A 72,089-nucleotide genomic window follows, 5' to 3' on the forward strand; every position below is an offset into this window, starting at 1 on the left:
ATTTAACTTCACACATTAACAAGTCCAATACAGCAAATGAAAGATAAACATCTGTGAATCCAGCCAACATGTCCGATTTTTTAAATGTTTTACAGCGAAACACCACGATATTTATGTTAGCTCACCACCAAATACAAAAAAAGCACAGACATTTCTTTCACAGCACAGGTAGCTTGCACAAAACCGACCAAATAGAGATAGAATTAGTCACTAACCAAGAAACAACTTCATCAGATGACAGTCTTATAACATGTTATACAATAAATCTATGTTTTGTTCGAAAAATGTGCATATTTCAGGTATAAATCATAGTTTTACATTGCAACTACAATCACAAATAGCACCGAAGCAGCTAGAACAATTACAGAGACCAACGTGAAATACCTAAATACTCATCAAAATCATTTATGAAAAATACATGGTGTACAGCAAATGAAAGACAAACATCTTGTGACCAGCCAAGATTTCAGATTTTTAAGTGTTTTACAGCAAAAACACAATATAGCATTATATTAGCTTACTACAATAGCCAACCACACAACCGCATTCATTCAACGCATAGGTAGCGATAGCGAAAAAAAAACAGCAAAAGATATACATTTATTCACTAACCTTCACAATCTTCATCAGATGACAGTCCTATAACATCATATTACACAATACATATATGTTTTTCGAAAATGTGCATATTTAGAGCTGAAATCCGTGGTTAACATTGTGAAAACGTAGCAACTTTTTTCCAGAATCTCCGGATATATTTCTGACACTCACCTAATCTGACCAAATAACTCATCATAAACTTTACTAAAAAATACATGTTGGATAGCAAATTAAAGATACACCAGTTCTTAATGCAATCGCCGTGTTAGAATTCTAAAAAACTTTAGTACGACATACAGCTTACGTTATAGCGAGACAGCGCCCAAAATCAGGGCGGAAAATTATACTAAACATTTGACACAAATACGAAATAACATCATAAATGGTTCCTACTTTGCTGAGCTTCCATCAGAATCTTGTACAAGGGTCCTTTGTCCAGAACAATCGTTGTATGGTTTTAGAATGTCTTTTTTCCTGTCGAATTAGCAACCAAAGCTAGCCAAGTGGCGCGAAGCTGTCCATCTCACCAAACGCAGAGAACGGAACACGCCAAAACTCCCGATAAACTTTCAATAATCTGATAAAACTATATTGAAAAAACATACTTTACGATAGTATTATCACATTTATCAAATAAAATCAAAGCCGGAGAAGATTAGCCGTCTATAACGAAAGCTTTTCAGAAGGCAACCAGAGTCCTTCCCGTGCCTTGCTGAACAAAGAAATTGGGGTCATGTCATCAAGAGCTCTCTTTTGACCTCAGATCAAGCTATACACCCCATTTCACCTCTCACTGCCTGTTGACATCTAGTGGAAGGCGTTTGAAGTACATGTATATCCATAGATTTGAAGCAAATGAATAGAAGGCCCTGGAACAGAGCCTCGATTTCAGATTTTTCACTCCTGACAGGCAGTTTGCTGCAAAATGAGTTCTGTTTTACTCACAGATATAATTCAAACGGTTTTAGAAACTTGAGAGTGTTTTCTATCCAATAGTAATAATAATATGCATATTGTACGAGCAAGAATTGAGTACGAGGCAGTTTAATTTGGAACGATTCTTTACAAAGTGAAAACAGGCCCCCCTATCCAAAGAAGTTATACTCACAGACATCATTCAAACAGTTTTAGAAACTTCAGAGTGTTTTCTATCCAAATCTACTAATTATATGCCTATTCTAGCTTTTAGGACGATAGCAGGCAGTTTACTCTGGGCACATTTTCATCCAAGCTACTCAATACTGTCCCAAAGAAGTTCAATAACCATCTGCATTTTGAATGTATTTTTCTAGTTATTTATAAATGAAAGCATAAAGATGTTGATGAAAAAATACTGTACTGTTTTGAGTTATATATGAACACGTCAGAGTACTTAAGCATTGAATACATTGCAGGGAGGGAATGTTCACACCTACAGTAGCCGGGCTATAATAGTCTATTGTCCTGCTAATCGGGACACAAGTCTTTGAAAACCTGTTCAAAATGCCACCAACTGTCCATTACTACTGTAAATAAAACACAGCATCTTGTTTCCAATATTTATTGTAACCACAATGTCACAAATCATAGCCTACAGTATATCGAAAATATGATGTGACTCTCCGCCAATATTTTACATAGAGGATTGGAGGATGTTTCTGTAATTCAGTGATATTTATCCCCATAGTAATTCGTTATGGATCCATAAGTAAATAAACATCAAGAGTATTTCGAAAGAGTATTTTATCATTATTTTATTTATGAAAGCATAAAGATGCCATTATTAATTACATTGTTTTAGTTTGAACGTGCAGACTGGCACTAAGAACAGCGGGAACGTTTCCCTAGTCAGCACCATTATTAGTGCAATGCCCCTTAAAGTGTTGCACGTGTGCTTACCAGTGTGGCAGGGTGGGGTCCACCTCCCCCCCTTACTCCTCCTCCCTTCCCCATGGCTAGGTCTGTCTTCTGTGCCGGCTCTACGGCCCATCCCATCCCAGAACCTGGGCTAAAGCTTTGAAACTCGCCTTGAATAATCTCTTTGTTAAAAAATAGCAATATTTTGGAGCTGATTTAGTTTACAAATAATGTAAAATGAGCGAGAAAAGCCTATTCTTGAACATGGGGTGAGATATTGTTACTAAAGCCGGTTTGTTATTTATTTCTGTTTTTAGAGGGAGAGAAACCAAAATCCTACAGTCATCTCATGGGCTCCCAGTCGAGGCCAGCAGGTGTATTGAACCAGAATCTGTATCAACACAGCTGCACTGCTCTGCAATGTCTTAGACCTTTTCGCCACTCAGGCGCTGTACAGAGTGATTGTCTGGAGTGGGCTACAGTACTAAAGTAAGAGCAAAATAATCGTAACAACAGTTTAGTAAGTAAATGAAGTCATGCACATTTATATTTTCCTATTTTGATTTATGTCGCCCATCATGTCAGTTACAGACACAGAGAGATCCAAAAACATAATCATTGCTGTAACTCCCCCTTGCACTGGTCTGGAGCAATGAAGTGGTGACGCAGGGTACCTACTAAACCACAAATCACCTCTAAATCCCGCAGCATAATCACAAAACTTTTAGTGGAGCAACCACTGTAGACATAACATAGTAAACAAATATCTGGAGACTGAAATTAGTTTGTTCGATTCTCATCACGACCAACTTTAGCTTTTGAGCTAATTAGAAACTTTGCAACTATTTTTAAGCACTTCGCAACTACTTAGCATGTTAGCTAACCCTTCCCCTAACCCTAACCTAACTTAATGCATATCATACTAATTTGAATGTCCTGGTTTTCGTTTACTATGTTACGTCTACCCTTGATCCAGGTTGCAAGTCTTACACAGGCACATGCACAGTTAGGGCTCAACCAATGCCCGAGTACCTGCCCTTTTGCCCTCCTATGAAAAAGTGCCGCGCAGCTTTAAAAAAATATTTTAAATGTAAAGAATTGCACATCAAACTAAAGGCGTATGAAGTGCAAACATATCGATAAATAAAAGCCAGTTGAATAGGCAGGCCCTGAAACAGTGCCTCGTTTTCAGATTTTTCACTTCCTGTATGGAAGTTTGCTGCCAAATGAGTTCTGTTTTACTCACAGATATAATTCAAACAGTTTTAGAAACTTCAGTGTTTTCTATCCAATAGTAATAATAATATGCATATTGTATGATCTAGAACAGAGTACGAGGCCGTTTAATTTGGGCACGATTTTTTCCAAAGTGAAAACAGCGCCCCCCTATTGACAAGAAGTTAAATGGTGGACTTTATTGAACAAATCAAACATTTATTGTGGAACTGAGATTCCTGGGAGTGCATTCTGTTGAAGATCATCAAAGAGAAGTGAATATTTATAATGCTATTTCTGACTTTGTTGACTCCACAACATAGCGGATATCTCTTTGGCTTGCTGGGCTCTGAGCGCTGTACTCAGATTATTGCATAGTGTGCTTTTTGGGTAAAGCTTTTTTGAAATCTGACACAGCGGTTGCATTAAGGAGAAGTTTATCTAAAGTTCCATGCATAACACATGTATTTTCATCAACATTTATAATGAGTATTTCTGTAAATTGATGTGGATCTCTGCAAAATCACCGGATGTTTTGGAAGCAAAACTTACTGAACACAATGTAAACTGAGATTATGGGATATAAATATGAACTTTATCAAACAAAACATACATGTATTGTGTAACATTAAGTCCTATGAGTGTCATCTGATGAAGATCATCAAAGGTTAGTGATTAATTGTATCTCTATTTATGCTTTTTGTGACTCCTCTCTTTGGCTGGAAAAATGGCTGTTTTTCTGTGGCTATGTACTGACCTAACATAATCGTTTGATGTGCTTTCGACGTAAAACCTTTTTGAAATCTGACACGTTGGCTGGATTCACAACAAGTGTAGCTTTAATTTGGTGTATTGCATTTGTGATTTCATGAAAGTTAAATTTTTATAGTAATTTATTTGAATTTGGCGCTCTGCATTTTCACTGGATGTTGGCCATGTGGGACACTAGCGTCCCACATATCCCAGAGAGGTTATTAACTTCTCTAGGGTAGGGGGCAGCATTCTGAATTTTGGATAAAAAGCATGCCAAAATTAAACTGCCTGCTTCCTGGTCCCAGAAGATATTATATGCATATACCTGGTAGATTTGGAAAGAAAACACTCTAAAGTTTCCAAAACTGTTAAAATAGTGTCTGTGAGTATAACAGAACTGATTTGGCAGGCGAAAACCTGAGAAAAATCCATTCAGGAAGTAGTTTTTTTTTTAGTTTTGTAGTTTTCTATTCAATGCCATTACAGTATCCATTGACTTAGGACTCAAATGCAGTTCCTATGCCTTCCACTAGATGTCAACAGTCTTTAGAAATTGTTTCAGGCTTGTATTCTGAAAAATGAGGAAGTAAGAGCAGTCTGAATGAGTGGACCCTAAAGTGTCACAGAGCTTTTTCATGCTCGCGACCGAGAGAGTGTTTTTCGTGTGTTTTTCAACCTTTCATAATTGACGACGTTATAGCTATGCCGATTTGACTATTATCGATCTCATTTCAGCCTAAAAACAAACATGTATGAGTTTGAATATAAACATAAACGTTATGACATGTTTCTATGCCAACTTTTAAGGCATCAATCTTGGATTTTTTGAGTCTTTGCTCTGTTTTCTCCACACTGGAGGTTTTCTGAGCCTGTGCACATTTATATCCTGAAAAGGACAAAAACACACGCAACAGCACACTGAGGTTTTTGGAACTCAAAGAGACTTTTATCGAACAACAAGGACCATTTATCGCAGTAGAATGAAATGTCTGCTCAGAATGTGGCCCACCATCTGAAGATCATCAAAGGTAAGGGATAACACAGTTTTTTTCTCTATTTCTGACTTGTGTAACTCTTCTACTGTGGTTACTACTGTTTTGTAATGGATTTTGTCTGGCCTATGGACTAATGTTGCTTCAAAAGTAATCGTCATAAGGGGGTCATTGGAGTGGTGTAACTTTCGACCACGGTTGACAGAAAATTTAAACATCTGACACGTGTTGGAATTCCCAAGAAATGTTAATCTTTAAATGCGTATGGTATAAATATGTTTTGAGTTTCTCTGACAATGGATATGTATCAATGAGTATTTCCGTATTGGAAATTTGAGCCGCCCTGCAGTTTCACTGGCTGTTGAAGAAGGTGTGAAACGCTACCCGTTCTCAAGGGGTCGGATGGGTCCTCCACGTCCATACTAAGAGAAGTTGAAAAGGACTTTGCAAGCAACACAATTTTACGAGTCTAGTATTCACAAAACATGCCACCGGGTATGCACGGTGAGTTTAACAGTGAATTCTAGTTGTACCTCTGAATAACATCCCATGAGACCAGTAGAAGTGTCGAAGTGCCGCTTGGGGATGGGGGAGCAGGAGTGACCACACTGTTGAATGGATTGGTGAGGAAGCGTTGCTGGAAATCCAAACAGCGCAAACCCGGATTGCACGCATCGTTTCATAGGAGAACGCTAAGTGCAACAGTTATTCATATCCCTGTGAGCGTAGCTTCCCCAATGTATGTAACGAGAAGTTGACTCTTTGTCTCTCCCTCTCTTACATTATCTGCCTACCGCGCAACTACTCGAGTCTCACCATGGTGCGCCGTAAACCAACACGGTCATGCATTTGTTAGTCCCACTAGTGACCCTGTTTCATTGTATTAGACTATGTATGGACACACAATCAATATTAACTAATGCTGTGTTGTCTTTATGTATTCTGTGGTGAATGAGTTTTAGTTAGTCTAGTGAGAGAGTATGGAATAATTAAGGCCCAATTTAAGGGTGTAATCTGCTGATATCCAACTCACCTCGGTAAGGCTTAGCGTTTGTGTGCATGATATCCAAGGATTATAGGCGCTGTTTTTTTTGTCAAATCGTTCAGGGGAATGTATGTACAGGGATGAGGTACATAAATTAATCATTGACTGTAAGAGGAAATGCCTTCACCGCAGACTAATCTTTAGAGTTTCATTCTGGCGAGATAGTAACATCGGTAAACAACTGTTCCTGTGGTTCCCACCAAATTCCTTAATGTTACATTGGGGTTGACAATGATTCATTTAAATTTGAGTCATAATTTCAGATAACGTAGGTGAAAGATAATTCCATTCGTAATGGCTAAAAATAGACCAAGTCATCAACATATTAATGATAGTCAAATAGTCACAGCAAAACCTATATTGGAGCCTCCCTTGGCGAACGATTAATATTAAAAGACTAGAATAGAGGCCAACCCCTCGTTTAGGCTTAGGGGGAGTCAGTAATTTCAGGTGGCTTCTATTAATCACTCAACTTTCAAATAGTGAGGATCTATTGTATAGAAAACCAATCTGACAAGTTCTAAAACTTGTAGTTTGAGATGATGGTCTGTAAGCTATAGAACAGACAAAACATAAGTGGGCCCAGGCGCTGAATAACCTGAGAAACATCCACCCAGTGATATTGGGAAATTTCTGAGGTTTCTTTGAGTTTTTTCACACCAGTGATTGCATATCCGAATCCCCAAGCATGCACAAATGGAGGTCAGATATTCGGAGGCTTCCCGAGAGGCTTCCACTAGATGTCAACCACGTCTTTAGAAAAGTCGTCTATTCAAGGTGCTATTAGGAAAGGCGGGGAAAATCAGACCACTTCTCAAAACAGGATGGACTCAGCTTGAAAAGCCATGAGCTGGATTTATCGACCGTGGCCGTGGAGCAGCGAGCCACGTTCCTTTCCTTCTAATGAACAAACCCGTATTGTCCAGTTGAAACATTATTTGAGGAATATTCTTATGATACAAAATTCTATCCCTAAAGATTGATTTTATATAACAATCGTTTGAACAATGTTTCTAACAAAAAACTCTAGTGGGAACTTTGTATTTGGGACTTTTTCACAATTCCTGTTATTTTAGTGCCCACGGGTTTCGAGCTTTGCATTTGGATTAGTGAACTAAACGCCAGCGAACAAACCGGAGGTATTTGGACACAAAATTGTCGAACAAAACTACACATTTGATTTGTGGAAACTGGGATTCCTGGGAGTGCATTCCGCATGAAAGAATCAGGATTCTCTATAAGGTTAAGAGTGAATATTTATAACGTCGTGATTTCTGACTTTTGTTTGACTCCACAACTTGGCAGGTATCTGTATCTGAGCTTGATTTGGTATGTTGGCTTGAGCGTTGTACTCAGGAGAATCTGGGCAACTCGGTGTGTGCTTTCCAGCCGTAAAAAGCTATTTTATTGAAAATCTGTCGAGTCACTCACAAGGCCTTCGTGGCCAGCCTGACTGACAGGCCTGGTGGGTGTGGGTTGAGAAAACCCAACGTGCAACACTGTACGAGGCCATCAAGAGCAGTCAAACAATCTAGTTGCAAACTTCCCCATGAGACAGAGAGGAGAGGAGAGGCCCCTCCAATGGGGATAACCTTAGAACACATCTGAGATATCGACTGAAGGTGTACCACACTGGTCGTAAACCTAGCCCGCTTGACTTTCTCCACCAAACCTCTCAAAACAAATGGCAACGAAATAATCATTCCCTTGCCATGTGTAAGGTCTCAACTACCATGCAACTAGTGAAATGCTTCTACCATCCACGTGGTCCATGGTAGGCTTAATATATCAGCAATAAAATTGGGATAACTGGTCCCTGAGTATCAATACGCAATGCACGACACCTTTTTGGGATGAACTTGGAGGCACTGGGTGAGTCGCCACGCCCCCGGCAGCAATAGTTCCCATGACCAGAAATCTTGTGGAAAGCCTGATCCGCAGAAGAGTGGAGAGGCTGTTCATTCGCAGCTCAAGGGGGGACCAACTCCATATTAATACCCATGATTTGAAAGGAGATGTTGACCATCGGCATCAGGTTTTGTCCACAGGCTCCGGCGCTACCAGTCTAAGGCACTGCAACGTATCCTCCGTGCAAGAGGGCATCAACAAAGTCACATGGTTCGTGAAGCTCTCCAGGCTGAAGTCCCCAGTCGCGCTATAAGATTTGGGAGTCATCAGTTAGGGCGGCGTCGTCGATCAAGTCTTTTTACGGCTTTACCATATTTGTTGGCTGGTTTTCTGGCTTTCGTTTTGTCTGGCCCTTGTGCGCGCGCAGTTGCGGCGTCGTCAGTTTGTTGTGTGCTAACCGCGACAGAGTGTTTTGGACTTAACCATCAGAAGTGTTCTGGAGATTCCCTTCCACGTGTTGCAATATGAGTCACTACTACTAACTCCTCTGTCGCTGTAATAAATAGCATTTGACTTGTACTGCTTATGATACTCTAACCTTCTTACTGATTGTGCTGTATTGACTGTTGCTGGCATTGGTATTGATACTCAAGGGGACCAGTTATCCAACCAATTATTTTGATATATTTAACCTACCGGAACACGTGATTAGAGCATTTCACTAGTTTGCATTGTAGTTGAGATTACACATGCATGGAATGATTTTAGGTTTGCAAATTATGTTTTCGGAGGTGAGAAAGTCAGCTGGCTTATTTACGAAGGTGGTACCACTCAGTGATATCTCAGATGTGTTCTAAGGTTTCTCCCCATTGAGGGGCCTCTCCTCTCCTCTCTGTTCTCATGGGAAGTTTGCAACTAGATTGGTTTACTGCTCTGATGGCCTCGTACATGTGTTGCACGTAGTCTCAACCACCCCACCAGCCTGTCAGTCAGGCTGGCCACTGTGGTGACTGACAGATTTCAAAAAGCTTTACGGCGAAAGCACACACTGCGATAATCTGAGTACAACGCTCAGCCACGAAAACAAGCCGTACAGATACTGCCAAGTTGTGGAGTCAACAAAAGTCAGAATAGCGTTATAAATATTCATTTACCTTTGATGATCTTCATCGGAATGCACTCCCAGGAATCCCAGTTCCACAATAAATGTTAGTTTTGTTCGACAATTTTTGTCCAAACCTCCTTTTTGTTCGCGCGTTTAGTTCACTAATCCAAATGCAAAGCGTGGGCTAAATACAGATGAAAAGTCAAAAAAGTTCCACTAGAGTTTGTAGAAACATGTCAAACGATGTATATAATCTCTTTGGATGATTTTATCATAAATATTCAATAATGTTTCAACTGGACAATACTGTTTCATTAGAAAGGAAAGGGAACGTAGCTCGCGCTCACGGCCACGTGCGATAAACAACTCATGGCTTTCAGCTGAGCCACCTGTTTTGAGTGGTCTGATTTTCTCCCCTTTCCTAATAGAAGCCTGAAACAACTTTCTAAAGACTGTTGACATCTAGTGGAAGCCTTCGGAAGTGCAATCTGACCCATTTATGCTGGATATTGGATATGCAATCACTTGAAAAACTACAAACCTCAGATTTCCCACTTCCTGGTTGGATTTTTCTCAGGTTTTCGCCTGCCATATTTTGTTCTGTTATACTTACAGACATCATTCAAACAGTTTTAGAAACTTCAGAGTGTTTCTATACAAATCTACTAATGATATGCTTAAATACTGCCCCTAGCCCAAAGAGGTTGGCCTCATTCTAGTTTATATTACTCGCAAGGGGGCTCCATAGGTCGTGACATGACTATCATTAATGTGATGACTGCTATTTATCGAATATTACCTACTACGTTGAATTATCCTCAATTAAATGAATCATGTACAATTAACATTAGGAATTTGGGGGACCACAGGAACAGTTGTTTACCGAGTTACTATCTCCCAAATGAAACTCTAAAGATTATCTGAACATCTCTTACAGTCAATTATTAATTATTACCTCATCTGTCTCATTCTGAACGTCGTATAATCCTTGGATATCTGCACAAACGCTAACCTAAGTGATGATCAGCGATACATAAATTGGCTTAATTATTTATTTACTACTAACTAAAATCATCACAGAATACATAAAGACACACAGCATAGGTTATTGATTGCATACATATCAATGAAACAGGTCACTAGTGGACTACAAAATGCATGACCGTTTGGTTACGCAATGGACAGGGGTAGAGTATGTAAGCAGAGGGAGAGACAAAGTCAACTTCTCGTACATACATTTGGAAGCTACGCTCACAGAATATGATACTTTGCACATGAACGACTGGTCAATCGGTTTTGGTTTGGTTTACAAAGTTTCTCACCATTTCAACGTGTGGTCCACGCCTCACATTCTCTGGTCTCAATGGTGGATTATTCAGGGTACAACTAGAATCACTTTACACACCGGCAGTAAACCCGGCATTTTTGGTCTAATGTAAATTTTGCTTGCAAGTCCTTTTAACTTCTCTAGGGTACGTGAGACGGTACGTCACACCTCTTCACAGCCAGTGAAACTGCAGGGCGCCAAATTCAAATACAGAAATACTCATTAAAAAAAAATTCAGAACAAACATATTTACATAGGTTTAAAGATTAACTTCTTGTGAATCCAACCACGGTGTCAGATTTTAAAAATGCTTTACGGCGAAAGCATACCTTACGATTATTTGAGAACATAGTCCAGCAGACAAATCATTACAAACAGTAACCAAGTAGAAGAGTTACACAAGTCAGAAATAGAGAAAAAATGTATCCCTTACCTTTGATGATCTTCATATGGTTGCACTCAGCAGACATTCATTTACTCAATAAATGTTCCTTTTGTTCGATAAAGTCTCTTTATATCCAAAAACCTCAGTTTTGTTTGCGTGTTTTCTTCAGTAATTCACAGGCTCAAACGCAGTGAAAACAGGCAGACAAAAATCCAAATTGTATCCGTAAAGTTCATAGAAACATGTCAAACGATGTTTAATTCAACCTCATGTTGTTTTTAGCCTGAATAATCGATAATATTCAATCGGACAATAACGTCGTCAATATGAAAGGTAAACAAGAAACCACTCTCTCGGTCGCGAGCATGAAAAAGCTCTGTGACACTTTAGGGTCCACTCATTCAGACTGCTCTTACTTCCTCATTTTTCAGAATACAAGCCTGAAACAATTTCTAAAGACTGTTGACATCTAGTGGAAGGCATAGGAACTGCATTTGAGTCCTAAGTCAATGGATACTGTAATGGCATTGAATAGAAAACTACAAAACTAAAAAAAAACTACTTCCTGAATGGATTTTTCTCAGGTTTTCGCCTGCCAAATCAGTTCTGTTATACTCACAGACACTATTTTAACAGTTTTGGAAACTTTAGAGTGTTTTCTTTCCAAAATAGAATCATGTAACATATACTTCTTGGACAGGGAAAGCGGCACTTTGCAATCTTTCCTCCTGCCCTCCTCACGGGACCTTCCGTTGGTGCCCTCTGTATGTTTTGTGTTGACTCCGCCACTCCTCGGTGTGTCGTTCGTGGGTGTCTTGGGCTGCGGTTTGCGGTGTCGGTCTGGGTTTGGTTTGTTCTGTTTTGGGTTTGTTCGTTTCGTTTTGGGTTTTGCCGTTTGGTTTTGGCGGGGTGTTGGTGGGGCTGGCGTGGCGTCCGTTCGGTTTTGTTTGCTGGTCGCCCGTGTTCTGTTGTTTTCTGTGTTCTGTTGGCTTTGGTTTGGGGGTGTGTTCGTTGTTGGTCGTTTTTTCCTTCACCCGCTGTTGCTTCCGCACCACTGTCTCTTTCTTTGCCTCTTGTCTGTCCGTTGTTCTGGCGCCGTTCTTTGTGGTCCGCTTCGTGCGTGTCTTCGGCCTTCTGGGGACCTTTGAGGTCAACGGTACTTGGCGGCGAGCAACCAGTCAATACAGCCACAATCAGTAAGAAAGGTTAGAGACTAAACAAGTCAAATTGCTATTTATTACAGCGACAGAGGAGTTAGTAGTTATGTGACTCATATTGCAAAGCACGTTGGAAGGGATCTCCAGAAACTCTTCTGAATGGTAAGTCTCAAACGACCTCCTTTTGTTCGCGTTAGTACACCAATTCAAACTGACGACTGGCGCTGGACAGGTCCAATGCGAAAAGTTCAGACGAAAACGTCAATTGACAGTTCGTAGAAACCGATGTCAAACGACTTGTAACTAGAATCATCTTTAGGAGTTTTATCAACAATCTTCAATAATGTGTCACAGACCGGAGAATTCCTCTTGCTTTTCAGAAATGCAATGGAAACGCAAGCTACCTCTCCGACCATTGTGAATGCGCATGACCAGCTCGAAGGCCCACTATCTTGCCAGACCTCTGACTCACATCCCCTCTCATTCCCACTCCTTTATAGTAGAAGCATCAACTCAAGGATTCTAAAGACCTGTTAACATCTAGTGGAACGCCTTAGGAAGATTGCAACTATGAGGCCCCAACTTCTTTTCCACTGTGTATCTCTGGATTAGGCAAAGAGTTTGAAACACTACAACCTCAGTATTCCCAGCCTATGGTTGGATTTTTTCTCAGGTTTTTGTCTTTTTTCCCATATGCAGTTTTTTGTTATCCTGTCTAGGACTGGCACACATTCCACTGAAGAAAGGCAGCCGCGCGAACATTCAAATAATATTATTTTACGAAATATTTAACTTCACGATCATTAACAAGTTCCAATACAGCGAACATGAAAGATAACATTCTTGTGTGAAATCCAGCCACCATGTCCGATTTTTATAAATGTTTTACAGCGAAAACACCACGTAATATTATGTTAGCTCACCACCAAATACAAAAAAAGCACCAGACATTTCTTTTCACAGCACATGGTAGCTTGCACAAAACCGACCAAAATAGAGATAATTAGTCACTAACCAGAAACAACTTCATCAGATGACAGTCTTATAACATGTTATACAATACATCTATGTTTTTGTTCGAAAATGTGCATATTTAGGTATATAATCATAGTTTTACATTGCAGCTACAATCACAAATAGCACCAAGCAGCAGAATACATTACAGAGACCAAACGTGAATATAATACTCATCAAAACCATTTATGAAAAATACATGGTGTACAGCATGAAAGACAAACATCTTGTGAATCCAGCCAAATTTCAGATTTTTTAAAGTGTTTTACCAGCAAAAACACATATAGCATTATATTAGCTTACTACAATAGCCAACCACAACACCGCATTCATTAACGCATAGGTAGCGATAGCGAAAAAACCAGCAAAAGATATACATTTTTCACTAACCTTCACAATCTTCATCAGATGACAGTCCTATAACATCATATTACACACAATACATATATGTTTTTTCGAAAATGTGCATATTTAGAGCTGAAATCCGTGGTTATACATTGTGAAAACGTAGCAACTTTTTTCCAGAATCTCCGGATAATTTTCTGACACTCACCTAATCTGACCAAATAACTCATCATAACTTTACCTAAAAATACATGTTGGATAGCAAATTAAAGATACACCAGTTCTTATGCATCGCCGTGTTAGAATTCTAAAAATAACTTTAGTACGACATACAGCTTACGTTATAGCGAGACAGCGCCCAAAATCAGGGCGGAAAATTAACTAAACATTTGACACAAATACGAAATAACATCATAAATGGTTCCTACTTTTGCTGGCTTCCATCAGAATCTTGTACAAGGGGTCCTTTGTCCAGAACAATCGTTGTATGGTTTTTAGAATGTCCTTTTTTCCTGTCGAATTAGCAACCAAAGCTAGCCAAGTGGCGCGAAGCTGTCCATCTCCACCAAACGCAGAGAACGGAACACGCCAAAACTCCCGATAAACTTTCAATAATCTGGCATAAAACTATATTGAAAAAACATACTTTACGATGATATTATCACATTTATCAAATAAAATCAAAGCCGGAGATATTAGCCGTCTATAACGAAAGCTTTTCAGAAGGCAATCCAGAGTTCCTTCCCGTGCCTTGCTGAACAAAGGAAATTGGGGTCATGTCATTCCAAGAGCTCTCTTTTGACCTCAGATCAAGCTATACACCCCATTTCACCTCTCACTGCCTGTTGACATCTAGTGGAAGGCGTATGAAGTACATGTATATCCATAGATTTGAAGCAAATGAATAGGAAGGCCCTGGAACAGAGCCTCGATTTCAGATTTTTCACTTCCTGACAGGCAGTTTGCTGCAAAATGAGTTCTGTTTTACTCACAGATATAATTCAAACGGTTTTAGAAACTTGAGAGTGTTTTCTATCCAATAGTAATAATAATATGCATATTGTACGAGCAAGAATTGAGTACGAGGCAGTTTAATTTGGGAACGATTCTTTACAAAGTGAAAACAGCKCCCCCCTATCCCAAAKAAGTTATACTCACAGACATCATTCAAACAGTTTTAGAAACTTCAGAGTGTTTTCTATCCAAATCTACTAATTATATGCCTATTCTAGCTTTTAGGACAGAGTAGCAGGCAGTTTACTCTGGGCACMTTTTCATCCAAGCTACTCAATACTGTCCCAAAGAAGTTCAATAACCATCTGCATTTTGAATGTATTTTTTCTAGTTATTTTATAAATGAAAGCATAAAGATGTTGATGAAGAAATACTGTACTGTTTTGAGTTATATATGTAACACTTCAGAGTACTTAAGCATTGAATACATTGCAGGTAGGGGAATGTTCACACCTACAGTAGCCGGGCTATAAATAGTCTATTGTCCTGCTAATCGGGACACAAGTCTTTGAAAACCTGTTTCAAAATGCCACCAACTGTCCATTACTACTGTAAATAAAAACACAGCATCTTGTTTCCAWTATTTATTGTAACCACAATGTCACAAATCATAGCCTACAGTATATCGAAAAATATGATGTGMCTCTCCGCCAATATTTACATAGAGGATTGGAGGATGTTTCTGTAATTCAGTGATATTTATCCCCATAGTAATTCGTTATGGATCCATAAGTAAATAAACATCAAGAGTATTTCGAAAGAGTATTTTTATCATTATTTTATTTATGAAAGCATAAAGATGCCATTATTAATTACATTGTTTTAGTTTGAACGTGCAGACTGGCACTAAGAACAGCGGGAACGTTTCCCTAGTCAGCACCATTATTAGTGCAATGCCCCTTAAAGTGTTGCACTGTGCTTACCAGTGTGGCAGGGTGGGGGTCCACCTCCCCCCCTTACTCCTCCTCCCTTCCCCATGGGCTAGGTCTGTCTTCTGTGCGCGGCTCTACGGCCCATCCCATCCCAGAACCCTGGGCTAAAGCTTTGAAACTCGCCTTGAATAATCTCTTTGTTAAAAAATAGCAATATTTTGGAGCTGATTTAGTTTACAAATAATGTAAAATGAGCGAGAAAAAGSCTATTCTTGAACATGGGGTGAGATATTGTTACTAAAGCCGGTTTGTTATTTATTTCTGTTTTTAGAGGGAGAGAAACCAAAATCCTACAGTCATCTCATGGGTCTCCCAGTCGAGGCCAGCAGGTGTATTGAACCAGAATCTGTATCAACACAGCTTGCACTGCTCTGCAATGTCTTAGACCTTTTCGCCACTCAGGCGCTGTACAGAGTGATTGGTCTGGAGTGGGCTACAGTACTAAAGTAAGAGCAAAATAATCGTAACAACAGTTAGTATTTAGTAAATAATAAAGAAGTCATGCACATTTATATTTTTCTATTTTGATTTATGTCGCCCATTCATTGTCAGTTACAGACACAGTAGGATCCAAAAACATAATCAGTGCTCTAACTCCCCCTTGCGCTGGTCTGGAGCAATGAAGTGGTGACGCAGGGTACCGTACTAAACCACAAATCACCTCTAAATCCCGCAGCATAATCACAAAACTTTTAGTGGAGCAACCACTGTAGACATAACATAGTAAACAAATATCTGGGACACTGAAATTAGTTTGTTCGATTCTCATCACGACCAACTTTAGCTTTTGAGCTAATTAGAAACTTTGCAACTATTTTTAAGCTACTTYGCAACTACTTAGCATGTTAGCTAACCCTTCCCCTAACCCTAACCTAACTTAATGCATATCATACTAATTTGAATGTCCTGGTTTTYGTTTACTATGTTACGTCTACCCTTGWGTCCAGGTTGCATAGTCTTACACAGGCACATGCACAGTTAGGGCTCAACCAATGCCCGAGTACCTGCCCTTTTGCCCTCCTATGAAAAAGTGCCCKCGCAGCTTTWAAAAAATATTTTAAATGTAAAGAATTGCACATCAAACTAGCTCATTTCAAAAGCTCTTGAATCTCCGGAAAGTCCACCTCCCCTGCCCTCTAGCCCAAGAGCGCACTCATCTGACTTGTGTGCAGTGGCAACTGGCTACGGCTTCAGAAAACTACTGCTTTGGTGTGTCGTATCTTGAAATGTTATCGTTATTAATGCAGTTACATAAACGAAAAGGGAAAAAAACGGTTTTGTCTCTTTTATGACATTTGTATAAATGTTAAAATAACTTGTAAAGAGTTTGGTTTAGAATTACTTGGAGGATAAACGCTAACCACCCACTTGGCACAGACATCAGTTCAACATTTTTTATTTATTTAACCTTTATTTAACAGGGCAAGTCAGTTAAGAACAAATTCGTATTTATAGTGACGGCCTACCCCGGCCAAACCCTAACCCAGACGATGCTGGGCCAATTGTGCACCACCCTRTGGGACTCCCAATCATGGCCGGTTGTGATACAGTCTGGAATCAAACCAGGGTCTRTAGTGATGCCTCTAGCACTGAGATGCAGTCCCTTAGACCGCTGTGCCACTCAGGAGCCCCATTTGGTTGAGTTGTCAACTAATGTGAATTCAATGAGAAATCAACAACTATAGCAAATCAAATTGTATTTTCACATTGGGCCGAATAAAACAGGTGTTTTGTACCCCCTCATGMCATACCATTTATAGTTCTCTCAAATATATGCACATTTCAATATATTTTACTGGTCCTATGCAATCTTAAAGCCTCTGCTATAACAACATTAGGATAGATTTAAGCAGTGTCTGGACGAAAGCATTCATATTCAGCTACTAAAGGCTGACTTTAAATGCAGAGCCCCTCTCTTTTCTTTGTAAAAAGGGAACATGCAGTCCTGGCTGAATTATGAATGACAGATGGTCTCCATTTTACCTGTCACCTCAGCCACAGCCTTTCTGGAGTTTAAAAAAGAAGAGAGACTCACAGTAAATCGTGCCTTGCCAAAGAATCACAAATCATACACATTGACTACCTCTCTGAATGTGCAGTTATTCATTAGACACAGACAAATACGTATGTTGTATGATTATGTCCAGCAGGACCTAAAGATGAAGCTGGAGGAATGCATGATATTCTGAGTTGATRGTTCGATTCACACCTGATTTGATGGTTTTGTATCAATACAAGTGTGAGAATGGCGACAGTCACTCAATCCCTCAGTCACCCTCTCTACCTTCATTATAGTGTAGTGTGAGCTCTCTCCATCATTCCTTTCCTGTCACACACACAGCYAAAACATGGATTTTCAGTTTCTCTGCATTTGCACATGGCTGCTCTCTGTTGCTATCCCTAGCCTGGGAAAGGGATGAGTGAATCTGTGAAGCGCAGGGGGGGCTCTGCTGGGAGGCAAGGTTTTAGCACCGGCCATTTTAGGCCAGTAGCACTGTCAGAAGGGATGGAAATTAGAGACGTGATTCACCCCTTATTTCCTTATGCTACCTCCTCCCCCTTGCAGTACCGATGAGCCTGAGAGGCTGGTCMCAATTACGTAACCTCCACATATGCAGACAGATATAGAATTTCGAAGACAGAACTACCATTCAATGACTGGGGAATTCAAAAATAATCCAGAATTATTGTGCAGGATATCCAGAATGAATGCACATTTGGTTATTATGTAAGCACATTGAAAGAAAAGTTTGAATATCCTTKAAGGTCCTTATGGTGGAACCCTTAAACACAAAATGACAGACTAGGGCAAGAATGGCCTGAATACTTGATGTGGTGCCATGAAACGTCCCCCTGCTGCAGTATTCTTGGGCAGCTCTGGCAACTCAAGGAGCWAAGCACTCCCTACAGCCATTAATCCATGGGCAGATCTGACATCCCATGGAACGAGTGAACCTCCCACTCTAGTGTCTTCCTTCTAAGGTTGCAATCTTTCTTCCTTACATTTGATTCTCTCCAGGCACACCATTAACATTTTCTAATAATGTATAATAGATGTGTGAACTTAATCTCCATTGAGTGTCACTCCAGCGGCTAGATGAAACTCCAGGGGAGTAAGCTATGTAAGGCGGTGCCACTGAGGTACAGACAAGTACAGTAGGCACTACAGAGTGATTTGAATAATCCAAAATTCATTTGATAGAAACTTCTACATACATTTCTCTCACCTATTTATATTATCGTCACGTACTGTATAACTTTCACATATATGATACTTTTTGAAGTATWGTAGTAACTCAAGTAGGCTGATTTACTAAAATGTCTTTGAATGACACTGAGGGGCAGTGTTTTTACAGCTAATGCCGGTTTGCCTGAGGCTGATGCCGTGCAGGTGTTTGTACACATGCATGTACACACACTCTCATTCAAATTAACGCATACAAGAACACACACACATACATGTACTAGTGCCAGACATGCACACAAACATATACAGTTGGCATTGCTGTTATGATTTTAGTTGTCCTTGATGTCCTTTGTTTTTATTATTGTTTTTATTTAAAAAGTGCATTGTTTGCTGTTTTCTTCTGTCATTCTTTTTTCTCTTTAGTTTGTTTTCTTGGTTGGTGCATTGGGGGGGTTTTTGGGGGTGGGGAATGGAATTAATTKTATATTTTRTTTATTTATTTTCTTCTTGGGGGGACTGTGGGAGGGGTCTCGAATGGTTGAGGGACAGCTATTGGGGCACTGTGGGGAGATCTTGGAGGGTTCGGGTTCACATTTTTTGGGYTGGTGGGAGATCTGTCAACGTTCCCGTGAGCCAGGCMTTGACCCTGGATGCTTCTGTGTGTCGCTCTGAATGGGAGTCTGTTGGATGACTGGTGTGGTGTAGTTGTTGAGCGGCTTCACTGCAATTATATTGTATGTTTCGGATATTCAATAAAAAATAAATAAAAAAGAATGTCTTTGAAGATCAATTTCCTATGTTTCCTCATTGAGAGAATCATGGAGATTGAATTTTCAAAAATATAACATTTCCTCCATTGAGCRACATTAGTTCCTTTGGGAGCGAGCAGGAAAAGAGAGAGAGCGCACATGTGAGTTAAAATACAACAATGGGAAAAATATAAAATATAAAACATAAACACATGTCGTAAAGTGTTGGTAACATGTTTAACGAACTGAAATAAAAGATCCCAGAAATGTTCCATACGCACAAAAAGCTTATTTCTCTGAAATGTTGTGCACAAATGTGTTTACATCCCTATTAGTGAGCATTTATCTTTTGTCAAGATAATCCATCCACCTGACATGTGTGGCATATCAAGGAGCTGATTAAACAGCATGATCATTACACAGGTCACCTTGTGCTGGGGACAATAAAAGGACACTCTAAAATGTGCCGTTTTGTCACACAACACAAGATGTCTCAAGTTTTGAGGGAACGTGCAATTGGCATGCGGACTACAAGAACATCCACCAGAGCTGTTGCCATAGAATTTGATGATCATTTCTCTACCATAAGCCGCCTCCAATGTCATTTTAGAGAATTTGGCATTACGTCCAACCRGCCTCACAACCGCAGACCACATGTCACCACGCCAGCCAAGGACTTCCACATCCGGCTCCTTCACCTGCAGGATCGTCTGAGACCAGCCACCCGGTCAGCTGATGAAACTGGGGGTTTGTACAGCCAAAGAATGTCTGCAAAAATGTAAGAAACCATCTCAGGGAAGCTGATCTTCATGCTTGTCGTCCTCACCGGGGTCTTGACCTGACTGCAGTTTGATGTTGAAACTGAGGTCAGTGGGCAAATGCTCACCTTCGATGGCCACTGTCACACTAGAAAAGTGTTCTCTTCACGGATGAACCCCAGTTTCAAATGTACCGGGCAGTATGGCGTTGTGTGGGCAAGCGGTTTGCTAATGTCAACGTTGTGAACAGAGTGCTCTATGGTGGCAGTGGGGTTATGGTATGGGCAGGCATAAACTACAGACAACGAAAACAATTGCATTTTATTGATGGGAATTTGAATGCACAGAGATACCGTGATGAGATCCTGAGGCCGATTGTTGTGATATTCGTCCGCCGCCATCGCCTCACTTTTCAGCATGATAATGCACGACCCCATGTCGCATGGATCTGTACACAATTCCTGGAAGCTGAAAATGTCCCAGTTCTTCCATGGCCTGCATACTCACCAGACCTGTTTGGGATGCTCTGGATCAACGTGTATGACAGCGTGTTCCAGTTCCTGCCMATATCCAGCAACTTYGTACACACATTTCAGTCTTTTTAAACAGCTTTTACACTAAAAAGGCATCATAATTTTTACAGTATTATTCCAACTTCATAGTGTGGAAATATCATGTTTTTGACAGCTGTTGCACAAAACCCCCTAGAGTCGGTTGACGCACTTGTGCGTCAAATCTAAATAAAGTTTGATGCATCTCAATCCACCACATCCACCAATGTCGCACTTCCGCATCTGCGGTGAAAGGTGGCAGAGCTAGACAGATGTTTGTCCACACGTTGAGACATCCCAAAAATCGGTCTTCTCACAAWTTTTTTTTTTGCATCRGTTTGACCTACCACTCTGTGRGACTCTCAAGAACATGATGGTTGCTTCCGTTTTGCTCTACGGACCCCTCAAGTGTCARGAGACTCAATCCACAAGTCGCTCATCCATTCTACTGATACATCAATATTTCAGATGTAAAACTGCGTAAGAAGTGACAGCTATTGATTCTTTGAACTGTAACTTGAAACAAGGAAAGTTGAAATAGTTTGACATTTTTCATGAGTCACATTGTGACGGACTGGATGAGTGCAATGGCACACTCTTTGGTCTCTCAACCCAATTGAGCCCCTTAAATCCTGGGCAGGTAGTGAGGTGGAGTGGGCGAAATTGGACACAGCTCTGAGCAGCGGCACACAGTCCCTTTGATGCATTACCGAGCCAAGTTCTGAATGATGAAGCTGCCAGTCACTCCCCCCTATCCCTGCTGTACCCCCTCTCCCTGCCCCCTCTGTGGAAAATTAATTACAGTGCACTCCCAGGTGCTGTTGCGTAATGTCCCATCCCAGCTGCCACCTAGCTGTGTCCTGTATGTTCCCACACAGAAAAGGGCATATATCGAGATGACATCGGAGCAGCGATTGAGAGAATCCCTCTGGAGGTCCCCATCTCAGATAGAAGAACACCTGTGTGTGACAATATTTATGACTGTCCATACAGTAGGTGTACAGTAGGTGTTACTTCCTCTCAGAGGGTGTGTGTGTGTGAATATGCTGAAACTACTGATACAGTGCAGCACCATTAGGTCTTAACCATTCATGGTTCTTACTGTACTGTATGCATGAAATGCTAATACAAATATGCAGATTCATTCTCTTCTCACCCTCAGGGGAGAAATTAAACAAAATCCAGGTTTGACTCAACAGAAACAGCCGCAAGGGGAGGACAAGGAGGATTTATGCTTTTCCTGCAAATGGTGTCACATTAAGGTGATCTGAATAATACCCTGACTGGGGAAACAGCTTTGGAAAAAATCTGCAAGGCTATTTGTTTTGTAACACTGCCTCTTGCTTATCTTTAATTGGCTATGTCAATGACGAACACAACACAAACGGTGGAATCTGATTAAATTGAAGATGTAGCTTCAGGTATTATGCTTCTGTATTCCTCAGACGTCAATGCAAGTCGACCAAATGAATGGAAATGCAATGGAAACACGTGGGGTAAAGATGCCGTGAGGGAAATATCCTGAATCTCCACACTGCCCCCAAGGGGTGCTGTGGCGAGTCAGAGCAGCAGGGAGCTTCTACATATATGCACGGCAGCGATGCTTTATTAAAAGCCTAGTGAGGAGACAGGCCCTTCTCCCTGAGGGGCTTCTCTGGCCCTGAATCACATGGAACACGAAAAGAGAGAGAGGACCCTTGCATTCAACAACTTACTGCATCATCCCCCTGCCAACCACCACCCAGCTCCCCTGCATGTGAATCTCACRGGACAATATTCCCAGGCTGAGTTAGATGTATTTTTATTCAATACGGTGCAGTTCGCTGCCAAATCACTCCCCAGAACCAAGACGTTTAGCCACTAGTTGGGTAATTTTATCCTAGAGGAAAGGGAAATAATCACAGCAGCTGTCAATAGAGGGAGATACCATGCTGATTTCTATCTGCTCCCCCCCAACATATTTATTGGGCTACATGGGAGAGTAACAGAGGTGGTTCGGTGAACCAAGCTCACGTGTTGTGTAACCTTGCCTGAGACCTGAAAACTTAGCTGCCAGAGCTAATGGCTATCCACTGGGCACAAACTGGTTGAATCAATGTTGTTTCAACATAATYTGTCAAATTATTGTAACTTGGATTATATTTTACATGAAAAGTACATCGGATTTGAAAAAAGTTGTGGATTATGTCATCATTGTAACTAATTATCAACATAGACACACCTTGTTAAAAATATGTTTAATTTGTATCTTTGAAACAATGTCAGATGTTCATTGTCATATCCACTATCAGAATATACAGTCGGGCAAAAAAAGTATTTAGTCAGCCACCAATTGTGCAAGTTCTCCCACTTAAAAAGATGAGAGAGGCCTGTAATTTTCATCATAGGTACACTTCAACTATGCCAGACAAAATGAGAAAACAAAATCCAGAAAATCACATTGTAGGATTTTTTATGAATTTATTTGCAAATTATGGTAGGAAAATAAGTATTTGGTCAAGATTTATCTCAATACTTTTTTTATACCCTTTGTTGGCAATGACAGGAGGTCAAACGTTTCTGTAAGTCTTCACAAGTTTTCACACACTTTGTGGTATTTGGCCCATTCCTCCATGCAGATCTCCTCTAGAGCAGTGATGTTTTGGGCTGTTGCTGGGCAACACGGACTTTCATACTCCCTCCAAAGATTTTCTATGGGGTTGAGATCTGGGACTGGCTAGGCCACTCCAGGACCTTGGAATGCTTCTCCTTCGTTAGCCACTCCTTCGGTGCCCGGGCGGTGTTTGGGATCATTGTCATGCTGAAAGACCCAGCCACGTTCACTTCAATGCCCTTGCTGATGAAGGAGTTTTCACTCAAAATCTCACGATACATGCCCCATTCATTCTTCCCTTTACACGGATCAATCGTCCTGGTCCCTTTGCAGAAAAACAGCCCCAAAGCATGATTTTCCCACCCCATGCTTCACTAGGTATATGGGTGTTGGATGCAACTCAGCATTCTTTGTCCTCCAAACAGACGAGTTGAGTTTTTACCAAAAAGTTATATTTTGGTTTCATCTGACCATATGACATTCTCAATCTTCTTCTGGATCATCCAAATGCTCTCTAGCAAACTTCAGACGGGCCTGGATCAGTACTGGCTTAAGCAGGGGGGACACGTCTGGTACTGCAGGATTTGAGTCCCTGTGCGTATGTGGTAACTCTCCGGTGTCGCATGGTCGTAGGCTGGGGCTCACGTGCATCCTAGGAGCTGCGCGCACCAGAGTCTCTGGGTTCGCGCCCAGTGCGGGGTTCGCGCCCAGGCTCTGTCGCAGCCGGCCGCAACCGGGAGACCGTGGGCGACGCACAATTGGCATAGCCGTCGCGGTTAGAGGTTTGGCCGGTAGTAATCCTTGTCTCAGTATGTATAAAAAATAAAAAAATAAAGTATGCATCTACTGTAAGTCCGCTCTGGTATAAGTATGTCTGCTAAATATGTAAAATGTGTGTTACTGATGTGGCTTTTTACTTTGCCAGCTCTCTGCATCATTCACTAGTCCCCCGTGTGGTTCTGGATTGCTCACCGTTCTTGTGATCATTTTACCCCACCGGTGAGATCTTGCGTGGAGCCCAGATCGAGGGAGATTATCAGTGTCTTGTAGCTTATTCCATTTCCTAATAATTGCTCCCACAGTTATTTCTTCAAACCAAGCTGCTTACCTATTGCAGATTCAGTCTTCCCAGCCTGGTGCAGGTCTACAATTTTGTTTCTGGTGTCCTTTGACAGCTCTTTGGTCTTAGCCATAGTGGAGTTTGGAGTGTGACTGTTTGAGCTTGTGGACAGTGTTTTTTATACTAACAAGTTCAAACAGGTGCCATTAATACAGTAACGAGTGGAGGACAGAGACCTCTTAAAAGAAGTTACAGGTCTGTGAGAGCCAGAAATCTTGCTTGTTTGTGGTGACCAATATCTTATTTACGACCATAATTTGCAAATATAAATCCTACATGTGTATTTTCTGGATTCTTTTTTCTCATTTTGTCTGTCATAGTTGAAGTGTACCTATGATGAAAATTACAGGCCTCTCTCATTTTTAATGTGGGAGAACTTGCACATTGGTGCTACAAATACGTTTTCCCCACGTATACTATTAGAGGCAGCACCTACTTCTGGATAGTTGATCTATCTACAGCTATTAATTTGGCCTCCCATCCAGGGTTTTAACCAAGCTCAGACCTGCTTAGCTTTGATATTTATTACTGACTACTACCGATGTGCTATCATGAGAAAGACTATTGAGATATCTATTAATAACAATATATATTCACTATTGCTACTGAAGCTCTCATTTTGACTGTAGTGTTGTGGCGCGGGTGGATGAGGGCGCGCACTTCGTTATTTATCTCCGGTAATGAACATATTATTCTGTCTTAAATTGTATAGTTTATTTACATATTAGGGTACATGAGGATTGATTAGAAACGTTGTTTTACTTGTTTGGACGAAGTTTATTGGTAACTTTTGGCATTCCTTTGTATGGATTTTGGACGAGTGGAACAGGTGGATTAATGACTCAAGCGCGCCAACTAAACTGAATTTTTGGGGATATAAAGAAGGTCTTTATCGAACAAAACAACCATTTGTTATGTAGCTGGGACCCTTGGGATTGCAAACAGAGGAAGATCTTCAAAGGTAAGTGATTTATTTTATCTCTATTTCTGACTTTTGTGACGCCTCTGCTGKTCTGGAAAAYGTTTTTAATGTTTTTGTGTGTGGCTCTGTCCTCAGATAATTGCATGGTATGCTTTCGCCGTAAAGCATTTTGAAATCTGACAAAGAAGCTGGATTAACAAAAAGTTAAGCTTTTAAACGATGTAAGACACTTGTATTTTCATGAATGTTTAATATTACGATTTTTCTATTTTGAATTTGGCGCTCTGCAATTTCACCGGATGTTGTCAAGGTGTGCCGCTAGCGGCACGTCTAGCCCAAAGAGGCTAAAGGCACAGTCAACTTAGTGTATGTAATCTTCTGACTCACTGGAATTGTGTTACAGTGAATTATACTTGAAATAATCGGTTGGATTGTTAGAAAAATTATTGGAAAAATTACTTGTGTCATGCACAAAGTAGATGTCCTAACCGTCTTGCCAAAACTATAGTTTGTTAACAAGACATTTGTGGAGTGGTTGAAAAACGAGTTTAATGACTCCAACCTAAGTGTATGTAAACTTCCGACTTCAACTGTGTGTGTGTTTCCTGTTCTTCATGTGATCACMAAATGAAACACACTCGTCATCACTGCCCCTTAAGTTAACAGACCACTCCCACATTCTGAAAAATATAAATATTGTTTAATTATTGTTTAATTATTCAAACTTTTGATGTCCAAGTGTCTCTCTGTGTTCCACAGTTTACATTCCAAACTCAAACACTACAGAGCATAGGAGCAGCTTATTTTATGACCGACAATAAAACAGCCGACTTCCCACTCTMCCCCTCTACGAGAGAAAGCACGCTGTAGAGCGGACCCACTGTTGCCTGATCCTTCAGATCGTCACAGGAGAGTTATGACAAGCTCAAGGGTTGAACATGCACATTTCCACTATCAGGGCAATAATTAAGAAGTTTAAAGCAACTGGAGATGTTAACAATCGGCCTGGAAGAGGACAGTTTGCCAAACGTTACTGAAACGTTCAATAGGACTGGGTTCTGTGGTTAGATGAGACCAAAATATAGCTTTTTGTAAACAAACACCAAAGGTGGGTTTGGCGTAGACAGAAMGATAGCCATGCAGAAAACTACCTCATCCCCACTGTGAAGTATGTTGGTGGATCTTTGATGTTGTGAGGCTGTTTTCATTCCAAAGGCCCTGGAGAACTTGTTAGGAAATGGGGTATCAAATACCATCAAATATTAAATCAAAACCTGACTGCCTCTTCTAGCTTAAACTGAGCTGTGGTTGGATCTTCCAGCAGGACAATGATCCAAAGTACACCTCAAAATCAACACAAACATGGTTCACTGACCACAGAATAAAGGGTTTGCCATGACCATCCCAGTCCCCTGACCTAAACTCCATAGAAAATCTGTGGGTTGAGCTGAAGAGGAGAGTCCACAAGCGTGGACCTCGGAATCTGAAGGATCTGTAGAGATTCTGTATGGAGGAATTGTCTCAGATCCCTTGCCATGTGTTCTCCAACCTCATTATGCATTATAGGAGAAGATTCAGAGCTGTTATATTGGCAAAGGGAGGTTGCATAAAGTATTGAATGAAGTGGTGCCAATAATTGTGGCACATGTTTGTGAAAAATATTTGTTTTTACGATAAGAATGTATTTTTTCTTTCAATTATTTTAATTTAATTAACGTTTAGATTATTGTGAATATTTTGAATTAAAAAAACAAAGGATAAACAATTGACATTTTTTTCACAGCCTGTTTTTCTCATATTTACCAAGGGTCCCAATATTAGTGGAGGGCAGTGTAGCATCCCTTGGTGTAAAATAGTAAATAATGATTTCTTCTCAGAAAGTATTACACTGTCAAGAGAAGTAAAACAAGGTTGTCCAATATTGGCATATCTATTTATGATGGCCATCGAAATGTTAGCTATTAAACTCAGATCCAACAATAATATCAAGGGCCTAGAAATCCAGGGCTTAAATGCAAAGGTGTTAGTGTACCCTGATGATTCATGTTCTTTTAAATACACCATTTGGATCCCTCTACAGCCTCAGAGGATCTAGATCTTTTTTCTAACCTCTCTGGAATACAATCCATTTATATTAAGTATTGGAACACAAAAAAATACAACTTTTACCTTACCATGTAGTTTACCAATAAAATGGTCTGACGGTGAAGTGGACATACTGTGTATTTATATCCAAAAAGAAAGAAATGATCTCACTATAATACATTTTAATAGAAAGTTAGCAAAAGTAGATAAGCACCTGCTACTGTATCATGGAATGGAAAATACCTGTCTATTTGGAGAAAAATCACCTTTAGTCATATCCCAGTGTCATGACTGTCCTGTGAGGATCCGAATGGGTCAGATCAGCTTGGCAATGGATGACAGTAACCAGACCTTCTCTCACCCACAGAGAGGGGAGGAGGGAGCTGCTGCCGGGTTGACAGCTCACACCCTTTCGTAAATTAAAGGAGAGGAGATCTAGATTCTCCCTCTCCGGCATTAACCCTAAGGAACAGTCTTCCCGCCGAAACTCTAACAGTTTCGAAAGCGAATACTGGAACAATATTTCGAWCATAATCTCTGACCAATCCCCATGTTCTTATCTATAGAAAACTAATGTCATATTGGTTTTTATTTTGTGATGTCATTAACTTCTCTAGGGTAGGGGGCAGCATTCGGAATTTTGGATGAAATGCATGCCCAAATTAAACTGCCTGCTTCTCGGRMCCAGAAGATATGATATGCATATAACTAGTAGATTTGGATAGAACACTTTAACCTCTCTTGGGTATGTGAGATGTTAGCGTCCCACCTCTTCAACAGCCAGTGAAACTGCTGGGCGCCAAATTCAAATACAGAAATACTCATTATAAAAATTCWGAAAACAAAACATATTTTACATAGGTTTAAAGATTAACTTCTTGTGAATCCAACCACGGTGTCAGATTTTWAAAATGCTTTACGGCGTAAGCATACCTTACGATTATTTGAGAACATAGCCCACTAGACAAATCATTACAAACAGTAACCAGCCAAGTAGAAGAGTTACACAAGTCAGAAATAGAGAAAAAATGTATCCCTTACCTTTGATCTTCATATGGTTGCACTCATTTACTCATTTACTCAATAAAGACATTCATTTACTCAATAAATGTTCCTTTTGTTCGATAAAGTCTCTTTATATCCAAAAACCTCCATTTTGTTTGCGCGTTTTCTTCAGTAATCAACAGGCTCAAACGCAGTCAAAACAGGAAGACAAAAAAATCCAAATTGTATCTGTAAAGTTCATAGAAACATGTCAAATGATGTTTATATTCAAGCCTCAGGTTGTTTTTAGCCTAAATAATCGATAATATTTCAACCGGACAATAACGTCGTCAATATAAAAGGTAAAAAAGAAAGGCACTCTCTCGGTCTCGCGCATGAAAAAGCTCTGTGACACGGCAGGGTCCACTCATTCAGACTGCTCTTACTTCCTCATTTTTCAGAATACAGGCCTGAAACAATTCCTAAAGACTGTTGATATCTAGTGGAAGGCATAGGAACTGCAATTTGAGTCCTAAGTCAATGGATACTGTAATGGCATTGAATAGAAAACTACAACAACAAAAAAAAAACTACTTCCTGATAGGATTTTTCTCAGGTTTTCGCCTGTCAAATCAGGTCTGTTATACTCACAGACACTATTTTAACAGTTTTGGAAATTTTAGTGTTTTCTTTCCAAATCTACCAGTTATATGCATATCATATCTTCTGGGCCCGAGAAGCAGGCAGTTTAATTTGGGCATGCTTTTCATCCAAAATTCCGAATGCTGCCCCCTACCCTAGAGAAGTTAAACAACCGCTCTCGTGGTGCCCCAAATCCTAATGAGTTACATTAAAAATATATTCAATTTTATTTGAAATGGGCAGGCCAGGCAAAATTAAAAGGGCCTATTTATATTAATGAATATGTTTTCTGAGGGCAGAATCTATTAAATATTAAAAATTAGATCTCTCACTAAAGGCTTCAGTCCTTCAAAAGTTATACTTAAATCAACCCATGTAAAACAAGCCATAGAAAGTTGCTTGCAATTTCAGTTTAATCCACCAGAAAAGACAGAATAAATATGATGGTTCAACTCTAATATGTTAATTGATAAAAAAAATTTAAAAAAATTATCATTGTCTAATCTTTGTAAATTATATGATATCATAAATAGAACTGGTGGAGTTATGTCACACATGCAGCTTACAAAAATATATGTMATAGTCTGCTCTACTCAAAATTACAACTAACTAATTGCAGCGTTACCATAAAAATAGAAGAGGCAAGTGGAAGGTGGAGAAAGTAAGGATCTTGTCTGTCGGCCCTGCATTAATCTTTGGGATCGGTGTACTGCTAGCGTGCCACTAAGACAACATCCGGTGAAATTGCAGAGTGCGAAATTCAAAATACAGAAATCGTAATATTAAACATTCATGAAAATACAAGTGTCTTACATCGTTTAAAAAGCTTAACTTCTTGTTAATCCAACCGCGTTGTGAGATTTCAAAAAGGCTTTATGGCAAAAGCATATGATGCGATTATCTGAGGACAGCGCCCCACAACAAAATACTTTTTTAAACCAGCAGAGGCATCACAAAATCCCAAATAACGATAAAATAAATCACTTACCTTTTGAAGATCTTCCTCTGTTTGCAATCCCAAGGGTCCCAGCTACACAATGAATGGTCGTTTTGTTCGATAAAGTCCCTCTTTATATCCAAAAAGTCAGTTTAGTTGGCGCCATTGATTTCAGTAATCCACTCGTTCAACATGCATACAAACAAATCCCAAAAGTTACTTGTAAAGTTCRTCCAAACAAGTCAAACGATGTTTCTCATTAATCCTCAGGTACTCTAATATCTWAATAAATAATAACATTTAAGACGGAGAATAGTATGTTCAATCGGCAAGATAAATAATGAAGAGCGCAAACCTCATTCACTCGCGCAACAAGACTACTTTTCTAATGAGGGACACCTTGGAAAAACTACAACTACTCATTTGTTTTTCAAAAAACAAGGCTGAGACCCATTCTAAAGACTGTTGACATCTAGTGGAAGCCATAGGAACTGCAATATGGGTCCTATCTATTTGTTTTTCCCATAGGCTATCATTGAAATGGCTTGTGACCTCAAAAAAAGACTTCCAGATGGATTTTCGTCTGTTATTATCACAGACATTATTTTAACAGTTTTAGAAACTTCAGAGTGTTTTCTATCCAATACTACCAATTATATGCATATCCTAGCTTCTGGGCATGAAWAACAGGCAGTTTACTTTGGGCACCTCAGTCATCCAAACTTCCGAACACTGCCCCCTAGCCTTAATTAAAGACCAAAAGTGGTTAAAGAAAATTGTGATAAATAAAAAATGATACTTAAGGAAAGAAAAGACAGCTGTCTGAAAAATAGTTGGGAAAATATTTCCAATTCCATGGCACCTGGTTTATGAACTGATACAAAAAAAACGCTGGATTCAAAACTTTGAGTTTTTCCATTGAAATGATTATACAAAATTCTTGCAACTAATAGAAAAACACCAGTCTCAACATCAACAATGAAGAGGCAACTCTGGGGATGCTGGCCTTCTAGGAAGAGTTCCTCTGTCCAGTGTCTGTGTTCTTTTGCCCATCTTAATCTTTTATTTTTATTGGCCAGTGTGAGATATGGCTTTTTCTTTGCAACTCTGCCTAGAAGGCCAGCATCCAAAAGCCGCCTCTTCACTGTTGACGTTGAGACTGGTGTTTTGCGGGTACTATTTAATGAAGCTGCCAGCTGAGGACCTGTGAGGCGTCTGTTCCTCAAACTAGACACTCTAATGTACTTGTCCTCTTGCTCAGTTGTGCACCGGGGCCTCCCACTCATCTTTCTATTCTGGTTAGAGACATTTTGCGCTGTTCTGTGAAGGGAGTAGTACACAGCGTTGTACAAGATCTTCAGTTTCTTGGCAATTTCTCACATGGAATRGCCTTCATTTCTCAGAACAAGAATAGACTGATRAGTTTCAGAAGAAAGTCTTTGTTTCTGGCCGTTTTGAGCCTGTAATCAATCCCACAAGTGCTGATGCTCCAGATACTCAACTAGTCTAAAGGCCAGTTTTATTGCTTCTTTAATCAGAGCAACAGTTTTCAGCTGTGCAAACATAATTGCAAAAGAGTTTTCTAATGATCAATTATGTAAGGACTGGGTGTCGGAGTGCGAAGTCAAGCCCAGGAAACAGAGGGTGCAATAACAAATGTTATTTTAATGAACACTGTGAAAYTTAGGCCACCCTTTTATACACTGGGTGCTCTCATAAAACTACCCCAGACACGGGGGGAACGAAAACAGTCCAGTAACAACGTAAACACGTAGTTCGAAACAAACACCACGCTTACCAACTAACAATCCCGCACAAAGAAACGGGCGGGCCGGCTGACTGATAAGCCCAACTAATTACAAACAAATACAAAACGGGTGTAACCAATAAACACATAAGGAGGGGGAGAAAAGGATCAGTGGCAGCTAATAGGCCGGTGACGACGACCGCCACCCGAACGGGAAGGAGAGCCTGCCTCGGTCGGAGTYGTGACAAATTAGCCTTTTAAAGTGATACACTTGGATTAGCTAACACAACATGCCATTGGAACACAGGAGTGATGGTTGCTGATAATATGCCTCTTAATGCCTATGTAGAAAAAATCAGCCGTTTCCAGCTACAATAGTCATTTACAACATTAACAATGTCTACACTGTATTTCTGATAATTTTGATGTTATTTGAATGGACAAAAAAAATAGCTTTTCTTTCAAAAACAAGGACATTTCTAAGTGACCCCAAACTTTTGAATGGTAGCATTACATGTAACATTATTTACATGTGCAATGATGTTTTTGATAAGAATTATTTGTATATTTAGTTTTTTTATGATTGTACATTTTTCCAATCGTTTCTTCTTGGGGTCATACAGTATCTGCAGTAAAGCATGTAAAATATGTTGGTAGTATGAGGGTTAATAATATAAARTGATTAAATGGTCGTTTGACAAGAAAGAAAAATAAATGTATTTCCATACCATCAATGTTGTAATGCTGTAACAATACTGTGTTTTGGTAGCCTGGTGCCTTACTGAGTCTTAATTATTGTTTATTCACTATGAAATAAAACATGTGTTAACTTTGAGAAAACACATTTAAGTAGAATACCTGGTCCTTTCGCATTATTGAACTGATATATTACTTTTCATGTCTTGGGGAGCCAGGCCCTGCCAGGCCCACCCAATCAGACTGAGCAAAACCAAAAAAAAGAATACATTTTTATTACAAAAATACTCCTCAGCACCCCTATTTGGCCCATCCAATGAATTTCTGGCTGTGGTTCAATACCACAGTGATGTTCAAATGTGCTTTTTTTKCTGTAGTCTAGGTCCTATGGTACTGTAATAGCCTGAGGAATGTAAGGGTTACAGTAGTTGTAAATGTTTGATGTGAAAATAAGTGGCTGATATTTAATGGCTGTCATTTTAAATCAGGCATGTTGTGGGGCTGCAATTTAACAGACAGCTGAATAAAATCAAATATGATTTGCAGAAAGTTTCTCAAGACAACCTCTCTGGACAAAATCTTTTTTTAAATGCCAAGCTCCAAAAGATTGGAGCCTAACACAGTTAAAAAATGCTGCCTTCTTTCATTTATGAGGTTTGGGATGTCTCAAGGCTTTGTAAATACATTGATTCACATGAATAAGATACCAATTAAAAAGTCATCAAATATATTCCATTTAGTTAGTGTCATAAAGCCTTCAGACAACTGTGTTCCATAGTGATTGCAAGTCAACTTGTTTAAACAGGTCATAAAACGTAAACCTTATAAACACAACTCTATATGTTTCTTTATAGTGTTCTTTATCTCGGCAATGTTATGACATGATTATGTCAGTTTCATGCTTGGTGTTTTTTAAATATGTGTCACAATGCCTCTGGGGTGAACGACACGTTAATCAGTTATGGCACACATCACTCATGGCTATGGGCAACACTTGTTCCTCTTGTCTACATTCTTCATATTACACTCCAATGAACCAGAGATTTACCACAGGATTAAGTCAGTGGCTTAATTGTGCATGTGGACGGACAGAGTCAAATTAGGTGTAGACGGACAGAGTCAAATTGGACCTGACAAAACCAGTGGCGAATCAGGCATTTTACACTCTGATCTAAACACTGAACTGCAGAAATACTGTGGGGGAGAGTGGGGTAAGTGGWGTCAAAGGGGTAAGTTGAGCCATCCTTGTTTCTAGGAAACCATGCACAAAATGTATTATTTGACCTAATATTTATTCATTTAATGGAGTCTCTGAAGGAAAAAAAACACATGGGAAAGGTGGTAAGCAAATTAGTTCCCCCAAACATTATTTTGTCAAATTAATGTATTGTGTTACAGGTTTGATGATGCTTGTATCTCAACCAGGAATGTCAAACATACGGCGAAACAAACACAATATACTTTAAAATGACTCAAACTAAATACAAACAGTTTCTTGACTGTCCACCTCGCTAATAATCACCTGACAGTCAGGGAGTATCGGAAATTCCAAAAACTATGGATGGACAATTTTTGACAGCAAGGAAATATAGCCAACTTTCAGTGCAGCCGATGCGGCACCGGTGGCAAAATGAGTTCAACACCCTTGATCTAAACCAAAGTAGATCATTTTAAGAATGTTTTATACATCAGTTGGGGTCTCTATGAGCTTCAATATGAGGTCCATAACCTTTGCATGAAAGTGCATCCTTGTAGCTGTGTGGGCTAAGATTGTCAAACTGTTTGTCTTGGGGTAAGTTGAGCCAATGGCAAGTTGAGCAAATTTACGTGTTTTMTTCCCAGGAGTAATGCAAGTCATTATTGCTGGGATATGAGGTAACAACAGGTCCTGGCCTATGTTAAAGGTGTTAAATGTTTTTAAAGTGTTAGTTAGGTGTTAAGCCTGTGTTTAAATATGCTTAAAATTATTAAAATACAAAAAACTATTGTGATTGTGTTGAATTGTATTAGTGGAAAAAATATATACATGTTTTGAAAACACAATATCCTGAAATATACGTAGATATAYAGTGGGGCAAAAAAGTATTTAGTCAGCCACCAATTGTGCAAGTTCTCCCACTTAAAAATATGAGAGAGGCCTGTAATTTTCATCATAGGTACACTTCAACTATGACAGACAAAATGAGAAAATAAAATCCAGAAAATCACATTGTAGGATTTTTTATGAATTTATTTGCAAATTATGGGGTCTTCTTTAAGAGGCTCCTCTGTCCTCCACTCGTTACCTGTATTAATGGCACCTGTTTGAACTTGTTATCAGTATAAAAGACACCTGTCCACAASCTCAAACAGTCACACTCCAAACTCCACTATGGCCAAGACCAAAGAGCTGTCAAAGGACACCAGAAACAAAATTGTAGACCTGCACCAGGCTGGGAAGACTGAATCTGCAATAGGTAAGCAGCTTGGTTTGAAGAAATCAACTGTGGGAGCAATTATTAGGAAATGGAAGACATACAAGACCACTGATAATCTCCCTCGATCTGGGGCTCCACGCAAGATCTCACCCCGTGGGGTCAAAATGATCACAAGAACGGTGAGCAAAAATCCCAGAACCACACGGGAATGACCTGCAGAGAGCTGGGACCAAAGTAACAAAGCCTACCATCAGTAACACACTACACCACCAGGGACTCAAATCCTGCAGTGCCAGACGTGTCCCCCTGCTTAAGCCAGTACATGTCCAGGCCCGTCTGAAGTTTGCTAGAGAGCATTTGGATGATCCAGAAGAAGATTGGGAGAATGTCATATGGTCAGATGAAACCAAAATATAACTTTTTGGTAAAAACTCAACTCGTCGTGTTTGGAGGACAATGAATGCTGAGTTGCATCCAAAGAACACCATACCTGGTGGAAACATCATGCTTTGGGGCTGTTTTTCTGCAAAGGGACCAGGACGACTGATCCGTGTAAAGGAAAGAATGAATGGGGCCATGTATCGTGAGATTTTGAGTGAAAACCTCCTTCCATCAGCAAGGGCATTGCAGATGAAACGTGGCTGGGTCTTTCAGCATGACAATGATCCCAAACACACCGCCCGGGCAACGAAGGAGTGGCTTCGTAAGAAGCATTTCAAGGTCCTTGAGTGGCCTAGCCAGTCTCCAGATCTCAACCCCATAGAAAATCTTTGGAGGGATTTGAAAGTCCGTGTTGCCCAGCAACAGCCCCCAAAACAGCACTGCTCTAGAGGAGATCTGCATGGAGGAATGGTCCAAAATATCAGCAACAGTGTGTGAAAACCTTGTGAAGACTTACAGAAAACGTTTGACCTCTGTCATTGCCAACAAAGGGTATATAACAAAGTATTGAGATAAACTTTTGTTATTGACCAAATACTTATTTTCCACCATAATTTGCAAATAAATAAATTAAAAATCCTACAATGTGATTTTCTGGATTTTTTTTTCTCATTTTGTCTGGCATAGTTGAAGTGTACCTATGATGAAAATTACAGGCCTCTCTCATCTTTTTAAGTGGGAGAACTTGCACAATTGGTGGCTGACTAAATATTTTTTTGCCCCACTGTATTTGTCAGAAAGAATACTATATTTCCCTTAATGGAGTGATGCTGAATGTTAAAAAAGCCTTTTAAATTACCCCCACTTCCCCCTACCTCTCATTGTTACAATGCCTTTCAGAAAGTATTCACACACCTTGACTTTTTCCCCAAAAAATGTATTACAGACAGAATTTAAAATACATTAAATTTATATTTTGTGTCAATCATTCAATTAAATGTATTTATAAAGCCCTTTTTACATCAGCAGATGTCACAAAGTGCTATATACTGGCCTACACACAATAATGTCAAAGTGGAATGTTTTAAACATTTTTACAAATTAATACAAAATGAAAAGCTGAAATGTCTTGAGTCAATAAGTATTCAACCCCTTTCTTATGGCAAGCCTAAATAAGTTCAGGAATAAACATTTGCTTAACAAGTCACATAAGTTGAATGGACTCACATAATAGTGTTTAACATAATTTTTTTACTGACTACCTCATCTCTGTACCCCACATATACAATTATCTGTAAGGTCCCTCAGTCGAGCAGTGAATTTCAGACACAGATTCAATCACAAAGACCAGGGATGTTTTCCAAGGCCTCGCAAGGAAGGGCACCTACTGGGAGATTGATAAAAATTWAAAAAGGAGATAYTGAATATCCCTTTGAGCATAGTGAAGTTAATATTTACACTTTGGATGGTGTATCAATACACCCAGTCAGTACATAGATACAGGCGTCCTTCCTAACTCAGTTGCCAGAGAGGAAGGATGGTGACTTTAAAACAGTTACAGAGCGCAATGGCTGTGATAGGATGAATCAACAACATTGTAGTTGCTCCACAATACTAACCTAAATGACAGAGTGAAAAGAAGGAAGCCTGTACAGAAATATTACAAAACATGCATCCTGTTTGCAATAAGGCACTAAAGTAAAACTGCAAAAAATGTGGCAAAGAAATGTACTTTATGCCCTGAAGACAAAGTGTCATGTTTGGGGCAAATCCAACACATCACTGAGTACCACTCTTCATATTTTCAAGCATGGTAGTGGATGCATCATGTTATCTGTGTGATTGTCATCGGCAAGGACTAGGSAGTTTTTGGGGATAAAAATAACCGGAAAGGAGCTAAGCACAGACAAAATCCTAGATGAAAACCTGGTTCAGTCTGCTTTCCAACAGACACTGGGAGACAAATTCACCTTTCAGCAGGACAATAACCTAAAACACAAGGCCAAATATACACTGGAGTTTCTTACCAAGACGGCATTGGCTTGAAAATATATGACAAGACTTAAAAATGGTTGTCATTCAATGATCAACAACCAAATTGASAGAGCTTGAAACATTTTGAAAATAATATTTGTGGAAATATTGTACAATCCAGCTCTTAGAGACCCTGCGATCGCTGCCAAAGGAGATTCTCACATGTATTGACTCGTGGCGATGAATACTTATCTAATCAAGATATACTGCATTAGTGTAAAAAAAAAAATGCTAGAATATTTCTTCCACTTTGACAGAGTATTTTGTGTAGTTCATTGACAAAAAAAAAACAATTAAATCMATTTTAATCCCACTTTAACACAACAAAATGTCTCTACTCATTCAAGGGTTTTTCATCATTTTTTAATATATTCTACAAGACATGAAAACTATGAAATATCACATATGGAATCATGTAGTAACCCTTTTTCTTTTTAACAAATCCAAATATATTTTAGATTTGAGATTCTTCAAAGTAGCCACCCTTTGCCTTGATAGCAACTTTGGACACTCTTGGCATTCTCTCAACCAGCTTCACCTGGAATGCTTTTCCAATCGTCTTGAAGGAGTTCCCACATATGCTGACCACTTATTGTCTGCTTTTACTTAACTCTGCGGTCCAACTCATCCCAAACCATCTCAATTGGCTTGAGGTCAGGTCATCTGATGCAGCACTCCATCGCTCTCTTTCTTGGTCAAATAGCACTTACACAGCCTGGAGGTGTGTTGGGTCATTGTMCTGTTGAAAATGTTAGTCTCACTAAGCGCAAACCAGATGGGATGGCGTATCACTRCAGAATGCTGTGGTAGCCATGCTGGTTAACTGTGCCTTGAATTCTAAATAAATCCCGACAGTGTCACCAGCAAAGCACCCCCACACCATCACACCTCCATGCTTCATGGTGGGAACCACRCATGGGGAGATCATTCGTTCACCTACTCTGCATCTCACTCAGTGGTTGGAACCAAAATCTAAAATTTGGACTCATCAGACCGAAGGACAGATTTCCACCGGTCTAATGTCCATTGCTTGTGTTTCTTGGCCCAAGCACATCTATTCTTCTTATTGGTGTCCTTCAGTAGTGGTTTCTTTGCAGCAATTTGACCATGAAGACCTGTTTCACGCAGTCTCCTCTGATCAGTTGATGTTGAGATGTGTGTTACCTGAACTCTGTGAAGCATTTATTTGGGCTGCAATGTGAGGTGCAGTTAACTCTAATCCTCTACAGCAGAGGTAACACCGGGWCTTCCTTTCCTGTGGCGGTCCTCATGAGAGACAGTTTCATCATAGCGCTTGATGGTTTTTGCGAATGCACTTGAAGAAACTTTCCAAGTCCTTGAAATGTTCCAGATTGACTGACTTTCATGTTTTAAAGTAATGACGGACTGTCGTTTCTCTTTGCTTATTTGAGCTGTTCTTGCCATGATATGAACTTAGCCCTATTTGGTAAAATACTATCTTGTGTATACCACTACTACCTTGTCACAACACAAATTATTGGCTCGAACGCATATTTTCAGCTGTTTGAGGCTGGTGTACAAAACCAAAAGTAAAAAAACGCAGGAGAGGAAGCATAGAAATAGCACACATGTAATGAATCTACTGCTTATCAGACTTGCTTTCAATGAAAATTACAGATATATAACTGACATTTCTATGTGAATTATGTCAGGTTGTGCACAAAGCTACATACTGCAGCTTTAAGTAAAGGTAATCAGGACTGGAATACAGTTCACTACAGACTGAAAGTGTGGCACCATCTGGATAATGAATTCAATGCAGGAGAATTCTCGTAACCTGCAGGGATTTAATGAAAAATAAGATGCACGTGCGACACAGAGGTCCAATTCTAATGATGAATGTGAAGAAAGGTGCATTCATCTCTTTTTTTATTTTTCTGGKGTGCATCCCAAATGGCATCATATTCCCTAAATAGTGCACTACTTTTGACCAGGGCACATAGTTCTCTGGTCAAAAAGAAGTGCACTATAATTGGAATAGGGTGCAATTTGAGGCGCAACCTATGTGCCTCTATTCTATGCCAGCTACTATACACCCCAACGCCCTGAGGGTCATCATGAATATGAATTCAGTCAACTTTGTTTATTTTTTTCCTGTGTTTCAAAGACACCTTGCAGGCATACAGAGTGTATTTGTCCATGTAAAGTAAATCCAGGAGCCTCCATTCATCATGCTGTCACTACATATGGGAGTGTCACTTTGTTTCACCATGATTAAAACCCTTTAAGTCTTGGGAATTGGCCTATATGGATAGGGCTAAATTGAAATGTTTCTTAAAAAAAGAAATATGAAAAGGAAATGCATAACCATGCTGGCAATTGAAAGGGAACAGTTTGGAGATATTGGGGAAATTATTAGACCAAAGGTGAGTTCACAACAGGAAAGAAATGTGAWAGTGGGGACCTCAAGGCGGGGGGGRGGGTGTCCATTCAGTAACATAATGACCATTCCTGGAAAATGTGGGGTAGGTGTAACGTAAGACAAAACAATTACAAAGGTTTAATTGAGAAGACTAACTAGTGTCTTCAGGTAGCCACACATGTCTCCAAAGCATGGCCTCTGTGCAGTGGGCAGCTGGGAGGAGGTCCTCTTATTCTCCATGGACTTTACAGTGTCCCAGAACTTTTTTGAGTTTGTGTCCCAAGAACGTCCTAAAAACGTCCACGGGACCAACTGGGAACTAGACAAAACCTCCAGGGGACCATGACACAACTCCCTGACTGCTGTAGGCGACTACTTCATGACGTCATGGGGACGTCCTAACTACTCATTATTGTTTGCAGGTGTGTTAGGCTTTAACAAGGCAATTCAGAGAAATAGATGACAATTTTAGTGAAATAGAAAAAAGTAATGAGTGCATTTAGGTGTGTGTGCCATAGCAAATATTTATCACAATAAACCAACATAGGCTCATTCTGTTCAGAACAACCCAGGGTATAAGGCCATGTAATCTTGTACATGTAACTGTACATCAAAGTGATCATAAATGTTGACACTCTATATGACATGAGTGTTATGATTTGGAAATGTGCACAATTGGACTCACAGGTGTTAGACTTGCTTGTATGACATCACAGCGGCATTTACTATAATCCTCAACATCTCATCTATCGAAATACATTGAGTCATTTTAATTTACAGCATTTCCCTCACTCAGGCAACAAAACATTTGCAAAAGTTGCCCAAATACCGGGCGGGAAGGGGGCAACGTCTTGTGGCGTGGTGCTCAATGTCATGTATAGCATRTTACTGTACAGCCACTACATTAGGCGCTTATTCGTGCCCAAATCTTCCATTTTCAAGTGTAAAGGGCTACAGCGGGGGACTTTGGGATGTACACTATTTGCATATCAAATGAGAATTTGACTCAAATGTATTTGTGGGAGTTATGTTGATTTGCAAATCTTTTCAATCGAAACGTCCTTCATTTAGAAGGACACAAGTACTTACTGTAGGACTGTCAATTTAATATGCCTTTCGCATTGGGGCATTTGTACTTACTTCTTATGGTATTGAATACACTCTGACTAATACTGTAATATGATTAGTCATGATAACTATCAAGGGTTGGAATCAGTAAACCTGTCTGTGTTTAGTCCAGTTGATTCAATATCTTATTGCAAAATGTGCAGTACATACTATATGTGTGTATGTTATTCAAAAGGAAGCAGCTTTATTTATGCGTTGCAATTCATCAACTTTACATTATTTATTTATTTGAATTTGTAATCTGGAAAGTGAAAAGACTTGACAAATGTTATGGTTTTGTGTGTGTGTGTGTATCGGTGGATTGGTGGTGGCGGTTGTGGGGGAGGTGGTTGTGGGTAATTTGTAAATTGGTCCAATCAAACAGATTGCAGCACACACGCACAGGCTCTGCCCACCATGACCTGCAGTCCCAGAGTTCATTGTCATAATGAAAGGTAGAGTGTGAAGTCTCAACAACACTGTGGCAGACACACACTCCCTATGGTACATTGGCCATCCCATCCTTTAACATCCTGCTCTTTCATTCCTTTCTCATTTTCAGGATGCCTCTCAAACTTGGCCCATGAATTAGGCCTGCAGCACCKCACAGTGAGCACATGCACTGTGCCTACAGGGCCATATGGAGCCACAGCCTTGCAATCCGGGCAGCCTGCCTAGCTGCCGGATGGATCACACCTCTAACAGCTTGGGGAGCGGTTCCATCAGTCTCTATCAGGCTGAGGCAGGGCTACGTTTTCATTACCCGGGGCCGAGAAGCGGGGGCTTAGCTAGCTAGTTATGCCTGCTGATCATCTCATTTTCCCAGTGGAGTTTGAGCAGCTTGGCCCTATGCAGTGCTGCAGATGCAGTACCTCCGAACGTGTGGGCTTCTCACTACAGAGGCGCGGCACAGCCAGTCCAGAGAGCTCTGGAAGCTCCAGGCTCCATCCTCATTACAGGCTTTTACTGCAGGAATTACGGCCCACGCTTATTTCCCATCTGTGGCATTTATCTGAAAGTGGCTGTCATAGTTGTCCTCAAGGAGACTCCTGACTCTCTTCCCCTGTGGTAACTGTGATATAGGAGCTATGCTCCTTAGTTACCGCCAGATGGAACAGTGTTTCCCCTTCCACTGATCTATTCACACACACACACACACACTTTAACACGAAATCACAAATTAATGTACAGGCACGCAGGTGTGCAAACACACACACAGTCAGGCACACTTACAGTCACACTTTATTTCTTGAACAGCATTGTTGGTTAAGGGCTTGTAAAGTAAGCATTTCACGGTTGGTCTACACCTATTGTACTCGGTGCATGTGACAAATAACATTTGATTAGACTCATCCACATTTAATTGACTAGTGAAAGCAACTGCAGAGCTGAAATTACTTCAGTGGTATGGTCAGTAGAATGTGGGAACAAAGATTTCTGACTGAAAAACGAATGGCTCCTCATTTCTCAAAGCAAAGCCCGGTCAAACACAAAATCCATGGTCTACTGGTGGTGGGGTAAATCWATTTTTTGAAATACCTGTAGATGAATCTCCGGGGATATTTCTGAGCGTATGGCGTCACCCTGTGGTCAATATTGGCAGTCCTTCTAGATCTATTGAAGAGCTGATCATTAGGGGAGTCAAGTGGTGATGGGGGATTTTCAACCCACTTCCTGGTTCATTACAGTCAGACAAATATACTGACCASGAAGTCATGAGTCTGGAACCTTCCTGCACTTATTTGCAGCGAGCTAGATTCTGCAGGCATACAGGAGATGTTCCTTTTCCCTTCAATCATGCTGAAATTATGCATGGTCAAATGTCACACTCAATAATATATCCAGACGAGTGGTCAAAGAAACTGGAAATCCTAGTATTTCAGATTGAGTAACACCCATACTAGTCATCTCTCTCCCCTGTTTTAGCCAACGCAGGCGTCAATTTTGTTTAGTAGCTGATTTGAAGGCAACACTACAGACTTYTCCAAGATAAGACAATGATTTATCCTAGCTCCGGCACATCAAGAGAACATGGGACACCAATGCTTTTAGTCTCAGACAATTGCACTACACTGTTTACATCAATTACTGTTTTCACCAATTTCTCCCCATTCATTATTAATGTTACTGACAGAATGGGACCAAAGTGGTCAATATAGATGTAAGTCTACTCATAGACTTTTTGTGCTACATGCTTCCCTAGTACAAGGAATGGCTGGTGTCCTGGAGAGATGTATGGGGAACTATGAAATGAATAGATTTCACGATCCAAGAGGGTGGATCAATGAACTAACGTTCCCATCAAAGCCTTCAACGCAGCCATCCAGAATATGACCAATTTTAGATTTTTTTCTCCTCCTTTCTAAAATGGACTGCAGAATTTTTGTGGGCATAAATTCCATTGTGATAAATATAAACATTTATTCTRCCATTCACATCAGCCATCACATTGTTTGAGACAAGCGCCTTGAGAGAAACGCAATATAATTTGTCTGCTTTTATATCTAATTTGTATACATCTTAGCGTGGGCTTACCAGCTGTATAACATTCAACAACATGTGCATCACAACTGTATCCATTGTGTGTCTGGAGAGGGAGAGACAGACACAGTAAGCACATTACTACCATCGCAACTCCTCTACTGTGAAAGYCTAGGCTCATAATGAGCTCTGGGAAAATATCATGTTTTTTATTGATTTGTTTTTTTCAGTGTTTCTTTTAAGATGGAAGCCATAAACAAACTGCAATTTTCAGAGCATGGATAAGATTCCACAGAGAAAAACTGAAATGAGAAAAAAAGATGAACAATGGGTATTAAGTCTTGGTATATCGAGGTGGGCAGAGACAGTTTTTTTTCCTGTGGTGTAATTGTATTTATGCTCCCAATGCCTGCAGACCCAATTTTGTGTGCTTTCATCAATWATTTAACACATTTGGAGCACAAGGGAACAAACAGGATTAGGTTAAGCACAATTTGATTAGCTGATAAATATGATTTCCAATTATTACCAAAAGCCACCACACATAATTGAACACAAATAATCAAGACACTTCTGTCATTTTCAGCTCAACAGACACTTCTGTTGCCTTGTCCTAATTATTAATCAGTATTGTGAGTAAATGAGCCCCACCTGACATCATTACAATTGCATGTACCCTGTGACTTCAAGGCACTGATGTATTCACAGAAATCAACCATAAACCATGGTGTTTTCTCATAATCATTGCCACAGAATAGAGAGTATAGCGGCTTTATCTTCTTTGCCTAATCTCCATAGTTCTAGTCGAGTGCAGTGGATGCCTTTTAATGCATTTTCTTTGTTGCTAATGAATTACACTAGAATTCATTACTTATTTGGAGCACAGAAAAAACCTGAAGTTTGTTTTTTACTCAAATGTATCTCAAATGATAGTTTAAAACTATTCCAACCTGTTGTGCTGCTGTCGAAGTGAGTATAATGCCAGGTTGCACCTCTGCCATATCAATAAACATCTGTTCAACAAGAGACCTGATGGTTGTCGATTATGTATCTCCCTTTTAATTTTCTTCAGCGCTCTCWATGGACCTGAGAATGGCTTTGGGATAGCCTGATCTTTGTGTTTCAAATGGACAACCAGACAGGGTTTTAGACAGAAAGCTGAAACATTGTTATTGATATTCTTTAGAACAATCAGCATCTCTCACTTGCAGTGTCACTCATCCTGGAGTCKGTATGTTCCAGTCAATACTCCCTTAGGCTAGCAAGAAAGCAGTAGATTTCTGAATACGGAGCCCAGCTCTCTCAATTATGGACTCCCAATTATGTTAGTCTAGTATGCACAGGCTAGCCCTGAGGTTGTGCCTACTGTAAACTTGAAAAGAAAATCCTGACACTTGTTTAAAACCTGTTATGGCTGCAGCCCGACGCCGGTACACCTATGACAACATCCAGCTCAAGTGCAGGGCGCGAAATTCAAAATCWWTTTTTTTTWWATATTTAACTTTCACACATTAACAAGTCCAATACAGCATTTGAAAGATAAACATCTTGTCAATCCAGCCAACATGTCCGATTTTTAAATGTTTTACAGAGAAAACACCACATATATTTATGTTAGCTCACCACCAAATAAAAAGAGGACAGACATTTTTCACAGCACAAGTAGGATGCAAGTAGCATGCACAAGCCAACCTAACTAACCTACAACCAACCTAAATAACCTAGAAAAAATTTCCTCAGATGACAGTCCTATAACATGTTACACAATAAATCTATGTTTTTGTCAAAAAATTTGCATATTTTAGCTATAAATCAGTTTTACATTACTGCTACCATCATAGCTACAGTCAGAAATCTCACGGGAGTAGCCAGAGAAAATACAGACACCAACGTCAACTACTAATTACACATCATAAAACATTTCAGAAAAATATATGGTGGATAGCTAATGAAAGACAAAGATCTTGTGAATAGAGCCAATATTTCCGATTTTTGAAGTGTTTTACAGCGAAAACACAATATATCGTTATATTAGCTTACTACAATAGCTAGCACACAGCAGCATTGATTCTAGTCAAACGGTAGCGATAGCACAGTTYGACAGATATATGAAAAAGCATCCCAAATTGGGTCCTTATCTTTGTTGATCTTCCATCAGAATGTTCTCCAAGGGGTCCTTTGTTCAGAACCGTCTTTATTTGGATCCAGAACGAACGATTTCCCTCTTGAATTAGCAAGCACACTGGCCRTGCGGCGCTAACCTCTCCKTCTTGACAAAATTCTTGCGTCGCATCACGTCTAAAGTCCAGAAWAAATTTCAATAATATAATTAAACTATATTGAAAAAACATACTTTAGGATGATATTGTGACATGTATCAAATRAAATCGAAGCCGGAGATCATATTCACCTTTAACGAGGGTTTTCCAGGAGCCGAGTCCAGGTCCTACTTCGCGCCCAGAAAAAAAAATAAAGTGCGCAACTCTCACTCCAAGAGGTTGTGTTCAATCCCAGGACGAGATAATCAAGTGATTTCTGCTCTCACTTCCGCATGACACCCAGGGGAAGGCGTATGACGTGTTTCTACAGTCCTAAGTGACATGCCCTTTTATAGACAAGCTCTTGAAGAGAGACATCGATTTTGGAAATCTYACTTCCGGATAGGAAATGGGCTGTAAAAAGAGTTCTGTTCCACTTAGAGAAATAATTCAAACGGTTTTAGAAACTAGAGACTGTTTTCTATCCAATAGTAATAATAATATGCATATTGTACGAGCAAAAATTGAGTAAGAGGCCGTTTGAAAATGGGCACATATTTTCCAGTTTTTCAATACGCCCCCTGCAGCCATAACAAGTTTTAACTTTGCTCAGCTTTAAATGAGAAGAGTATTTCTTTTTTTATACATTCAGCATCTCTCCGTCAAGGGAAACATAGTATTCTGTCTAACAAATATACAGTATCTACATATACACTGAACAAAAATATAAAATGCAACGTGCAACCATTTCAGAGATTTTCCTGAGTTACAGTTCATATAAGGAAATCAGTCAATTTAAATAAATTCATTAGGGCCTAATCTATGGATTTCACATGACTGCAGATATGCATCTGTTGGTCACAGATACCTTAAAAAAAAGGTATGGGTGTGGATCAGAAAACCAATCAGTAGCTGTTGTGATCACCATGTTCTTCATGCAGCATGACACATCCCCTTCCCATAGAGTTGATCAGGCTGTTGATTTTGGCTGTGGAATGTTGTCCCACTCCTCCTCAATGGCTGTGCAAAGTTGCGGGATATTTGTGGGAACTGGAACATGCTGTCAAACACGTCAATCCAGAGCATCCTTATATGCACCAGACATGCTCATTGGATGACATGTCTGGTGCATATGCAGGCCATGGAAGAACTGCAAAATTTTCAGCTTCCAGGAATTGTGTACAGATCCATGTGACATGGGGCCGTGCATTACCATGCTGAAACATGAGTTGAATGCGGCGGAWAAATGGAACCACAATGGGTCTCGAGATCTCGTCACGGTATCTCTGTGCATTCAAATCGCCATTGATAAAATACAATTGTGGTCGTGGTCTGTAGTTCATGACTGCCCATACCATAACCCCACCACCATCATGGGGCACTCTGTTCACAACGTTGACATCAGCAAACCACTTGCCCACACGACGCCATACGTGCTGTCTGCCATCTACCCGGTACAATTGAAACCGGGATCCATTCGTGAAGAGCGCACTTCTCCAGCGTGCCAGTAGCCATCGAAGGTGAGCATTTACCCACTGAACTCAGTTACGAAGCCGAACTGCAGTCAGGTCTAGGCCCTGGTGAGGACGACGAGCACRCAGATGAGCTTCCCTGAGACGGTTTCTGACAGTTTGTGCAGAAATGTTTTGGTTGTGCACATTTTAAGGTGGCCTTTGTCCCCAGCACAAGGTGCACCTGTGTATTTATCATGGTGTTTAGTCAGCTTCTTGATATGCCACACCTGTCAGGTGGATGGATTGTCTTGGCAAAGGATAAATTCTCACTAACAGGGATGTAAACAAATTTGTGCACAACATTTTAGAGAAATATGCTTTTTGTGCATATGGAAAATGTCTGATATATTTTATTTCAGCTCATGAAACATGGGAACTTCACTTCATGTTGCCTTTATATTTTTGTTCAGTATATTTCAGGATGTTGTGTATCCCTGGAAATAATAAGAATTAATGTAAACATTACAGTTTAGAAAACGTCGTCTCTTGGCTCAACTTACCCTGGGTATGGGGTAAGTTGAGCCACAGGACAGGGTAAGTTAAGCCGCCTACMCATTTCTGTACTGAATGAAATATTACCACTACCTTTTTTAAACAATGTCTAACTATATTTCTTAAAAACAATTCAACACAATCACAATCACTTTTTTGTCTTTTAATCATTTTAAGCACCTTTTTAACACTGRCATAACACCTAACAAACACTTTGTACTTTTTAAACACTTTTTACAAAGGCCAGGCCCTGTAGTTACCTCATATCCTACTGGGCATAGATGTCAGTTCTAGTTTTGATCACCATTTGGTTGAGTTATCAACAAACAGGAATTCATGATGAAATAAACAAAAAATGTCACCCTGTCATTGGATTAGGATAGAAGTTTGGTGAAAAAAAGACAAAATACCCCTACATCGATGACTTTTTGCAAATTCAATCATTTTTCCATGTTGATTCAACGTCATCACATAGAATGGGTTTTTTTATGACATGGAAACAATGTTGATTCAAGCAGTTTTTGCCCAGTGGGATCCCAGTTATAATGCCTTGCATTACGACTGTCAAGAAAACACTTTGATTTGCTCAACTTGCCATTGGCTCAATTACCCCATAGCCAGTGGCTCAACTTACCCCAAGGCAAACATTTTTACCCTATTAGCCAATACAGCTACAATGATACACTGTCATGCTACGTTTAGAACCTCATATTGAAGCTTATAAAGACCCCAACTGATGTATAAAACAATATAAAAGTATCTACTTTGGTTTAGATACAAGCATCATAACAGCTTTTAACTTGGTGAAAWTYTTTTTTTTTAAATAACTTGCTTACCACTTTTTCCATGTGTTTTTTTCCTTCAAGGACTCCTTGAAATGATGACCTCTTCCTAAATATTTGATCAAATGATAMGTTTTGTGTATGGTTTCCTAGAATTAAGGGTGGCTCAACTTACCCCATTTGCTCAATTTACCCCACTCTCCCCTACATCCTATACACGTTTTGTGTTGAGTTGGTAATGCTGCAGTTTGATTTTCTCCCGCCATTGAACATCACAGATTAAAGTGATGAGATAGATGGTTGGTATAACAACATTTGAGCACCTTGCCTGCCCAGAGGAAAGTGTAACTTTTGATTACCAAGATCATACATGTTGGCTAGATGCTCACTTTAGCTCAATACTTCATTGGGGAAAAAACAGACACACACACACACACACACACACAGGCCAGTATAGGATTACTTCAAAGTTCTTGTTTGAAAAGGTAATTTCAGCACATTGTTGCTTTCATAGCTACACAAAAACCCTTTCATAGGCACAGGCAGACATAAACGTATCCAATGTATATTTTATGGATTTTCTGAACAACCTGAAATTATGGTTACTGCGTTCTCATTACAAAGGAAGAATGCTAGCTCCATTCAATGCGGGTGTCGAGCGCAGGATGTTTGTCAGTGAAGATGAGCGGTTCCACCAGGACAATGAGAGAGACATGTCTGGAAAACTTAATGAGACAAATAATTATGTAAGACGAGCTCATCACCTCGGCTGAGATGACGACCTTTCATTTAGCTGGGACAATTGGTTCTATCCCAGCACTCTATGGAACTGTCCCCAACCTCAGACATCCATCTGTCTATTCTTCTCTGATCTGGGAAGTTCTATGATTCTATAATGAGTGTGACAACCTCATGCATATTCATTAATGCTAAAACTAGAGGTTGAAATATACGTTGGGAGTTCATGACCTACAGTATATGATATAGGTCATGAACTCCCAATGTTGCCTTCAATGGGTCACTCAGACAAAGGGCCCTAATTAATTAAACAATATTGACTTATATAAGTTGTTATAATGAAATGCCATTGATTCTCAAATAACTAATATATCAGCAGTGACCAAAACTACTGGTGTATACATTTAAACCACTAATTAATGGAGTAAACAACTAAACTGAGGCTTGGTAACTAACACTGGAAAAAACTAAAAGTACACTCAGCATATCTTTCTGGGGTTGTTCAATTTACTAAACTGGAGGAATAGGGATCATTGTGCCTCTACAGAGAAAGCTTCCTTTCTAATTAAGAATATGTGCATAACAAAGCAAGTGGCACAATTGGAAACATTTTATTGCCACATTACCTGATTGGTTTTATGAGAAATACAGGGACTTTGAGGCCAGGAAACACAAAAACAAACATTTCAGCACTTTTCTACATCTGTTTGTAGTTTTCAAAGTTAAGSACCCTGCCAAAGTTCATATTAGTGCTAGAGACATCTCAAGGGATGCCCACCATTGCATGACGAAGAGGCCTGCACACAAACAGGCATCCATTTAYTATTGATGCCCTTGCAGGAGCAACCAGAGGCAGTGCTTGTTAGCTTACTTTCCCCAGGTGCAGCTGAGATTCTTTTAAAGGTAGCATGTAGCTATCTGATTCAGTTCAGCGATTCTTTGCCTCACAAAGGGGATAATTTATGATGCAAAGCATCATGTAGGGACAATATGAGAGCACACATTTATAGGGAGTGATTGCAAGCCCAAAGGCATCCAAATGCAATGGGATAGAACCTTCCCTGCCTTTCTTTACATAAGCAAGTGAAATAGACAGAAGATACACGTCATTTGATTTGCACAAAATCCGTCGAGACCTGGGAAGTATCTTGGTCATTATATAATTACGTAAAAGCTGCTTCATGCTTAATTCTACAGGGAATTTAGACAGATATAGAAGTTGTTCTCACCGTGGAGACTTAGAAAGTCACGGGACATCAATTCTTCTCTTTTCATTTTTGCCTTTTCTTTTCACAACTGCCTTCCACAGCAATGGTAAGCAAACAGCACTATCATCCCTAAGGAAATACCATGTTCCCGTTTAATCTGACAGTAATCACATTGGATGCATCTACATTGTTTTTAATTTACTCTCATCAAGATTCAAGACAAGACCACAATCAATTAATGTCAGGAAATGTACAAATGTACAGCGTGAGTAACTGTTTTGATAGTTTCACTTACAATTTACCACTGACATACTGTATCTTAACCTCTGAGAATAACATGAGACAATACCTGAATTGGTTCTTTGATTTTGTTAAGGTTTTTCTGCCCGTAACGAAGTAAACTAATTATAGTTCTAGTCCTGCAATCTCTGCTTTTTAAATTCACTTTGTTGTTTCGTCTGCTGTATTCTCAGCAGGGGAGATAACAGTAAGCTGTGTAGGCTAGGTAAGCGTCTCACACTGTGGTCTGCTCAGGCAGCCTTTCTCCACAGAGCGTGTAGTGTAGTGTACAGTAATCACATCTGTCCCAGGGGACCTGAGCTAGAGAGCCATTGCACAGTTGGAGCTGGAAGCTGCCTGCTTCTCATCGAATCATCTCAATATTGATTTTTCTCTTGCAATGAAACCTCCCTTACTCTGCATTTTTGCTCTTATACCAGCACACAGGGGGACCAAACTGTTATTACACGCTGGGCCCCATCTGCATTTCCTGAAGCAGATAGGGCCATTAACATTGCCCAATTAACTCTTCTTGATTGGATTTCATTGTAGTGTGAGTGTCTGTTGAGAATAATTAGGGCTGGGTTTGATTTTGTTTTATTGACAGGCCTCAGTGTACTGTGTGAGCTAGCAGATGCGGCGACTGAGATCTGCATTCCGTCTTAGTTAAATAGCAGCTTAGTCAGAAAGTGATAGCTGTAGAAACGGTGGCAAATCTTCTACTGTGATGATCCAAAAAGATGATGGAAGACTGAGTGAAGGTTTATCATCTCTGGCAGGGTAGGGTAAACACTTGAAAGGGACAGGTCTCACTCATAATCAACAAGATGGCACAGCTACACCCATCACACCCACTCAGAAAACACACACCATGCCATACCCACCTATGGAACCATATCTGCAAATATCAACAGCGTGCCATAGTTGCACACACACACATACACACAGTGCATTTGGAAAGTATTCAGACCCCTAGATTTTTCCACGTGTAACTTTAATCTACGTTACAGCCTTATTCTAAAATGGGCTAAACTATAATTTTCTAGATGAGATAGATGGTGAGATAGATGGTTATACCAACCATCTATCTCATCACTTTAATCTTTAAACGTTACAGCCTTATTCTAAAATGGGCTAAACTATAATTTTCTAGATGAGATAGATGGTGAGATAGATGGTTATACCAACCATCTATCTCATCACTTTAATCTGTGATGTTCAATGGCGGGAGAAAATCAAACTGCAGCATTACCAACTCAACACAAAACGTGTATAGGATGTAGGGGAGAGTGGGGTAAATTGAGCAAATGGGGTAAATTGAGCCACATCAATCTAGACAAAAATTGATAGTGTACACATTCAAGGATTTTTCTTTATTTTTACTATTTTCTACATTGTAGAATAATAGTGAAGATGTCAAAAATATGAAATAACACAAATGGAATCMTGAAGTAACCAAAAACGTTTTAAACAAATCAAATTCTATTATATATTTGAAATTATTCAAAGTAGCCAACCCTTTGCCTTGATGACAGCTTTGCACACTCTTGGCATTCTCTCAACCAGCTTCACCTGGAATGCTTTTCCAACAGTATTGAATGAGTTCACACATATGCTGAGCACTTGTTGGCAGCTCTTCCTTCACTTTGTGGTCCAACTCATCCCAAACCATCTCAATTTGGWTGAGGTTGGGTGATTGTGGAGGCCAGGCCATCTGATTCAGAACTCCATCACTCTCCTTTTTGGTCAAATTGCCCTTTCACAGCCTGGAGGTGTGTTGCGTCATTGTCCTGTTGAAAAACAAATGTTAGTCCCACTAAGTGCAAACCAGATGGGGTGGCGTATCGCTGCAGAATGCTGTGGTAGCCATGCTGGTTAAGTGTGCCTTGAATTTTAAATAAATCACAGACAGTGTCACCAGCAAAGCACCCCCACACCATCACACATTCTCCATGCTTCACAGTGGGAACCACACATGCAGAAATCATCCGTTCACCTACTCTGCATCTCACAAAGACATAGAGGATTGAACAAAAAGTCGGCAATTCGTTTTTTCATCAGACCAAATTACAGATTTCCACTGGTCGAATGTCCATTGCTCGTGTTTCTTGGCCCAAGCAAGTCTTTTCTTATTATTTGTGTACTTTAGTAGTGTTTTCTTTGCAGCAATTCAACCATGAAGGCCTGATTCACACAGTCTCTGAAAAGTTCATGTTGAGATGTGTCCGTTACTTGAACTCTGTGAAGCATGTATTTGGGCTGCAATCTGAGGTGCAGTTAACTCTAATGAACTTATCCTCTGCAGCAGAGGTAACTCTGGGTCTYCCTTTCCTGTAAGTATTCAGACCCTTTGCTATGAGACTCAAAGTTGAGCTCAGGTGCATCCTGTTTTCATTGATCATCCTTGAGATGTTTCTACAACTTGTGGTAAATTCAATTTGATTGGACATGATTTGGAAAGGCACACACCTGTCTATATAAAGGTCCCACAGTTGACAGTGGATGCCAGAGCAAAAACCAAGCCATGAAGTCAAAGGAATTGTCGGTAGAGCTCCGAGACAGGATTGTGTAGTGGCACCAAAACATTTCTGCCACATTGAAGGTCCCCAAGAACACAGTGGCCTCCATCATTCTTAAATGAAAGCTGTTCAGAACCACCAAGACTCTTCCTAAAGATGGCCGCCCAGCCAAACTGAGCAAACAGGGGAGAAGAGCCTTGGTCAGGGAGGTGACCAACAACCCAATGGTCACTCTGACAGGGCTCCAGAGTTCTTCTGTGGAGTTCCCCTCTGCAGCACTCCACCAATCAAACCTTTATGATAGAGTGGCCAGACRAAGGCACATGACAGCCCACTTGGAGTTTGCCAAAAGGCACCTAAAGGACTCTCAGACAATAAGAAACAAGGTTCTCTGGTCTGATGAAACCAAGATTGAACTCTTTGGCCTGAATGCCAAGTATCACATCTSGAGGAWACTTGGCACCATCGCTACAGTGAAGTACGGTGGTGGTAGCAAAATGCTGTGGGAATGTTTTTCAGCGGCAGGTACTGGGAGACTAGTTAGGATGGAGGGAAAGATGATCGGAGAAAAGTACAGAGAGATCCTTGATGAAAACCTGCTCCAGAGCGCACAGGACCTCAGACTGGGAYGAATGTTCACCTTCCAATAGGACAATGACCCTAAGCACAAGGCCAAGGCAACGCAGGAGTGGCTTTRGGTCAAGTCTCTGAATGTCCTTAAGTGGCCCAGCCAGAGCCCGGACTTCAACCCGATCAAACAACTCTGGGGAAACCTGAAAATACCTATGCAGCGACGCTCCCCATCCAACCTGACAGAGCTTGAGAGGCTCTGCAAAGATGGATGTGAGAAACTCCCCAAATACAGGTGTGTCAAGTTTGTAGCATCATTCCCAAGAAGACTCGAGGCTGTAATCACTAACCAAAGGTGCTTCAAGAAAGTACTGAGTAAAGGGTCTGAATACATAGGTAAATTTGACAATTCAGTTTAATTTTTGGAGATAAACTTGCAAGAATTTGTAAAAACCTGTGTTTGCTTTCTTATTATGGGGTATTGTGTRTAGATTGATGAGAGTGAATCCATTTTAGAATAAGGTTGTAACGTAACAATGTACACACACACACACACACCCACTATGCCATAGCTTCTGATATTCACGTTTCTATAGCTTGAATTATGACTCACCGTTGCGTTGTATGTACTAGTGTGACATGTACAGTAAAAGGGTTTAAGAGCATAGGTCTGTAGGGAGTGTTTTTAACACAGCCATATAGTAACAGCTCTGTAATGCAAAACCTATTGAACCTCATGAAGAGTGAAGCACCTTTTTACAGGAAACCATTCCCTCTTTTGAGTTTGCTTTCGTAAGTGTTCTTGATAGAGCCCCCTGGTTAAATGTGATGAAACGAGACATACCGCCCCTAACCACATCCATCGTTCCAGCCACACTGTGCTCACACAATTAATGGAGTCAGTGCAGTGTGTAAAAAACTGTTTTATGGTTAACAACAAGCACAGTTGAGGAATACCTGCTGGCAGTGCATGATCTGTTTCATCTCTCCATTTCACCATCTATTTAATTGCRGATCACTATGAATCAGATGCCATTTTACAGACTCTCTGCTAGAGAGCTACGTATGAGAGTGTTTAGGTAAAGTGATTGGGAAAAGTACAGCTAACACTTAACTGTTATTCATGAAATTACTGATTGCAGGGGAATAGGCGCCCTGTATCGTGATAGCTGCACTGCAGCCCTGTAGAATTTCAATCAGAGACAGAAGCCTACTGAATTTAGGAAGTTACGGACTTGCCATAAATAAACCATGATTCCACAGAAGTCATGAGTGTTACTACATATGTCATCATATTTTGATGTGAATGGAAAACTTTGTCAAGTAGTCTACTTAGCTATTTATCTTTTTTTATTTTATTTATTCAGGATAGCCCAATTTACACCAGGGTCTCATTCTCGATGAGACCCTCACAAATCAACATGATAATTCAATAAAACAGCAAAAAAGAAACGACAAGATATAGCAGTTACAGATACACTACAATTCAACAACACAAATAAATTACTACAATCTTGCAAACCTCAGTGAACTTTGATTCAACCCAGTGGGAAATAACAGCTTGGACAATACGTAAGGGTTAATCAATGAGGGGCTATGCGTTCTATGGAAAATAATGAACTAATAACTTGGTAGTTGTGTTCCTAGACACGCTAACAGAGTGGAACCGACCTTCCACAGAGTTACATTATTTTCMRGAGAACGCATAGAGCTCCGAGTTGATTATTCCTTTTATACAATGGCTATAATTTAACACATTTGCCGGTAGAAATGTGTTCAACATCCAATGGAAGTAACTAGCAAGTTTGCTAGATAGCTACAGTAGTTGCTGTTGTAACCAAACAAACAGACTTGCTAGTTTAGCTTACCAACCATAACTCATAGCTTGCCATAATGAAAATCAATTAACCTTTTGCTTTCAAAAGCAGATCACACATAGAACATGTAAGAATGAACTATAGCCATTGAATTCTACCATGTAATTTTACCGTGTGTAATAGGGAAATAATGCATCCTCTAGAATGCCCTTCAAGCCAATCAGAAACAAGTGTTCAACAATGTCATGGTATAAAACATTGAAACATTAGTGTGCAATAGAGCAGGACTTCTGTTGGTTAGCAATCTCAGGCTACCAAAACCAAGGAGTTCTGAGTTGGTGATCTACTTCTCAGATAGAGTTTAGTGTGTCAAATCGGAGGGCCTGTTGTCCAGACCTCTGGCAGTCTCTATGGGGGTACCACAGGGTTCAATTCTCGGGCCGACTCTTTTCTCTGTGTATATATATCAATGATGTCGCTCTTGCTGCGGGTGATTCCTTGATCCACCTCTACGCAGACGACACCATTCTGTATACATCTTGCCATTCTTTGGACACTGTGTTAACAAACCTCCAAACGGTCCCATGTGGCTCAGTTGGTAGAGCATGGCGCTTGCAACGCCAGGGTTGTGGGTTCATTCCCCACGGGGGGACCAGGGGGGGGACCAGGATGAATATGTATGAACTATGTATGAACTTTCCAATTTGTAAGTCGCTCTGGATAAGAGCGTCTGCTAAATGACTTAAAATGTAAAAAATGTAAACGAGCTTCAATGCCATACAACACTCCTTCCGTGGCTTCCAACTGCTCCTAAACGTTAGTAAAACTAAATGCATGCTCTTCAACYGATCGCTGCCCGCACATTTATTGCCTTATCTCCTTACACCATTTGACCACATTGTATRTAGATTTTTCTATTGTGTTATTGACTGTACTTTTGTTTATCCCACGTGTAACTCTGTGTTGTTGTTTATTGTCGCACTGCTTTGCTTTATCTTGGCCAGGTCGCAGTTGTAAATGAGAACTTGTTCTCAACTGGCCTACTTTGTTAAATAAAGATGAACWAAAAAATAAAATCAAAACCTTGTTGCAGTCTCGGATGATCAGACTTGCCGCCTGCATTGATAGTTAATCACATTCACAGCATAATTTATGGAGATTAGCATTGGCATGGCCAATCCAAGCCTCTCAATCCACTCCTGCCTCCTCTCCTGCTGACTTCTGGTTGTTGTTGTCCCTGCTAGCCCCTAGCTAGAATCTTTCAGCTAGCTGACTAGTGCCGGTTGCATCTTGTCTCTATGGATACCAGGGTATTAGACTTATTAGATAAGATTACTTTGTTCGTACAGCACTGATGAAGGCATAAGGCCGAAACGTATGCTCTGTTACAAAAACAAAACAAAAAAAGTATATATATATATATATATATATATATATATATATATATATATATAGCACCTTGCAGTTTAACTTTTTGTATTCTTTCGAGCATGGATAAAGTAATTATATAATTTTTTTGCATCTTGGCCTCCTTGGGTTATTCCTTTCATGGTTTTGAGTGCGAGTACTTTTTGAACCCTACAGATATTTTCTCTCCCATGCACCGTCCGCCTTTCATTCTAGCCTGAGCACAAACCCTCATACTGGCTTTCTGTTAGACAAGATGCACATCGGCAAAAATGCAGATGTGCATCAAAGCGATTCAAGAGCAAAAAAACGAACGAGCAATATACAGTATTATCACAGGTCAACCTATAGCCAAGCCTTTGAATGCTGCATCCTCCAAAAATGTAGACGGTCAGTTTATGGCTTGAGCGGAGGGAGCTGGTCAGAGGATGGTAGAAGATGGTGATGGAAAGGATAAGTCTGGGAACCAGCCTGAGTCGTATAGCCACAGGACTTCTCCTCTTCCACTCTGTGTAGCACGCACTTGGGTAATGCCTCAGCAGCTATGGGCACCTAAAGCTCACCACACAAAGTTCAGAATAGCAGCCCTGAGCTGTCCTCACTAGGAACCCTATGCCTCAGCACTGTTGTATTCCTCTTTCTCCCATTCCTCTTCTTGCTTCAGGCGACTTCTCAAATTATGCTCTCAAAAGATCAGGAACTGGCAGCCAGGTGAAGCAAAAAAGCTSGTAGCCTACTGTGTCCAGATGCATTTTTAAAAACAAAAACATTAGTCAGTTAGCTAGCAAGCCAAAATGAATKAACCTGTCAGTCAATCTGCAAATCTGTGGCTCAAAAACAGGAGAAAAAAACCCCCATTGTCATCAAAAACGAACATTTCCGTAACAAAATGTGAGAAAAAACAACAACTTAAAAATAACAAAAATATGTACAATATTTACAGAGCTCTCTGCCTAGGCTTCYACATGGCGCCATGGTAACCACACAACTAAATGTTATGTTGTGCATTAGATGATGCTACCCCTCTGATGTACTGCACATGCATTTTTACATATATTATTATTTATTTTTAGCTTTATTTAACTAGGCAAGTCAGTTAAGAACAAATTCTTATTTTCAATGATGGGCTAGGAACARWRKGTTAACTGCCTTGTTCAGGGGCAGAACGAAAGATTTTTACCTTGTCAGCTCGGGGAGTCGATCTTGCAACCTTTCGGTTACTAGTCCAACGCTCTAACCACTAGGCTACCTGCCACCACATTATATGACAAAAAGACACTCAAAATAACATAAATAGACAAAACAGACAGGAGACAGAACCGACACCACCCGTCGCCATTAGTGGCAGAATCTTTTGGGGTTGTTGGTATTTTCGGAATCAGCCCACCATTTGGACTCAGCACATCAGTTGATTCTGTTGATTTAAAAATACATGTTAGCCAGTCATAAAGTCCGCAGTCAACATCAGAAGACATGATTATGTTCTTCCGGTTCCTGCCATTAGAATAGAGTTACTACTGTCATCAGCCTCATGGCATTCGAAATAAGAATACTAAAATGTACATGAGCCTTCTTATGATGGGATAAAGGTCAGCCATTTTGGTCAGGGAGTCGGTCAACCATACATGGTTTGCCAGTGTTGTGATAAGATAGTGTAAAATAATGAATTTGAAGAATTTATCTGCACTGTATATTTRATAGCTAGCTAGCCAGACAGTTTAAGAGGAATGATTCCATTGATTAAAATTACATTTACCTGGCCGGCTCTCAGGGCTCTAAATTAAGGGCGCCCCGTCATCCCGGGGACAATAAAGAATGTGGCTAGGGCTGTTCAAAACAGACTTTGGGACAATTGCGGGACGATAGGCCAGAAAAATAGCAAATGTATACAACAGTGGTTCCATACTAAAATGTTTAAACACAAAGACGGGGCTCATGAAACAGATCACAACGTTTAGCTTAAAAGTTAATCAACTATAAATAGTTCACATTACAAGCACAGCAGTGTGTTCACTTTTCTCGGCCATCTGCGTGAATGTTCCAAAAATGCTATTATGTGAGACCACCATTAACAAACGTGCAGTTTTTATAATGCGACAGAGATGGATAAACAGCCAAATGGTAGAAACYTAAAAAGAGGAAATATCTCAATATACAACAATAGGATTGTGCCTTACTATAGGATTATAATGATGACAGAACTATGTGAGTTCGTATTTTGAATTTCATGGTCGCACATTGAGATTTGTGGTTGCAAGTATGATTCGTAAATCTGTCATTTAATTTCAGAAGCTTGTTTCGTGATGTTTGAAAGATTTAACAACGGTCGCAAGCTGTATCTTGACATTTCAATACATTCAGTAAGATTTGCAAGTCTAATTTATWTTCAGAATTATTGCAAGTCTATTTATGAGTATGAATATTCTGCTGTGAATCAAAAATACACTTGCAGATTTTGAATCTGCATGCACTCGGAGTTCTGTCACTGTTGTCATGTTACCAAGAGATTCGTAAGTTTGTAAAAAGTTTGTAGAAAGAGATTCGCAAGTAAAAATGTTATTTGCACTCTGGAGGCGGGACCATTTACTCCTGACCAATCAGTTCCCTCTGCCAAAACCACAGCGGCCTAACCATTGCCTGGATTGTTCCATCAATCAAATCTCAGGAATTAGCTTTCCACATGAGAAAGAGAGAATGAGGTATATTAAACCAAACGATCTACCTGAAAGTAATCATCTCTTTCATATGTGTTCATATATTGTTTTATGAAAAGGCAAGACAGTAGTTTGYTTATCAAGTGAAATATAATGGTACACTTCAGACAAACTCCAGATCAGCCATTGTATTGACAGCCACTATTGCGTTAGCTAGCCGGCCTCTGACATTCATCCTAGCTTTACTATCAACTGGCTAGCTTTATTAGGCAGCATTAGATGAGAGGGGAAAACAAATATATTTGCTAATTAACCATCTTGATTGATAAAGTTGATTATAAATGCCATTAGCTAACTAGATAGCTAAATTGAAACTGCTGGGGGAAAGCTAGCTCGCTAACTCCCACCATCATCCCTGCAGTGTAGCTAATGTTAGCTAGGTTTGTAGAAAATAAAACATATTTGCTAGATATATTTTAAAGACTTGTTACTGACTTTTGAACACTTATAAACCACTTAATTCCAGTGCCTGTTTAYTGATTAATTTCCAAATACTGCAAATTAATTAGCTAGCTAAAAGTAAACTGGTGACAACTTGATCAAACTTACGAATATGTAAAACAGTTTACAAAAAGTCAAGGGGTCTGAATACTTTCCGAATGCACTGTACCTTTAAACCAAAATGAATGAAACGCATGTCCAACGCAGCTGTTTGTTGAGGAAAAACACGTCTTTTTTTTATTGGTTGATGGATAGTCTACTTTTCTAACAGACAGCACAACCCAAGCCTAGACCCCCTTGTTTTACTAATTGGTGTTTTGACGAATCAGATCCGCTCTTAAAAAGATGTGATTGATCAAAAGACCAATTAGTGGGGGAAAAAATCTGAATTGGGCTGCCTGTCTAAACACAGCCAGAGACAAGTGAATATAAGTCAGTTCTTGTGTTCATAGCAGTTTGTATGAATTTGAGTGGTTACATACAGTACATGTTAAATGGCTACGAGAGAGATAAGGACACTCTTGCTGTAATCAAACGGAAGGTACCACTGAAGGCCCAGTATTCAGGCAGGTATCTTGAAGCAGATGTGTGTCACCATCCAGGTCCTTGTCACAGCACGCAATTGCCTGATGTGAAGATGACAATATATACATTATGTAAGTTTAACCACCAAAGCCTAGTTAGCATTTACTGTACATGTTGCTGAACAATCCAACAATTTTGTTAGTGTCATTGATATAAATGGGCAATTCAAATACAATATCCAGTTCATAAGCATTGACTGTAATACCTCTAGGGTCCTGTGGTGGTCTGGCTGCTTTCCAGTGATCTTACTCCCTCTCCACCTGAAATGCAATAACAAAAACATGAATAACATTAAGCCTAGTCAGTCAGTAACTTGGCTAACTAGGCTAATTAAACACTCAAGTAAATGTGGACATCAGCCAAATGATACCCAAACAGCCTAATAGTCTATTTGCAGTGAAATTGAGGGTGCATTGTTTTGCCAACTTTTTAAGTCATCAATTAATCAATAAACAGCCAGTGGAATGAGTGTTGAAAAGTCAGTTACAAGTCTTTAAAATATAAATAGCAAATATGTTTATTTTCTAGAAACCTAGCTAACATTGGCTAAACTGAAGTGATGATGGTGAGTTAGCGAGCTAGCTTTCACCCAGCAGTTTCAATTTAGCTAGCCATCTAGCAAGCTAATGGTATTTATAGTCAACTTTATCAAATCAGGTGGTTGACTAGCAAATATATTTGTTTTCCCCTCACATATAAAGCTGTCTGTTAAAGCTAGCCAGTTGATATTTAAGCTAGGGTCAATGTCAGAGGCCAGCCAGCTAACGCAATAGTGGCTGTCAATGCAATGGCTGGTCTGGAGTTCGTCTGAAATGTATCATTAGTTTGTTTACCATATTAAATATACTGTCATGTATTTTCACAAAAGAATATGAACACAGATAAAAGAGAGACTACTGTCAAGTAGATTGTTTTGGTTTAATTTTCATCACCCTCTGTTGCTCATGTGGGTAGCTAGTTCCTGAGATTTGTTTGATGGAGCAAAACATCACGTTTAAGTTATGACCCAGATGCAGACAGTGTTGAAGAAACAAAAGTGTATTCTTTAAACAGGGGCAGGCAACAATAGGTCAAGGCAGGCAGGGGTCAACAATCCAGAGAGRGTGTAAKGGTCCAGAAGGCAGGCAGTCTCAGGGTAAGCAGGGGTCAAAACTGGGAAAGACTAGAAAACAGGCRCAAAAAYATGCAGGAGCAGGGAAACAAACACTGGTAGGTTCTACAAACAAAATTAATTGGCAACAGACAAACAGAACACAGATATAAATACACAGGGGATAATGGGGAAGATGGGCGACACCTGGAGGGGGATGGAGACAATCACAAAGACAGGTGAAACGGATCAAAGTGTGACAACAGGCAATGGTTAGGCAGCTGTGGTTTTGRCAGAGGGAACTGATTGGTCAGGAGTTAAAGGTACTGCCCCAGAACATACAAAACYTTTTATAAGCTTACGAATCTCTTCGTAACGTGACAACAGTGACAGAACTCAGAGCGTGCGCAGATTCAAAAACTGCAAGTGTTTTTTTGATTCACAGCAGAATATTTATACTCGTAAATGGACCCGTAATAATTCTGAAAATAAATTATACTTGCAAATCTTATTGAATGTATTCAAATGTCACGTTACAAGTTTGCGACCTTTGTTAATTCTTAAACATTTGTATGTCGTACTTGCAACCAAGAATCTCAATGTGCGAACACGAAATTAAAATACAAACTCACATAGTTCTGTCATCATTATAATCCCATACCTTACTGCCTTTTGACAACGACATGACTGGCAGGCATCGCATATGTAATTATTTAAGTTATGGAAATATACAATATTAGAATATCATTCCAATGTTGGGAAAATAGGCCTATTAGAATACACATTTTACTCTCTCCGCCGTCCCGGAGCTGAGGTTTCGTGTGCCGGGAGTTGCTGTGGCATTTGCATTATCTGTAGGCTATGGCTAGTTACTATGGATGAATATGAATATGAATATGGTTGTATCTCCCTGGTCTGAAACGAATGCACTGTAAAAAAATGTTTTTGCAACATTGGGTTGTTTAAGTAGCACTTAACTTTGTGGCTGTGGAATCTTAGTCTGGTTGACAGCTCTCTCAGCTCTTTCTCGCTGTCTAATTACGTGGGTCTCGTCATTCAGGCTAGTGGAATCTGACTTTGTGGCTAATGGTAACCCGCTTTCCGCCCATTCAACAAGTGGAAGCAGAGAACATTGAATTTTACGATTTTTTAAAAGAGAGTGGAACAGACAGAGGGGACAGAAGGTGCACCACAATCACTGCCGACATGATAAGAGTTGCAGCTCATGTCAGATCCTCATGTCAGTTCAAACACTCAGGTCATGACAACTTAACGTTTGGCTTAGCTAGGCCAAGTAGATAAGGTAGGTTTGACCAGCCTCATCCTGAGTATAGCTGACTAACGTTAACTAACTAGCTAGCTACACAGAGACATATTTGCTTACTAGCCCACATGTATGGTAGCTACATTTGAGCTATGATGAATGGCGCCGAAATGTCAAGCCCCGATGTGGGCATCATCTCGACGTGTTTCTGATGACACCCTGTGGTGTCAAGTGGAGAAACAAGTATTATTCTGTGTTTGGATAGCGCTCTTCAAGCTACACCAATTTTGCTATGCAGAATCAATGTTTTGGCGTTTTGTTCGAATTTGTAATTATCTTTGTCAAGTTTGACTGGCATTTTAACTCATGCAATTCCTAAATTGTATACAATTCTAATACAGTGTTTGCAACCCCTAACAGTTACTGCATGCCAATTTATGCTACACCTATGGAGMAATTATAGAATTAGAATTAAAGTTTAATAACCAGAATATTGTTATTTATTTTCTTCCTTAATTCTAGGTGCCATCAATGCCCACTGAAAAGACCAACAGATACTAGGCCAAAAGGAGGAGGAAATGGCTGCCAGATTGGAAGAGGAACTTGGACTTTGCTTGTTATGAGGACGAGGCTGCCCTGATGTACTTTGAAACCTGCAGAGCAGTACCGACGAAAGCATGTACCATGGCGTCAGTGGGGAAAAGGTAAGGGTGAGAACCCAGAAAGAACATGCTGCCACAACAGCACTTAAAGATTGTGAGGGGTCTCTGGCAGCAAACACATATCCAGAAAGAGCCCCTCTGACGATGAGGTTGGACAAGATGGACCTGGCGGCAAAAGACCAAATGGACAAGCTCTTCAACATTGCTAAAGAAGAGGTTTTCCCAAGCTGGTGAAGCTCCACCAAATGAACAGGTTGGACTAGGACAAACCTATACAAAKTACTAGGATTGCTGCTCTTTCATTGGAATCTTTTTTTTAATTCGTAATTTTTTTTAACCTTTATTTAACTAGGCAAGTTAATTCTTATTTACAATGACGGCCTATCCCGGTCAATTGTGCGCCACCCTATGAGACTCCCAATCACGGCCGRATGTGATACAGCTTGGATCAAACCAGAGACTGTAGTGATGCCTATTGCACTGAGATGCAGTGCCTTAGACCGCTGCACCACTCAGAAGTCATTGTATGACTGAGAAGATTCTTCACTCTAACGTCAGACTCCTCCCAAGATACACTATATATACAAAAAAGTATGTGGACATCCCTTCAAATTAGTGAATTCAACTATTTCAGCCACACCCATTGCTGACAGGTATATAAAATCTAGCAGACTGCCATGCAATCTCTATAGACTAAGATTGGCAGTAGAATGGTCTTACTGAAGAGCTCAGTGACTTTCAATGTGGCACCGCCATAGAATGCCATCTTTCCAATAAGTCAGATTGTAACATTTCTGCCCTGCTAGAGCTGCCCCGGTCAGCTGTAGTTGCTGTTGTGAAGTGGAAACATCTATGAGTAACAAGGGCTCAGCTGTGAAGTGGTAGGCCACACAAGCTCACAGAACAGGACCGCTGAGTGCTGAAGCAAGTAGAACATACAAATCCTCAGTTTCAACACTCACTACCGAGTTCCAAACTGCCACTGGAAGAAACTTCAGCACAATGACTGTTTGTCGGGAGTTTCATGAAATTGTTTTCTTGGCACAAAAATTAAACAAGAGCTGTGCGAGTCACTGGTAAGCATCTGGTGTGTGGAACATCACCTTGAGCTTTTTAACCTGGACAGTGTCAAGGTCTTGCTTATGCTCTCTGAACTGAAACTTACTCTAAACGGCATCTACAAGCAATGCTACCAGTCTTCAAAGGTTGTTCACAGACCACTTTAGCCACATCCTGTAGGCAGGTAGGTGGCCGGTAGCCTAGTGCTTAGAGCATTGCCCAGTAACCAATAGGTTGCTAGAWCGAATCCCTGAGCTGACAAGGTAAAAGTCTATTGTTCTATCTCTGAACAAGGGAGTTAACCCACTGTTCCTAGGTTGTCATTGTAAAATAAGAATTAGTTCTTARCTGACTTGCCTAGTTAAATGTGAGGACTTCAAGTCCTCCACAGATGCAATGCTTGAGTGTCTGGAGCTCAAATWAGTTGTCCACCGCCCCTTCAGCCGCAGGTGTTGTGGTAGTGCTTACTGCAAKGGACTGTTGGGAGGCCAGATCAGTTTTCACACATTAGGGTAATGCTAGAGATAATGCTAGTCTTTTCCATGAGCTCATCCTGCTGTGAGTGAGGGTTCTCAGCCATGATGAGCATCAAGTCCGACTAGAGGTTCAGCCTGTCCACCAGCATGATGAACAGTCTGCTGCTGATCTCCATCTATGGCCCGGAGACTGAGGACTACAAGGCATAGAGGACTGTTATCAAGTGGTGGCGTTTAAAAAGGTCAAGGTGACCATTCTTCAATGGGTGAAGCAGAGAAAGTGATGTTTGGGGGAACACACACACGTTCTTTATTGTATGTTGTCGTGTTATGTGATTTAATGGGGCAGCTGGTGGGGCACTGTAATATCTCTAACTTAAGTATATTCAGTAGCCAGTTCACAATAACATTGTTCTCTCTTAGATATTTTGCATACATGAGGTTAGCATATTCAATTAAGAAATGATCATTATTAATAATATATTGGATGTTTCTGTTTTCATTAAGATGCAAAAAGTTTTTTTCTTAACAAATTAAGTTTATGTAATATAGACAGTCAGTATCCGGTCTTTTTTCCAGGAAGGAGGAAAAAAACCCCAACATAATATACTTAAAGACTGACGGCAAATGACCCTAGACCAATGTTGATATATTAAAATGTTACAACAAAAATAGTATTTACATTTTGGGATGGTTAAAATTCAGTTTGGGACAGTTGAAATTGCACTTCGGGACTGTAATGGGATGGGAAATATCAAAGCATTTCGGTGGCCCCCCTCTTGACTGTGGACAGGAAATGTTTAAGTTTTAAAGTAAATTTCCTGCAATTCTACACATATGCCATGGTGCAATTCACCCATTTTGCGATTGATGCAGAGCAACCTGCTATTTTATAACAAATTTTCCCAGATCTGTGCCTCAACACAATCCTGTCTCGGAGCTCTGTCAACTGTGGACCTTATATAGACAGGTGTGTGCCTTTCCAAATCTGTCCAATCAATTGAATTATCGCAGGTGGACTCCAATCAATTTGTAGAAACATCTCAAGGATGATCCATAGGAACAGGATGCACCTTAACTAAATTTCGAGTCTCATAGCAAAGTGACTGAATACCTACAGTTGAAGTCGGAAGTTTACATACACTTAGGTTGGAGTCATTAAACTTGTTTTTCAACCACAAGACACACAAATGTCTTGTTAACAAACTATAGTTTTGGCAAGTCGGTAGGACATCTACTTTGTGCTGACACAATCATTTTCCAACAATTGTTTTAAGACAATATTTCACGTATAACTCACTGTATCTACAATTCCAGTCGGTCAGAATGTTACATACACTAAGTTGACTGTGCCTTAAACAGCTTGGAAAATCCATAAAATGATGCCATGGCTTTAAAGCTTCTGATAGGCTAATTTACATAATTTGAGTCAATTGAGGTGTCTGTGGATGTATTTCAAGGCCTCCTTCAAACTCTAGTTCCTTAACATGTTGACTATCATGGGAAATCTAAACCAATCACCAAGAACAGAGAAAAAAAATGGTAGACCTCCACACAGTCTGTTCATCCTTGGAGCAATTCAAACGCCTGAAGTACCACGTTCATCTGTACAACAACAGTACGCAAGTATAAACACCATGGACTACGCAGCCGTCATACCGTCAGGAAGGAGACGCGTTCTGTCGTCCTAGAGACATGAACGTACTTTGGAATAAAAAGTGTAAATAATTCCAGAACAACAGCAAAGGACCTTGTAGAAGATGCTGGGAAACAGGTCCAAAAGTATCTATATCACAGTAAAACGAGTCCTAAGACACACCATCCCACCTGAAGCACGGGGGGCAGTCATCATGTTGTGGGGGTGCTTTGCTGCAGGAGGGACTGGTGCACTTCACAAAATAGATGGCATCATAGAGAGAAAAATAATTTATATATTGAAGCAACATCTCAAGACATCAGTCAGGAAGTAAAGTCTTCCAAATGGACAATGACCCCAAGCATACTCTCCAAAGTTATGGCAACATGGCTTTAGGACAACATAGTCAAGGTATTGGAGTGGCCATCACAAAGCCCTGACCTCAGTCCTGTAGAAGATTTGTGAGCAGAACTGAAAAAGTTGTGCGAGCAAGGAGGCCTACAAACCTGATCAGTTCACCAGCTCTGTCAGAGGAATGGGCCAAAATTCACCCAAATTATTGTGGAAGGTTTGTGGAAGGCTACTCTAATCGTTTGACCCAAGTTAAACAATTTAAAGGCAATGCTACCAAATACTAATTGAGTGTATGTAAACTTCTGACCCACTGGGAATGTGATGGAAGAAATAAAAGCTGAAATGAACCCTTCTCTCTACTATTATTCTGACATTTCACATTCTAAAAAATAAAGTGGTGAACCTAACTGACCTGAAACCGGGAATATTTACTAGGATTAAATGTCAGGAATTGTGAAAAACTGAGTTTAAATGCATTTGGCTTAGGTGTATGTAAACTTCCGACTTCAACTCTATGTATTTTCTGCTAAAATGTAAAAAGAAACAGTTTCGCTTCGTCATTATGGGGAATTGTGTGAAGACTGATGAGGATTAAAAAATAAAAAATAAATTTAGAATACGACTGTAACGTAACAAAATGTGGAAAAATTGAAGGGGTCTAAATACTTTCTGAATGCACCGTATGTACGGTGTAAGGTCGAGCATTGAATTGCAAACACAGATTCAATCATTACAATCAGGGAGGTTTTCCAATGCCTCAAAGGCACATAAAAAAGCAGACATTGATTATCCCTTTGAGCATGGTGAAGTTATTATTTACTCTTTGGATGGTGTATCAATACACTCAGTTACTACAAGGATACAGACGTCCTTCCTAACTCAGTTGCCGGAGAGGAAGGAAACCGCTCAGGGATTTCACCATGAGTTACAGAGTTGTATGGCGGTGACAGGAGAAATGGCTGTGATATGAGGAAACTGCCGATGGATCAACAACATTGTAGTTACTCCACAATACTAAGCTATTTGACAGAGTAAAAAGAAGGAAGCTTGTACAGAATACAAATATTCCAAAACATGCATCCTGTTTGCAACAAGGCCCTAAAGTAATACTGCAAAAAAGGTGGCAAAACAATTAACTTTTTAGTCCTGAATACAGTGTTATGTTTGGCAAATCCAATACAACACATTACAGAGTACCACTCTCTATTTTTTCAAGCATAGTGGTGGCTGCATCATGTTATGGGTATGCTTGTAATCGTTATGGACTGGGGAGTTTTTCATTATAAAACAATTGTGGAATGGAGCTAAGCACAGGCAAACACTTAGAGGAAAACCTGGTTCAGTCTGCTTTTCACCAGAAATTAAAATCAACTTTCAACAGAACAATAACCTTAAACACAAGGCCAAATCTACAGTGGAGTTGCTTACCAAGAAGACAGTGAACGTTCCTGAGTGTCTGGGTTACAGTTTTGACTTAAATSTACTTGAAAATCTATAGCAAGACCTGAAAATAGTTGTCTAGCAATGATCAACAACCAATTTGACAGAGCTTGAAGAATTTTGAATGGAATAATAGGCAAATGTTGCACAATSCYGGTGTGGAAAGCTCTAAGAGAGTTACCCAGGAAGACTCTGAGCTGTAATCGCTGCCACAGGTACATCTACAAATTATTGACTCMGTTTGAATACTTATGTAAATGAGATATTTCTGTATTTCATTTTCAATACATTCACTAGAATGAAAACAAGTTTTTAGCCACTTTGTCATTAAGGGTTATTGTGTGTAGATGGTTGAGGAAAAAAATATTATTTAATACATTTGTATTCAGGCTATAACACAACAAAATGTGGAGAATGTCAAGGGGTATGAATACTTTCTGAAGGCACTGTATAGAGAAATGTTTTACAAAACCTGTATAAACTGTATTTTCTRTATAATTATATGATAATATTCTATTGCACAATTTAGGATGTATCACACGCCTTACTTTTATTAGTAAARTCAGGATAATGCCTCTGGTGCCATTAATTCCAATTAGGCTGGTTATGATTTCTCTCTGTCATTTTCACYGTATTCTGTAACTTGAAGGGTTTATGAGATAGCCCCTCTAGTAATTTAAATGGATCTCTATKATCAGCTTTGGATGTGAATAGCAAACTCTATGTTTCCTATCATTAGCTTGTTTTATGCTAYTTTTGTGTCACTGATGGTACAAGAAGCAACATTAGGCCTGGAGTATGGAGCACTCTCTTCTGGCCAGAATATATCACTAGAATATCTAAACTCATCACTTTAATCTTGTGCTAATGTTACTTGCCAGCCAATTATCTACTACATTCAATAGATTATCATTAAACATTAGCCTACAGTAGGTAGAATAATTGTGGGATATAGTCATTAGGCTAGTCAGACTGACAAATGATTAGCAAGGATTAATGATCAGAACAGCTAGTAAGCTAGTTGCATGTCTTTCATATTTTATTTGAAACATTGATTTGCTGCATTTGTCATTAGCCAGCCTGGCCTCAGGCATTTACATATGATATTACATGTTATTTTGTTTCCCTTGAATACCTACGATACATTTTTTTTAAATCTAGTTACTTTTAAAGTCCAAAGCAGCCATTTTTATCTTAATATCAAATCATTTCTGGGTAAGTACTTGACTGTGATAGTTTTCAATTCAAATGGTCAAAAATATAAGAAAATAGCTTCTAGGAGCAGTAGTGTATGCTTCTATCAATGTAATTGTCTGCATAATTTCCAATCCCCCATATTTGGTTGTTATATTTAAAAAATATACAAAATGTAATACATTTCATTGTTATTTTTTAAAAATGTCTTTATTATTTCAGCCTAACCATACACCCCTTGTGACTGGTTATAGGTAACCAGTCACAATCTGGTTACCTATAAGTACAAACATAGTTATGTTTTGTGGTTATTTCCAGATATATTCAAAMCTACCCACAATGCACTATTTCTAACATAATATGGAGGATCTACTCTGTGCTACCATTGGATGGGCCCCAGCCATCAACCTGTAAGTCTCTGCTCTTTTGAACTGTGGTTATGTTTTGGTTGTGCTGTGTTAGTTGTGTTCTAACTGGTCTCTGATATTTGGACTGTAGCTTGCATACCGTAACTGTGCTGGTTGGCTAGGCTGGTTATGCTAATAGCTAATGTTAGTTGGCTAAATAACTMATGTTAGCTGGCTGACTAGCTTGCTGGCTAAGATAACGCAATATAGCTAACATTCTTAGATATCTGGTYAGAAGGCATTATGTATTTCCAAAACTTTGATTTACAGTACTTTAATGTAGCTGTAAACTGGGTCCTGATAGCACGTTTTTGCTTGTAAGTTTGGTGAAAATTAAGTGCCAACAATTTGGTTTAATWTGAAGTTATACATTTGAAGCTATTTCTGTTGGACGTTACATTATAGGGAATAGACTGGCTTGCTGGGTTCTCCATATTACATCACACCCCGGAAAAACATTTTCCGACATGACTACGGCATTTTTCGGAAATCGAATTGGTTTTACGTACTAACCCCAAAAACTGTAACTTTGCATTGGGACTTTTGATGGGTATACTAACGCAAATTCATATGTTACATGTGGTTATGTTTATGCTACCTACCCTTCAAACAATACTTTTTCCAGAAAATACCTTAGGCATGTCATTAGACTGCATAAAATTAGCTTACAGTTCCATGAGCGGGAGAAAATATGCCGACAGACATTGTAGAATGACTATCAGCAATAYGTGTAGCTAGACATTGTCAACACTTCATGAGCTAGAAACGAAATTTCTCATTTACACATTTGATTCCGATTGGTTTTTAGTTACAAAATACTCATAAAAGAAACATGACAGMGATATAATTATTCTACWAAACMMTGCTAATGACATGCTATCYCAATAGATTAGTTAGCATGGTTAGCATGGTAGTAGAAAACAAGCTATGCAACTCAACAGAGTTTYCAAACTGATATTGACAACACTGTGTTCTTGATTAACACACTCTCTGTCTAGAAACAAAACAAAATGGAAAAATGGAAAATTAATTTTGCTCCAATTAACTCTTTGTGGTAATCTCTCTARCAAGCTTGTGATGGTATCTGACTGGTGCTTTTTCTCACTCACGGGCTGATAGAACATTCTATGCTCATCTACAATACCATAGGGCCCTCTAGAGGGATGTATTGACTAAGGAAAAACCCAAATTCTACAGTCGCGGCCAAAAGTTTTGAGAATGACACAAATATACATTTTCACAAAGTCTGCTGCCTCAGTGTCTTTAGATATGTTTGTCAGATGCTACTATGGAATACTGAAGTATAATTACAAGCATTTCATAAGTGTCAAAGGCTTTTATTGACAATTACATGAAGTTGATGCATAGGGTCAATATTTGCAGTGTTGACTCTTCTTTTCCAAGACCTCTGCAATCCGCCCTGGCATGCTGTCAATTAACTTCTGGGCCACATCCTGACTGATGGCAGCCCATTCTTGCATAATCAATGCCTGGAGTTTGTCAGAATTTGTGGGTTTTTGTTTGTCCACCAGCCTTGAGGATTGACCACAAGTTCTCAATGGGATTAAGATCTGGGGAGTTTCCTGGCCATGGACCCAAAATATCGATGTTTTGTTCCCCGAGCCACTTAGTTATCACCTTTGCCTTATGGCAAGGTGCTCCATCATGATGTAAAAGGCATTGTTCGTCACCAAACTGTTCCTGGATGGTTGGGAGAAGTTGCTCCGGAGGGTGTGTTGGTACCATTCTTTATTCATGGCTGTGTTCGTAGGCAAAATTGTGAGTGAGCCAACTCCCTTGGCTGAGAAGCAACCCCACACATGAATGGTCTCAGAGCTTTA

This window comes from Salvelinus sp. IW2-2015, linkage group LG6.1 (assembly GCF_002910315.2).
Source record: "Salvelinus sp. IW2-2015 linkage group LG6.1, ASM291031v2, whole genome shotgun sequence".
Lineage (NCBI taxonomy): Eukaryota > Metazoa > Chordata > Actinopteri > Salmoniformes > Salmonidae > Salvelinus > Salvelinus sp. IW2-2015.